Genomic DNA, 72,089 nt, shown 5'->3' with positions numbered 1-72,089 from the left:
TTAACCCATCCAACGTGAACACACACACACACACAGCAGTGAACACACACACACACAGCAGTGAACACACACACACACAGCAGTGAACACACACACACAGCAGTGAACACACACACACAGCAGTGAACACACACACACCGTGAACACACACCCGGAGCAGTGGGCAGCATTTACGCTGCGGCGCCCGGGGAGCAGTTGGGGGTTCGGTGCCTTGCTCAAGGGCACCTCAGTCGTGGTATTGAGGGTGGAGAGAGCGCTGGACATTCACTCCCCCCACCTACAATCCCTGCCGGCCCGAGACTCAAACCCACAACCTTTGGATTACGAGTCCGACTCTCTAACCATTAGGCCACAACTTCCCCTCTAACGCAGGGACATAAAGTTTACAGATGGAAGCTTATTGTACAGTTTTACAATAATTTGATTGAATGTTTCTACTGTTTTTATTTATAGTATACTAAAGGTCCATGCGGTCCAAAGGAACATTGAACCTCAGTGACTCTCAGTGTTTGTCCCAGTGACTTTTTAGTTCATAGAATGTTGTTTTGGACCCCATTGACTTTCACTGTATCGACAAAAATGCTAAGACTTTTTCCTAAATATGTTGTGTTCCGCAGAAGTAAGAACATCTTTTTTTGGGTGGACTGTCCCTTTAATACAAACTGACTACATTTACATGAATATCTTGTCATGTTGAGCGTTTTCACCGATTGCATTTGCCTGTTTATAAACGCAGTGTGTTTGCTTGAGAACTGAACTCGCTTCCACAGTAAGACTTTATTTTTTTTAGTATTGACTTGGAAGTGAAGAAACGGCACTTTAATTGTAACATGTACAGATACTGTCAAATATTTGCAGTAAATTAGCCCCTTAAGAAACATCAAACCAGCCGTGCATCCTCACGTGTCATGAAGGCTTCATCTGAACTACTGCTTGATGAAAGATGACTGAATTGAAAGTGAGTGTGCATCACACGATGGTAATCCAGATACTGGTTTTAATGTTGATTTCTGCGTGTAGTGTGGCTAATGATGCTGTGTGTGGAGCACAGAAGGAGAAGAGAAGGCTTTGGATCAATCCCGCCTTCATTCACACATCTCTCCATTTCACACACACACATTCACATGCTTGCTTTATCTCTTTATTCTTCACACACACATACAGACTCGGTGGATTAAATTACAGTAAATTCACAGTACACTGAAAATACTGTCGTTAAACCACCTGTTTTACATTTGGACCGATAAGAAACAATTGTTTGGCAGCTTTGATTGAATTGATTTTCATTAGTTGAGCTTCCTGCACTGAAAGCCTGTCTCTGTATAGGTAAATCGGTCATATGTATTTGCTCTGAGGTTTCTGTTTTATTTCTCAGTTATGTTTAGTATAATCTCGGATGTTTCTTCTGCAGTTCCTAAAGAGACACTACTGTAAGACAGACAAGAATATAGAACTTTGACTTTATATTGAGATCTCTGACTTTAGAAGCAAAAGAAAAAGGCTTTCAGTCCCATAGTTTGTGCTTAATATGGTTGCATTCATACATTTTGCTTAATATGTGCATTTCTACACACCTGCACATTTTCAGGACTTGAAGCTGTATTCTGTATAACATTGGACAGCTAGTCGTCTGTCACCTCATGTAATGTGAGAGCCACACTGAACTGAATGATTGTGTTAGTAAGGGTCATGTTAATCATGAGAGGTTTGGTTTTTTCACGGTTGTGTTCATCTGTATATCCAGTTGTTATTGCTTAAATGTAATTTTTTATGAGAATTTTAATTGAAATATTGAAAGATTAGAAGTTACAATTATTATTTAATTGTAAGTTAAAGGTGTCATGAAATGCATTTAGTTTTTTTCATTTTCTAATGGTTTCAAATATCTACTTCTAATGTTTTACTATATTTTTTCTACTTTTCTTTTTTCTTTTTTTATATCAGATTTTTACCTCAATTCCAAAATCAGATTTGGAAAAACACCCAGTGCTATAATTGGCTTACAGTTTGCACATTAAAATAATAGACAGTAATGTGTTAACATTACTGTCAACATTACTGTCGTATCCAGTATAGTCGGCATTGTATTATATATATTTTTACAGTGTCTCTGGAAAGCTTGCATTGAACTGTCTTCATATAAACTGAATTAAACTGAACAGTGAGCAGTGTCTTACAGACATGATCTGGAACTTAATGTTAAAAATAAAGTTCATCCACTCTTCCCAATGTTAGTAGAAGGCAATGCAAAGACTGAGTGTTTTCGCAGCTTGGCACTGCACAGCGTCTTGTAATCCTCAGAAGGTTTCTGTGGTTTTGTTGATGGAGTTTTTGCATCTCTCTCGTATTTACTCTCCTCCTACTACGTTTGCAAATCGTGGGCGGGGCTAAAGAGGTAATGATGTAGAAGTAGGCGTTAATCTGCTGCAGTGATGTCATACTGAGACAAAATTTGATTGGTTTCAAGCTGTTTTTGGACAAATGAGGAAGTTTTGAGTTTTGAAACTTACAGGATGTTTTTGTAGTAAGTTGACTTGTTATATGTAAAACGATCAAGGAGAATTTGATAAAAGAGTTAATCAACCAGAAACTAATCTATTGATGAATTATCGAAAAATCGATTGATTAATCAATCTCAAAATAAAAGTTGCAGCCCTATGTCTGATTGGTATCAGAGTCATTAAGGACATCTCATTTGTTGCCTGTGGGTAATATCTTACAGTGTTACATTCAAAATAATTCAGAATTGCAGTGTGTGGTGTTTTGACTTAATAAAAGAGTTTATTTTCAGATTTTGACTTCTACCACTTATGCATGAATAAACCTTATTCCCTCGCACAGATCCAGTGATCTCATGCCCTCACAAGTTCGCTTCAGTTTATCAAAAAAATCCTTTGGATTGATTTAATAAACTCAGTTTGATTAAGATTGTTAGTGTTTAAGAAGAAACCAGGGCATTTAACGACAGAATTGTTTTGGAGAGTAACCTGGCTGTTGTGTATCAGCGCTGGTGAATGCGGCTTCGGCCTCTGTGACTCAGGAGATGGACTCAGACACGAATCAGTCAGTTGCTGATGTTTGCTTCTCTGAGTCACTGTGGTGTCAGACTCAGAAAAAGTGCATCCATGCTCCTCTAGTCTAGTGGCCTACTGTTTACGACACACTGTTGAGGAACGACCTCTATTTAGACCATGAGTTCCTGAAAGAGATGCAACACAATGTGTTCAAGACTAGGCTTAAATTTGTTTCACCAGCCAAAGAAGCCGAAGTACCTTAAATGATGCATTAAGTTAAATAAATGACTAACAAAAAGTATACCAACAGCTTTCATTGACAAAGCTATGAAAAATGTTTTTATAAAAGCAGAAATTTTTGTATAATGGCCACTTGGTGTTCTGTTCAGAAAATTCAGATGGGCTTGAGTATCTAAAACCTCTTGCTTGTCACTCACAATGCATCTCTGATCAAGCCCACCATGGACAGAGGGATGAGTGATTTCGTGTTGATGTTGATAACGATAATAATTAAACAATATTACACTGAGTGTGTTTTTGTGCTGGTACCTTGGCTGGTTTAAGCCTGTCATGGATAAATCAACATGACTCTAAAACTGCCAGTAGGTTGTGCTAGTCCCCGTCTTAATGAGCGCTTGATTGATTGAATAATTCATATTGAATATTCAATCGATTCATTCAAAAAGGCTGATTCATTTAGAAATGAAGCAAGTGTCTGTCTTTATGGATCATTAAATCACTGACTCAAATGATTTGTTCAAAAACAGGAACAAAACACTGCAGTGTTGTTCAGAGACACACAAATGTTTTTCTCTGGCTTTGTTTGGAAATATTTTTGTTAGCAGAACAGAGGAAAACAGACAATATTGTGTCTAAAATGTAACTCACTCAATATTAACAACTTGAACTGTTGTATAATCAATATCATATTTGCAATCAATATTCAAGCAAATCTGCACTGATGCTTGTGTGACATTACTTAACTACATCCGATCTTATAAATCTAAAAAAAAAAAAAAACATACAGTGATATTTTTTTTTTTTAATTAAGTGACATAATCTTGCTGGATCTGTCTGCTGCTTTTGATACGGTCAACTACCAGATCCTCCTGTCAACCCTATTGGGAAAGGACATCTCAGTAACTGCACTCCAGTGGTTTGAGTCTTACCTCTCAAATAGTTCCTTCAAGGTCTCTTGAAAAGGTGAGGTATCCAAGTCGCAACAGCTATTGGGGTGCCTCAAGGCTCAGTTCTTGGACCACTTCTCTTCTCTGTCTACATGGCATCACTAGGTTCTGTCATTCAGAAACATGGCTTTTCATATCACTGCTATGCTGATGACACTCAACTTTACCTCTCATTGCATCCTGATAATCCAACGATAGCTGCAACTATCCAACAGACATTTATTTTGATAGTCCACTTTAGATATTCTACTAACTATAAGTAACTTTGTGACTACATGTCAACTAATTCTCATTAAGTTGTAACTAACTACTCTCAGAGTAGACTGTTAGGGTAAGGGTTAGTAGAATAAGCTGACATATACTTGCAAAGGTTCTCATAGTCAGTGTGTTGTATGTTGTGTACCCATCAAAATAAAGTGTTAGAAGTTATTAATCAGACAGTCTACTAATACTCTAATGACTGCTAGTTGTCATGTAGTTGCGAAGTTACTTACTGTTAGTAGAATGTCTAGAGTGGACTATCGAAATAAAGTGTTACCACCTTTTTTACTGGATGAAGGACCATCACCTTCAACTCAAGCTGGCTAATACAGAGCTGCTTGTGGTTTCAACAAACCCATCACTTTATCACAATTTCACCTTCCAGTTAGGCTCATCAACCATAACTCCTTCAAAAACAGCCAGAAACCTTGGAGTTGTAATTGATGATAAGATGAATTTCTTAGACCACATTGCTAAAACTGCCCAGTCCTGCAGATTTGCATTATACAATATTAAGAAGGTTTATTTTGGAACATGCAGGCTCTTGTTCTGTCCAGGCTGGACTATTGCAATGCTCTCTTGGCAGGTCTTCCATCCAGTTCCATCAAACCTCTACAATTAAACCAAAATGCCGCTGCAAGATTAATCTTTAATGAGCCGAAAAGAATGCAAGTCACACAATTTGCACTGGCTACCAATAGCTGCTTGCATAAAATTCAAGGCATTGCCTACAAAACCACCACTGGCTCTGCACCCCTTTACCTAAATTCATTACTTCAGTGCCTCTAGAAGCTTACGTTCTGCAAGTGAATGTCGCTTTATTGTTCATCCCAAAAAGGCACAAAATCACTTTCATAGACTTGTTCATTAACTGTTCCCTCCTGCTGGAATGACCTGCCCAACTCAATCCCAGCAGCTGAGTCCTTCACCATCTTCAAGAAACGGCTAAAAACACATCTCTTCCAGCTTTATTTGACCCTCTAACTCTAGCACTCTCTATTCTAATTCTGTTTTAATCTATCTGTCTTATTTGTATTTATTAGTCTTCTTTGTATCTATCTGACCCTCTAACACTAGTTTTCCTTTTTTATTCTATCTACTTGTTTTCTTTATAAAAAAACCCCAAAAAAAACACTTGCTACATGTACAGCATTAGGCTAACTGAGACTCGTCATAGCGCTTACATATTGTTTCTCTTTTGTTGGTTTTGATTGCTTCTATTGTCCTCAATTGTAAGTCGCTTTGGATAAAAGCGCCTGCTAAATAACTAAATGCAAATGTAATCAATAACGTCAGCTCTCACATTTTTAAAACAACAATTCTAATATAATCATACCCTACATAAAGAGAGATTTCAGAGGCTTCTGGAAGAGTTGCTGGAGCTGGGTAAACTGTATGGGGTTGCAGAAGGATTTCTTCATCAGTCTACTACTAGTACTGTTGCTATATTAACATCCCATAAGGATCAGAGCAAGACCACAGTTTCAGTCTTTGACTTGCGTATATTGGATGCATGTAATTTGTAATCTTTCAGTTACTATATGCACTGTTTTGATTAAAGGAATACACCTTGACCCTGCTGTGGACTCTGCTGTAGGGACTTTAATGGCACGAGGCCTTGGCATCTCAAGTCATTCAGAAACCAGTAATTTCATGCAGAAAGTCTAGATTGTGTCTCATTCAAATGCTTTAGCATGTTATAAAACAAGCAATTCAAGCAAGGTGTCTTGAAATTACAGATATTGAATAAAGTCATCATCAGCAACAGTATGAATATTGTTGAGGTTATTGCTAAAAATTATCATTTAATTAGTTATGAAACATAAGGACTTTCATTCAATGATCTCGATTATTTAGAGATATCAAAATGTATTTGTTAAACTGCCTTTATAGGAAAGCAGCCAGAGACTCACCACAGCTTCAAAATAATCCAACTGAGGTGCGTAGACCAAAAAAGTAAGAGCTTGAAAAAGGTCCACACACACTCAAACATAAAAAGAAACTGCCTTTATAAAATATTTGACTTGCATAACTGTTCACAGATGCAGTGCTGGTTTCTCAGAAATACATACAGTGCATAGGTAGAGCTGCTTTGTTTTTGATCATGTGACACAACCAATGTAACTAGTATTATTAAATTGATGTTCTTAATAATACAAAATAATTGTAAAATCAGGCTATTTTAAGTGTAGTATTTATTCAGAATGATCAATTCCCAGAGAGATTTATGCATTTATGAAAAATCTGGTTGATCTGGTCTTCTGTGAAAATGTACTGGCAATTATTACTTATTATTATCGCGGAGTCACACATTTTAAGAGTCATTTTGATGCATCAATGCCATTCAGTTTAAAAAAAGAGGAGACGTCACAATCGCTCATAAACACTGGAAACCCCACGCTCACAAACTGTCCCGCGGCAGATTTCTCATGTGTGGCACACTAAAGCCTGTTTTTGACTCAGGCTGCTCTCTGATGCAATCCAAGTATCCAAAGGCAAGGCCTGCATTATCGCGCTCCATCAGCAATGTTTCCCAGGCCTGCCAGCTTCTTTGTGGCAAATCTCGCTCCGACAAGTAGGCGATTGGCAGGAAACCAGAGGCTAGTGACAACGGGCCGCAGTGGAGATGCATTCGGAGGTGCCAAGTCTATTCTTCTGCATGGAGAAGCGGCGCCAAGCAGAGCTCACCTCCCTATCCACAACACACGCATACTCACGCTATGTGAGAAACGCCGCTTTTCAATTGTTAATTGTCTTCAATGATTTTACGTGTGCCAGCTCGGCCTGATTATCTGCCCCCTGGTTGCTTTCTGGGAATTAAAGGATGCTGCAAGAGTTGCACGCTGCTGTAACCAGCTCATCCATCGTGTAAAGGCATCTTCCCGTGCTATCAATCCTGTGTCACATTCTTGAGGAAACAACAATTTTCTGCCTATGAAAAGCCAACGATCTTCCCCCTCCCCCTGGCTATGTGTCACAGATGGTGGGAAAACCTTTGTAATGCTAATATAATATCAAACTGTGCGGGGACAGCTTAGCAGCGCATTTCGTGCACCAAGCGAGCGCCCTTTTCCATTGAGTGATTTAACTGGAGTTGGAGGAAGAAATGGCCACCCTTGGACCCGAATGAAAAGCCAGTGTTGTGAGTGGGTTGTTTCACACAACATAACATGCAAAGGCCTGATTTCCCTCATTGCTAAGTGCAGTTAATTAATGTCAGCGCAGGATATATGCCACAATGCGTGATGTGTCAGCCTGACATTTTAAAAACATGTTTCTTATAGGAATGCTCCAGGTTCAAAACAAATTAAACTCTCCCGGCAATATCTGTGACACGCTATCAATTACCACGGAAAATAATTTTGACTCGCGGTTTGTAAAAACAAATAAAAATTGTGTTTACAGAAATGCACTTACAATGGGAGACTATGAGGAAAGCCATTTCAGAAGGTTGAAAAGCAGACATGTGAAGCTCAAATTAATATGTATAATATGCTTATACATGTATATATGCTGTCAATGAGTTAAAAAATAACTAATTAATGGCACATTTTTTCTGAAATTAATCATGATTAATCCCACCTAAAATTCAAGTTTTTAAATATACTTTTATATTGCAATAATTTATCCTTCAATCTTCAAATGAATGTAGAAACAACATAAAGACAGTATGTTTTTAATATCTGTTTAATGCCATCTTTTTTTATGACTGAAGTCGAGTATCACTGATACCAATACTGATATCTCTTGGAAATCGATCTTAATATTTAATATTGAACCATTGATTATAGCCATTTAACATTAGATTGTAATTGAGAGCTGTCAATTTGAACATTTATTAGACTCTAAAAAATAACTTCGCATTTAAGTGAAATAAAAAAAAATCTTCTCATAAACACATTATAATAAATGTCATACCTGTGCCCTTCAGCATGTAGGAAATATACAGAAATTGAATAACAATTTTAAACACTAAATTCTAAATTAAATATATATGAATCCTTAAAGCTACAAAAGGTATTGATTTCCTCTTTTTCTTTTGTTCTTTGATTAACAGGCTGCTGTTGCTTTAAGAGCTGCCGCTGCTGAACGTGAGCATCTGACACACATGCTCGTAGGTTCAGTTGCTCTTTAATATGAAATGATACAGGCTACAGTGCGTGCTGCCATATTTGTGCATGCAGTTTATAGAGCACGTGCTACGAGCACAGTATAACAGCTGACAGGACAGGAACATTAGTTTTTACTGACATATAGCCTGACAGCATCTCATCTGACCATCTGGTGCTGAGGCGAAGTAGAAATGCACGTCTGAAAAGTCTCCCCCTTAATGTGGTCGCAAAGACATTCTGCGTCTAAATAAACACAATTCTTGTCACGAAAAAGGAGACAGAAGCAGCAGTTGTGATTGGGGTGGCTAACTACCTCCGCCGTTGCATTAACTATAAAAATATTAATTTTTAAAAATATTTTTAATGCCATTAGACTGGAAAAATGAATCGCATGTGTTAACGTGTTAATTTTTACAGCAAAAAATATATATATATTTACATTTAATGTTTCTGTGCTATTTGAGGTGTGGAGTAGCTCCAATCATACTTTTAGCAGTGGATCAACAAGTAGTTATGCATTATCAAAGTAATTACCATGGGTTACTAAATCAGGTCCCTTTGTTTGCATGTATCTCATGTTAAAATGACAAATTTAGCTTAATTGTACTCTGTTTGGGGTCTTTTTGACCCCAAATGACGTTTGCTGAAAAAAAAAAAATTTGGCATGAGACCTTGCAGGGTTGTCAACACATGGTAGCTCTAAAAAAAATTGATTTGATATCTGGTTGTATGTTAGTGTGAAAATAGTCACTCTCATCATTTTGGGGTCTCTGAAGACCCCACATTGAATGAATGGGTAAACGATAAAATCGATACCTTTACTTTTTAATTTCTCAAACAAAATCAATAAATCCACCACAATGCAGACCGAAAATGAAGTGGCAACCCTTCCACACATTCACAATGTAGAACGATTATGTCTGCGCACCCCCCCCCCCCCCCCAAATCACCCATAGGCATCAATTGAACACTATAAAAGTATAGATTTTTTGTTACATAATTTGTCAAAAATGTCAGTTACAGTGCAGAAAAAACACAAAACCTGAAGGGGTGACACCACAGCACATCCACAATGGACGAAAAACACACACTAATTGAACACAAACATTCACACACTAATACAAACATATAACACCACATACAGGTTTGACTGTAATCATGTATTATAACTGCAAAAAAAAAAAAAAAAGCTAAACTTTGACAGAGTCGTTTTATATTATTACCATAATGGTTTTATAATCTCTTAACATAAATCTAAATACAAAACTTGAAAATATCTATACCTATGTGGAAATGGCAAAAGAGCCATTAAGTAATGCTCTAGATCCATCTGGTGGCTGAAGTTAAGATTTCATGTTTTTTTAATTTTTTTTATTTTAAAAGTGTTTGTTTTCAAATAGATGGAAACAATTTGGCATCAAACTATGGCACACTGACCATGTTATCCCCATTAATTTAAATTAGAAATGGGTCTTTTTTTGTTTTTTAAAGATTTTATTTTGGTGTTTTTGCCTTTTATTTGATAGGACGGTAGCTAGTCAGGAAACAAAGTTGGAGAGAGAGGCGTGGGACGGGATCGGGAAAGGTCCGCGAGCTAAGACTCGAACACGGGACACCCGAAGCACAAGGACGTGTCACCCCCAAACGAACAGAGTACAAGAGTTAAACTTTAATGCACAAAAGATTACAGTATAAGAGTATATAAGAGTACATATTATTACTCCGAGGTACTAATATGCACCCTTTAGCGGTAAAGAAGGTACAAACTTGTCCCTTTGCTGTTGTACCCCTAAAGGTAAGATTTTTGCACTTTTTGTATGTGCTGTGTATGTAGATTGTGTGTTATTCTATTATTGTTGACTTGTTGACACAAACTATTATTTTTCATGCCTATTTTTTTCTTAAAACGGTAACTTATACCTCGAGTACTCAATGAACTTGGGTATTGTTTTGACAAGTAAACCAACAAGCAGAAATTAGTTGGGCACCACCTACTTTACGCACAATTTTTGTTTGTGATCAAAAAAGACTTCAAAATTTGCCAAAGCTTTACATGTTAAGCTGATTTTGAATGTGCGGATGTTTGGGTGGCCTGTCGGAGACAGACTGGCAGAGCCACCCACGCACCAGCCATAACTTTTCTGTTTCTCCTTGTCACTTGTGAAGAGTTCAAAAGATAATGAGGAAAGCCAGGAGCGGAGCGTTAGAAGTGCAGCGAGGAAAAAACTAAAGGTTGCGAGGGCTGTGTCAGCAGCAGCAGGTAAACACTGAGGTGACAGACGTCCTCTGAGCTCCTTCAGCTCATGTGCCACGTCGCTTTAAGATCACTCATGTAGCTTCGTCAGCAGGTACTGCGTCACTCCCGTTTGTGACTTTCCCTGCTATTTGAATCGTAAGGGGGGGCTTTCATATCCTTGCTGGATGAAGCCTATTGCCTGTCAATGTAATAGTGCATGCTGGATTACGGGGTTATTTCCCTGGAGTGCAGATATGAGAGAGCATGTCACTCATCCGTTTCTGGCTCCAGCGTTGCCAGGGAGCCTCCTTGCACAAAAATATCCGTGGCTGCTTTCTGGACCCCGTGCCACACGCCGGAGAGCGGGGTGAAATATGCCATTTGGAGAATTGTTGTTATTCCAGTCACACTTCAGATGCGGCGAGCTCCAATAAAATTCGCTCTAATTGGCAGGCTGCAGACAGAGCTCCTCCAGCACACGTGGGGCTTTCACCAGGGTTTATTAAAATGCCTATTTCTTTAATTAGCAACTCTAATATGTGTGTTAATCAGTACAGAGCTCTGATTGAAAGAGCCACAGATTGCAAATGTCAGGATCAAGCATTAATTGCTGTTTTTTTTATAAGATAACACATTTTATTTACCTTTCATGACAATCAAGGGTTTCTTCACCTCTCCTTATCTGTGTTTCTTCTTAAGTTATTATAAATATAGAAGCACAGTAAGTAGCTAAGCAGTGCTTGGACATTTCACTTTTATCCACAATAGCTTTTTTACGTTACATATGTAATTACATCAAGTTATTAATGCTTACATATCAAATGGATATACATAAATGCATATAAAGAAGTTTTTATGCTTTTAAATGAAGAGAAGCTGGTTTGATTTGGAATGTGCCGTATTTCTATGCAATTTAAATTTATATTTGTGTGGCAAGTACACAAAAATAAGTGGCGATTCTATTGTGAAGGTTGACTGATAAAAGATAAATGCACTGATCCATAGGGATCAATTTCCTAACGTTGATATAGCAGGGAAATTAGTGTCATTTATGTATTTTTTGAATTACAAAAATTTTAGTTGTTTGTTTAAAAATTTATTTCAATACTTGACGTTTAGGTTATTGTGCTAGATGTGTCAAATTACAATTTGAAAATCATTGTATTATTCACATAATAGTTACACTCGTTAAATTTGATTCATTGTTGTGTTTCGAAATGTGTCGCAACTTATGATGCAGTGCAAGTACGTGTACGTATTCATTTTAATGGCACACCTGTTTGATGGGAAGTCTGTTGCACCCTTCAGTACTGAGGTTTCTTACTAAAACAGCTGATGTTCATATGTCACATTTTGCAGTATTACTTCTGTGTGCGTTCTGTTTCACAGAAATTGCTGTTCTGAAATGGATTCTAAAACGCTTTGAGCAACAGAGCAGCTAAAAAGATAATAGGTAAAGATTGACCAAGGCAGGATGAGAATGTACTTCTGGACCATAATGCATCAGTCAAACAGATACATAAAGGCTGAGTTAGTCAAGGGTTCTGCCAGATCAAAAGTCACTGGAGAAAAGTGCGAGAGATTAATGAAGAACCTTTGTCTCTAGAGAGAAGATGATAGAGTCTCAGGCCACATCCTGATGGACAATTATGAACAGAGCTGACCGGGACGCTTGATGGGAAAATTGACATGTTTTTTTCAGAGCACTGTCACAAGCTTTCAGACCTGATACAAGGACGATCCCTGGAATCAAGAACATGGATGTTAGTTGTTGTTTTTTTGTTCGTAACCACTGCAGACAGGCAGATTCCTCCTCATGTTAAAGGCGATGACCCGAGCGCAACACCAGTTTGACGGTCAGGAGTGATTTCACACCTTGAATACTGCTGTCCAGTCTGTCTGATTCATCTGAGCCTAATTAGTATAACGAGTTACTGTCTAACCTATACAGTCTGGAATTGCACATAAAACTGAAAGACTCTAGATCAACATGTCTCATCTCAGTTTTATTGATCATTTCACCCCAAAACATAGCAGTTTTTAAAACTGTGCTTTTAAATTTTTCCAAAAGTGATGCTTGCCTTTTGTAAAACTGACGGTTTGGGATTGCAATGCAGATGCCAAGGTGTCCTGAGTGTTTGTTAGCATGATGTTAAGCAAGGTTTCTTAGGGGCCGTTGACACTGAACGCATTTTTCCATTTAGTTGGTGATTTTCTGTACAAACAATCACCATTCCACGTTTTTTCCAAGCAAAACACACATTCTGTGTGAAGGGCCAATGTGAAGAAAGTCTCTGTGATATTCTTGTCTCTAGATGCATCTCAGGTTCAAGCTTTATATAAGTCTGATTTTTTTATCCACCATATTAAAAGGTGAGGTTCAGTCACTAAGGAAATTAACAGCACGCTTCTCTTCAACACATTTGACACATAATTCACATCCGTAGCACAAAGGTGCAGGAAGAGATACGCACTGTGTAATAATCAGGACAGGAGTTTGTTGAGCAAGTGAATCTATGAGCAATAGAAGTAGTTAGGACTGCACTATTACATAAAACAAAACTAAGATCGCAAATGCTGTGATTTAATGAACCTGTCACCAACCTTTTTTTAACAGAGACATGAAAATCTGAACATAAACAGTTGGACTTTATAAACGCTTTGGAATGCAATATCTATAATCTATAATAATATATTCTCGGCTTTCTTTTAAAAAGTTTTGTTCATGAATTGCATGATTTGGCTTCACCATTATTTCAAGATTATGTCCATCAAATAACAGGACTGTTCAGCATTGAGAAGAAGTGCCACCTCTGGACAGTTATCGTTTGCTTTTAGAGGAACACATGACTGGAATAGACTTCCATCAGAGCTAAAGTCATTCAGATATCTTACAGGTACTTTCTGTAGAAAGATGAAAATGTGGTTACCGTTGAATCAGAATTATGACCGTTTGTATAGATTTTGGAGTTTCTTAATTCCTTGTGTGTTTAGAGAATACTTTGTGTGCTGTTTTCATTGTCCTTAACATCAACCAGCCAAGGCACTGTGGATGAAAATCAGTCAATTTGGCTAAATCTGACACATCTTGTTATGTATTATACATTTACATTTATACATTTAGCTGACGCTTTTATCCAAAGAGACTTACAATTGCTATATATGTCAGAGGTCGCACGCCTCTGGAGCAACTAGGGGTTAAGTGTCTTGCTCAGGAACACATTGGTGTCTCACAGTGGATTCGAACCCGGGTCTCTCACACCAAAGGCATGTGTCTTATCCACTGCGCCATCACCATCATTAGCAATGTGTATTGTCCCTCATTAAATAAATAATGAACAAACAACAAATAGAAATAGAAAACCATTATTTGAAATGGTAATATTTCAAAATATTACTGTTTTTGTCTGTATTTTTGATCAATTAAATGCAGGCTTGATGAGCACTGGAGACTTATTTCAAAAACATTAATAGTGGCCACACTTTTTACCTGTATGTGTGTTTACAGTAAATGTGCATAAAACATGCATACCCACAAACATATGTGTGTGCTTTTATTAATCTGCATGTAGGCTATACTTTTATCTTAAAAAAACCAAAACTAATAAAGGTTTATGCAAAACACGGTAGCCAGCATTGCATTGCATTCATCTTGTTTTTATAGAAAATAAATATTTAAAAAATATGTTGGAATTCAAATTCGAAGTTGATAGCACAAAATTAAGGTTCCTAAGAGATTTTGTTAAGGCACCATACCAAAAAGAGCCCTTTTTTTGGATGCATTTTCCTGTCACAAATTTATATATACTGCTGATAACATTGAGCAATAGTGTGTGTTGAGTGACACGCTTCAGGACATAACATTACTGATCCTCACTGCGGTTTAATTTCCCCACCGCTTATTTGCAAACACGAGGGCCGTATGTATGACTGTGTTCCAGAGAGCTGACCTTTTATCACACGGATGTAAGATATAACAGCAGGTTCGATCTATCTGCTACTTGTTCTACTTGCTGTTTTCTGTCAATAATCTTTCTAGCTGTGGTTTTTGTCAATTAGTACATTTGTCGCTACAGCGGTTGGACTCCAGGCCTGCGTGACCAATGTGCCGAGCCTCCATTAAGTAAATACAGCAGGATTTGGCTCATTAAATCCGTGACTGCAGTCCTCTGGGATAGTGACAGCTTCGGCGATATGACCTTTTAGACACCTAATCAACTTCTAACACCTCACTGGATCTCCTCAGCAGAGAGAGCGAGAGGAAGATGACCAGTCGGTGAAATCACCCAATCTGCTCGATACGAGTACGTCAGCCCCGGAGGTGTCGCTTCAGCCGGAGAAATCTGTTGAGCAGCAATCTCTGTGAAGCTAGAGGCTTTTTATAGGAGATGAGAAGAACAATCTGATCCGCACAACAACTAAACAGACAAACACAGATCTGAGCGCTGGCACCATTTATCAAGCTCTCGTGGTTTCTGTGCAAACTCTTTTTGGTCAGTTCGCATTTTTAGCGTTTGGAAACCTATTGTTAGTACGTGTGTCAGTTTCTTAAATTCTCTTTAATTGCTTGTCAGAATCCTTCTACACAATATTTTATCAATAATGTCATATATAAACTTTGAAATAATTATAATTATGCAGTATGTAGTCTTTATGTCAGAGCGATTACAATTAGGTGCTCTTTTATTCCAGGGATGAATTGATAGGAGATGTCAGTCTCACATGCTATATATAATCTAAAATTAATTTAAATGATATATATATTTATAATAACCACGCATGCTGTATTTCATGACAATTAATGCCAGCTGGATTACTATATTGTGTCCAGATATTTTTTGAAAAATCAGAATGATCCTAAAATTGTCAAATTTTTTCTCCTTTTTTTTTCTGAGTAAGAACATTAACCTTATGCAAGAACACAACAACTAACCCATTGCCCATTACACAATATGGAAAGTAATAGGACATTTGGGGGAAAAGTACTATTTAGTTCTCAAACACATAAAGCGTTATTTTATTGAGCATCTGAAGAACAATGGACTAATTCAGTTGTGGAGTGTTTTAAGATGCATGTTACGTGTAGAGGCAGTGAAAGCAGCGCGTGTCAGCAGAGGAATAATGAGAGGTATATGAGAACAGATGGTTAATTCAAGCCTTCCTGTCCGCCTGCCTCCAGCTCTCAGATCCACAGCACACAGATACACAGCTTTGACTCAGTACTGCAACACAACAACAGCTTTTCTGTTCAGACCTTCATATTTATTTATTCTCTTTTTTAGAATAGAAGCTCTAGTGTAGGGGTGGTATGACCCACATCTGATATTACAATATAGGTACATTTATTTCACAATAACAATCAATATCAGGGTTTTTTGTTTTGTTTTTAAATAAGTATGTTACAAAAATGAATACTAGGCTAGCTATTGTACAGTTAAAAGTTAACCTTTCTCAAGCTTATGGAAGACAAACAAAAAAGTGAAGTCACATACTGCCAAGTACTCATAAAGATGTTAAGCAAATAGTCTTTTTCTCCTCTCAGAGCATGCTCGTTTGGTTCAAGAGCTGGAGTTGTTGTCTATGTAGTGTGCTCCTAATTACGGATGTTTAGTATGGTAACATATGTGCTGTCTATGTAGGCCTAGTCCTATACAGCAGGCATGTTGTTCACCAGATCTCCTCCATTTCTGTGTGTGATTTCTGACACACTTATATGTCCTGATAGCAGTGATTTACACCGTCTTTCTGCACCATAAAATATTATTACGCCACTTAACATTGTTCGTGCGAGTTGTTTCAGTCTCAGAAGTCATTTCACCCAGTTCCTTTTGCCTGCAGTGTATAAATCGTGAAGTAATTACCATAAACAAATATGCTGAGCGCTATATATACATGCAAAGTTTCCAGGGGTTAACAACTGTACTATGGGTGTTAAATTGAGCCTAAAATAGTAGATTGTTGCATGCAGTTGCTGTGGAGATGGAAGCTCTGGTTCTTTACTTACATCTTGCCGTGCAGCTTTCGAGTTCAAACTGTAAATGTCTTGGTTACAATTAGTTTAAAAGAGAGAAATTATTAGTCCTTGATCTGTTCAGCAGAAATGGCTTCTTATTTACGGTGAATCCTTGTAAGTTTACCATTTAAGGAAATGTACACCCAGAGGAACATTATTTACTAATAGATAAACTTTGTGTCCGATGTCATTGTGTGTGTCTGTGTAGGCAGGAGTGATATAACGAGCGCCACTCGAGCAGGACAGACTCCCCTTGATGGACAGCAAACAGGCCCGGATCATCTCGCATGCTTTGGGCTCAATAGAAACCAATGAACTGGACCAGACGGGTAAGAACATCAATCACTGTGTTTCACTGGCAGCTCTGTGAAATAGCTTATTTTCTTCTTTAGAATTTCATGTCACTTTGGTTAGGTTATGTTCATATTGCAGCTTCAAGTAAAGAGACCAACCACAGTTTTAGTTTTTTTTCTTCTTTTCTTATCTGTAATAGCTTTTGTTGTTACTCAGTGTTTCAAACCAAACTATTAAAGGAATAGCTCACCCAAAAATGAAAATTTGCTGATATTTTACCCTCAGGCCATCCAAGATGTGGATGATTATTCTTCAGTCAAACAGTATAGAAGATTTGGTAACACTTTAGAATAGCGAACACTTAATCACTATCAACTATGACCTTTCCTGAAATAAACTCCTAATTTGCTGCGTATTAATAGTTAGTAAGGTAGTTGTTAAGTTTAGGTATTGGGTAGGATTAGGGATGTAGAATAAGGCATTAATACGTGCATTAAAATTAATATGGGCATTACAATTATGACTAATAAATGGCTAATATTCTAGTAATATTCATGCTAATAAGCAACTAGTTAAGAGACTCTAAAATAAAGTGTTACCGAAGATTTTTAGCTGAAACCGTGGTCATTGTTGATTCATAAAATGTAAGTCAGCAGCTGCCCATCTTTGAGAATAAAAAAAAAAACATTACAGAACACAAAATTTATACTCATGGCTCATGACGATATATTGAGGTCTTATGAAGTGAGACGATCGGTCTGTGCAGGAGCTGATTCTTTCAGACTGTTTGTTTCAATGAACTGATTCAGTGCACTAGTTTTTTGTAATCACGCAATAATGTAACATACACAATCAAATTATTAAAAAACTCAATAATAATGTGAAATGTTTATGTTTTACATGTCCAAAGCATATAAAGTCATTAAAGGGTTAGTTCACCCAAAAATTATAATTAGCCTGTGATTTACTCACCTTCAAGCCATCCTAGGTGTATATGACTTTCTTCTTTCAGACGAATCCATTCGGGATTTATTAAAAATTGTCCTGCTATTCCAAGTCTTATCATGGCAGTGGGTGGGTATTTCTGTTCAACAGTCCAAAACACGTCAAATAAAGCGCTGCTCGTGTAGCGAATCCATGCGATTTTGTAAGAAAAATATCCATATTTCAAACGTAATCAACACTTCTCTGTCGTACACAGATGATGTAGGACGTATACGCATGCTAATATCTCGAGTTTGTTTACAGGAGCAAAGGAAAACCAGCCTCCTTTTGAAATCCTCTGTCATTTTGCTTTACAAATCCTCAGTTTGTACTTCTAAATCATGACCAACGTTTTGTTTTGTTCTCTCTCTGTGTTCGTCACTAATCACGCTACCACAGTTAGATAAAGTTTCTTACGTTTGAAATATGGATATTTTTCTTACAAAAACGCATGGATTCGCAACAGTAGGCCTTTATTCACCCCCTGGAGTCGTGTGAGGCACGTTTTATTATGGAGATGCGCATTTTATTTGACGTCTTTTGGACTGTTGAACAAAAACACCCGCCCAATGCAATGATAACACTTACATACTCCTAGGATGCCTCTAGGGTGAGTAAATCACAGGCAAATTTTCATTTTTGGGTGAACTAACTCTTCAGTTAAACGTTTTTCAGCTCACCATTTTAGATAAGCAATGAAAAACCATAAAAACGTTAATTTGGCCCTTTCATTCAAGCTCTCGATTCACACATGTGCATATCAGCGGCTCATCAGTCTTCGGTCGGAGTCGAACTGTTTCCTCAGTTCAGTGAGTGCTGAAGGAACTGGAGCACTGAATCAGTTCATTCATCACAGGATCAGATTGTATTTGGGCTCATTTTGAGTCGGAGTGACTGTCAGGCCCCTGGAAGTGAGTTTTGATTAAGTTGTAGATCTGTGTTGCTCAAGCCACAAACAGTTTCAGACAATTCAGTTTGATTTGGTGAACTGGTTCAAGTAGTTCACTAAAAAGAACCGGTTTAAAAGAATGATTAGTTTGCGAAACGGACATCACTCTGAGGCTCTGGATTACAGGTAATAATTTTGTCAATAATGTTCAGTTTTCTGCACACACCGATCATTTCACTTCATAAGACCTCAATATATTGTCAGGAGCCACATGGATTAGTGTTGCCTGTATATGCTTTTTTCTCAAATTGACAGTAGCCATTGCATTTTATGGATCACCGATGACCAAAATCTTCTTTACTGTAGAAGAAAAAAGTCTACTTCTGAACAAAAACGGTCTCCTGTATCTTGGATGGACTGAGGGTGAGTAAATTAACCGCAAATTTGGGCGAACTATCCGTTTAACATCTTTCAAAGGTTTGATGCCACAAACTTGGCAAATCCAGTGATTATTTCATCATCAGACACTCTTGCAACATTAATGCGGTTTCTTGTGAACTTGTGTTTCCAGGCAGACAGATAAAAACACCCTACAGAGGATACCAGACGGTCAGTGAAGGGAATGTGGGTGCCTTGTAGGCGTGACATCTGAGTCTCGGCTGGTTAGGGACGTTGCTGCTTAAGGATAACAGAAAGAGATGTGACGTAACAATCTGTAAAGTGGCAAATATCGCAGATGATTATGCTTAATAAATCAAAACATCACAACTAAAATATGATTTATCATGCAGCTCTAGCAGTATACGTTTCTGCTTTTGAAGAGCAGTTACCCTGTAAACCTCCATAGTAAGAGCAGTATGGCACGTGTTGTTTGATAAGAAAAATACATTATATTCTGTGGTGATCAACAGTATGTCAGAGATGCTGTTCACGTTGGATGAATATCGGCTGCAGTCTTGGATCAGAGGTTTGCTCATTCAGTGGCTGTGCTTGGGCTCTCAGAGCAGGTTTGACTCAGGCCTGTCATGGCACTGCAGGCTTTGGTTTATCATAAGTGCACTCCTCTCAGTTCCAGCTCAGGGAATTGGGGCCTGGAGCTGAAGAAGCCACACTGTCACAATCACATAGATAAGCGCTGAAAGAAGACCCGCTCTCAGAGACTGAAAAACAGCTTCATTGAGCTTGCGGTTTTAATAGAGGGCCAATAAATCATCCAACGTTTCTTTTGCTCTCATTACCTACATCCGGTGCAGATAAATTGATCCTTTGTATCCATTCACAAATGCCAGAGACCATTAAGCACTGGACTTACGTCTGTGAGCTGATGGATGTCCTGATGCTGTTTTCCACACCTCGGGTATTTAAGTGCCTGTGTGTGGCGTTGAGATGAGAGAGTGGAAAGGACACGGTAAGGTGGCAAAAATCTGTCTTTAGACAGTTGCATGATGTAATACGCCTGCACGATTAATCAAAATAAAATCACAACTGTAATATGGTTTAGTGCAATTATCAAATAGCAAAGGCTGTGATTTAATTAAATAAATAAACACTGTGTCTTTCAGAGTGAAGCGTAGCACTGTGTTCATTTACACATGATCCTCCAGTGTTTGCAGAGTCTCACAGTAAATGCTGCTCTGCACAAACTCAGTCTCTGCATCTGCATCTGGGTTGCTTTAATGTGCATTAGGTAACATAACATGTGCTGACCATCTTCTCATACTTATAATGAGATGTGATTCTCAACAAAATATAAGCTTTAAGGGCAAAATAGAAGTTTGATGGTTTCACTTTTAAAAACGACTAAAACCAGCCATAAATATTAGAATTGTAATTATCCTTTTGTAATGTAAAATAAAAATATTGCCATTTTATTTTTATAAATAATATTTTTCTTAAATCTTTATTTTTTACAGTAAAATATTACAATAGCAATTCTTCATAAGCTTCTTGTGGTTTGAAGAAACGATTAGGCTATAGGAAAAAAGCTAATAAAAAGAAGGCAGACACCTTTTGTGTCATGAGTTAATGGTAACATTTGATTATCAACATTCTGGTCCATTTCAGGTGTTTATTGAAGCCAATAACTTACTATCAATCACACACAAGCAAATCAGGTTCTTTATTGTAATGTCTTTATAGTGGAGGTGATCATCAAAACTATGTTTTGGGAACAGTGGAGTGGATGGGAAGTGATTTTCAGGTAATGAGATGTCATTGTGTCGGGTGGGTTGTGGGGAGTCTGCTGGTCGTGGATTTGTTAGATGACAGTGGTATCAGTCGATAATGGTTGAATGCTCTGTGATGATGCAGTGATGGTCTCTACTGCAGTGCTTTCTGAGGCCGCATAGAGCAGTTGCCATTAGGGATGTTCATTTCAGTTATTTTTCCTAACCGACAACCGGCGCACGTTAACCGATTATTAACCGTTAACCGACAAGATTATTAGGGCCCGAGCACCGAGGGTGTGAGGACCCTATTGGAATTGCTCCGTTTACTTAGAGCCCAAGCCAGAAAGGCACAGGGCCCTCTTGTTTTTCTAAGGATTATTATTTTTAGGGCCCAAGCCACTAAAGCGCAGGGGCCTCTTGTTTTCCTAAGGATTATTAGGGCCCAAGCCAGTAAGGCGTATATTATTATTTTTTATTTTTTTTATTTAGACTATCTGGGGGTTTTGGGGGGCCTTAACGTGCTCAAAAACTATTGAAAATTGGCACACACATTGGAATCTGTGGTCATTAGGACGCCGCAGAGGCTGGGACCCGGCCGTGGCACAGGAGCTATACAGTGCCCCCTGGAACACAGTCAGAAACATATTCATATGAAACTCGGTACACAGCAGGGGCGTTGCTAGGTTCAGAAGAGATAAGGGGCTTAGCCCCTAAGAACAATCCCCCCCCCCCCCCACCCCCCAGCGGAATAGGTGTATAATTATTACCTCATCAGCTCTTCTAATAATGAATGAATGACGACAGTTCAGTGGCGGGATTTTTTTAAACTTACAGTCTGGCAACAGTCTCACCTGCCGGTAGAAAAAGGTATTGCTTAACAGCTGACTATTTAAATACCCGACACAAAAGCTGCGTTTAGTTGGAATGAGCGTGATGTATAAACGGTAATCTACCACAGCCAGCAGACTGCTTTTCATCACGGGCAGATGGATTTTTAGTATTTGGATAACAAAATAATTGTTATACAACCTATTTTATTTGTGAAGTGCAACATATTCCAAAAGATCAGGGGCTTTTGACAATACATCAGGGGCTTAAGCCCCCAAAGCCCCCCCCCTCGCAACGCCACTGGTACATAAGTTGCAGTAAGTTTATACAGGAAGTTGACGTATCTCTGGCATGCAGTGTCCAATCTGCCTGAAACTTAACATATTTGATGAGAGTCCTGTCCTGAACACTTCTACATGCCAAGATTCAGTTATAGTGATAGCGCCACCTACTGGCAACAAGAAGTGACATGTTTAACACTGTGATGCACTATTAGCAACACAGTAAAATATGACATTGTGTGCTAAACATGTTAGAAACATGCTTGAAACAATGCCCAATCTGCCCCAAACGTCACATGTTTTATAAGAGTCCTGGCCTGAGCACATCTAAAGGCCAACATTCAGTTATAATTATAGCGCCACCTGCTGGCAACAGGAAATTTCTTGTTTTACATTAACTTAAACATGCAATATCCGATCTGCCCCAGACTTCACATGTTTGGTAGAAGTCCTGGCTTGAAGACATCTACATGCCAATATACAGTTATAATCATAGCGCTTCCTTTTGGCAGCAGGAAACTTGGCACATATAAAATAATTTCACATATTCCTCCTATATTTACCACTTTAAAAGCATATTGCCCGCTGTTCCCTGTTTTCCTATGGCCATTTGAAATATATTTTCACTTAAATAATAATTTAAGAAAACGAAAGAAAAACTGTGCAACAAGTAGCCAATGCAGAGTTTCGGTTCATTTTTGTGCTGCACGAAAGGAAACCAGACGGCAGAAATCGGCATCCTATTTTTTAGGCTTATTTTACAAAAGCGCAAGGATTTGTTTTTATTGTGAATGTGCACAAATAAAAGCAAAGCTTTTACAATTCCAATTATCTTCATGACTAAAAGGAGTAGTTGCGTCCACTGTTAGAAAAAATAAATAAATCAAGGGATTGCTCCAGCGCCGCATGTGCGCACAGTTAAGCATTCTACCGTGACAATGCAGCCTGTTCATTAGCATTATAAAAAACAATCAGTCAAACATATGGAAAAAAACACACTGCTCAGTTTAAATATGTAGTACAATCTGTGCAGTTAAGCGTTATCACCGTACCTCCATGATGTTACGCAAAGCATTTTGTTTTACATGGATATCAGAACGCGAGTGAAGAAGGCCTATACATAAAAGGTCAATAATATTTTGGCATTCAAATACATTGTGAATATTTGATTTTGTGTCGAACGAGAGACCCAACATTGGTTTCAGTTTCGTTTTAGCCTAAATTAATTAGTTTTGGTTTGTTTATATAGCTATAGCTTCTTACATGTTTAATTCTTGTTCTTTTCTAAATAGCCTACTGTTAATTGAAAGGATTTGTTGTGGAGTGAGGGGAACTAAAATAGCTTAGCCATGTTTACAGTGTTTATTATAATGTTTGTAATTCGCGTCGGCCTATTTCTGAATGAAATAATAAAATGTGACTTATGTTTTTTTTTCTCTCTCCCTCTCTAACTTATTTTTTTTTATACTCGTAGCTTATTTTAACCATGCACCAAACCTTTTAAAATATTTTGATAAATTACTGAAAAAAAAGTGACTTTAAACTTTAATACTGATTGTATTAATCTGTCAAAATTCTTTACGGTCGGTTAACGGTTAAACGTTGCCATAACATGTAATGAGTTTGCTCTCAGTATGTTCAAATAATAAGACCACCCTTCCATTCAGAAGTAATAAGAATCGATTAGTTCACAGTCATAACTCTGAAAACAAAGCAATAAACCGCTGGCCTTGAAAATATCATGTGCAAATAAAAATCTTGAATATTTTTGTCATGTCTAGCAACTAGCTCGTCCTCAAAAGTGCTCATTGTAGCAGACAGTTAATATGGTTTTGTCCCAGCGGGCTGTTAAAAACCTGTGCTCTCTGACTCTGAATATTGCGTAACGCAGAGAATGAGATCAAAGCTTGCAAAAAAGGCTCTTTCTGTTTTTGTGTGCGGCAGACAGAGCGTATCGCAGGGATCGTTAACCCCAAATTAGCATCGTGTCATCATCAAATCTGTCATTGTAGACCTTGACAGTCGGAGTCGTTGACATCTCACCGACGATTACCTTCCTTCTTCCTCAGAAGATGTCCAAGATGGCTGTGGCTTTCATATTTGAAAAGCAAAACTGGCTCATAATCATATTCATGATCCAATTTCACCATCTGTGTTCCTCGTACAGTAATGTAGTTATTGAGGGATGTGTGGAGCTCAAGGCCACATGTGCGGATAATGCAGCACCCAAGAGCTGAAGCTTCGGTAAACAGGAATCCCATTTGGGCATATTTTTCCCTCTTCTCTAGTGTAAGTTAACCCCAGACATAACGCTACAGCAAAGACAGAGTCTGGCAGAGGTTAGGTGTACCAGAGCACTGACACCTGCCAAAAGACCATATGCTCTCCTGTGGATTTATGTGATCCAGTCGGTTGTCAGCTGATCTGATACATTATCCTAGAAGAGGTAACAACATTTCACACATCTGATTCACAGCAAATCCTCAGAGATTCATCATTTATACTTCATACGTGCTGGTTGATGGGTAAAGTCCCTGATATTTCATAGCAAGAGAAAATGAACTTTTCCACCGGATGTCAGAACCAGTTGGTTAACTTCGTTAGCACCATGCAAGTCTACAGCACATAATCATGATCAGTGCTGTCTGTAAGCTGTGCACGCTCAGATGTCACACCTGCCATGTAAAGCCATGTGATTGTATTATAGTGAATGAGAAATACTTGTAGTGTTCGGGTCTACTGCTATAGAGTCGAATATAAAACATTTTTTGAAATAATATAATAGACGGGGTGCACATAAGTGGTGCACAGGTTTATTTGAATGTATATAAAATGTTTTTAATACTCACTTTTTATTTTAATATATTAGTATTATCACAGTTTATTATGTTATTTAAAAAAACTAACTAAATAACATGCAATATTATTATTAAATATAGTTATATTTAATAGTTCACACTATATGCAGTGTGAGCACCAAACCAAATCTCCAGGTGATGAGAAACTTTTGTGCACCCCTGATAATAGAACTAAGTTTCAGTGCTTCAATTACCTTTGTATTATATTTTATTATATTATATTGATCTGTTCTGCATTACTTTTTAAAATTAGTTTCTAATATAATTTCAAAAGAATCACAAAGTTATGTTTTCCCAGGTAACCTAAATGTGCTTCATTCTTAGTATCTTCTGTTGATTTAATCATTATTTAAAACAGAATTTGAAGGGTCAAATAAAATAGAAATATCACCTTAAAGTTACAAGTTGCAACTGCATGATGTAATCAACTGTTGAGAAATTCAAGGAATGTACTGATTCCAGTTTTATTTGTTCTGACTGTAGTTTAATTGAACGATTCCTTAAAGATTTTATTAATTTAGTACTTTTGAGGAACATAAATGAACAATGCTTGGAAGATAATTATTATTGTTTTTATAGCCATCAGCAGCCTCTATTAAATCAGATTTATTATTATTGTTATTTTAATTATTTCAACACATTTTGCATCCACATTTATTGCATCTAACAGATTTGCTGTCTTTGTTGTGTGGAAAAATAATAAAGGCGGCATATATGCCACAAAACAGATGTATTGTTGATGGGAAACATGAACAGCACACACCATAGTTTGTTACACAGACTGAACATTGCATTGATCCTCATGACAAATTATATATTTTCAATATGGTGTTCAGTCTGCAGAGACAGAAGAATGCAGATGTTCCAGAACTGGTAACAAATACAGAAGTCATGAAAATACTTCTCAACTCTACAGATGGGATTTTAATAGCATAAAGAGCCCTTGATTAACGAGTGTTCACATCTACAAAGTACTCATTTTGTGAGGTCCAAACAGGTCTTTGTAAACCTGTTTCCAAAGAGTAGAAGCACATTGAAACTTGAAATCCCTAAACAAATAAAAAACATTTGCATAATTTTACAAAATAATAAACAAAAGTATAATTAGAATTTAAAAAAAAAATAGTTTGCCCTTTACAAGTAGTGGAGTCTTGGGAAGCACACTTCATAACTTAATAATTTGTACCGCAAGTCAAATCATATTTTTTAATGGTCTTTTTTAAAGAGCCTTGTACTGAATGTTGCAGACTGTTTTAATTTAACAGCTTGGACCATGGTGAAACAGGCAGGTGGATATAGTAGTGGCTATATTGTTTCCAACGTATTGGTCTGACTGTTCCCTTGAGTTTGTGCTTTTTCTGCTTAAGCTGCTATAGAATAATTAATCAAAACAAGCAAACCAGTCGCTCTGTATAAACTACACTGCTATTTTTTTCTATTTTTATTATTAACTGTTGACTTAAAAAAAAAGGGGGGGGGGGGCTCATCCTATGTACTTTGTTAATAAATTGCATGATTCATCAGTGAATGTTTTTCTGCAAAAAAAAAAAAAACATTATATAATCTTTCATTTAAATGTAATAACTTTCTCCCAAAGCCTCATCTGCAAGAAAAATAACATTATTCAATTATATCAACACCCATGATCTAGTCAAATTCTGATGGTACTTATTTAAGTACCACTGTTTCACTTATGTACATTACAAAAAAATTATCACAAGTCGCACAGGTATATTTGTAGCAATAGCCAATAATACATTGTATGGCTCAAAATTATCCATTTTTATTTTATGCCAAAAATCTTTAGGATATTAAGTAAAGATCTTGTTCTATGAAGATATTTTGTAAATGGCTTACTGTATATCAAAACTTCATTTTTTATTAGTAATATGCACTTCATTTAAACAACTTTAAAGGCAATTTTCTCAATATTTAGATTTTTTTTTTGCTCCCTCAGATTCCAGATTTTCAAATAGTTGTATCTCAGCCAAATATTGTCCGATCCTAAGAAACCATATATCAATGGAAAGCTTATTTATTGATGACGTATACATCTCAGTTTTGAAAAATTTACATTTATGACTGGTTTTGTGGTCCAGGGTCACACACATATATGTATCAATTCATGTATATTTTCATGTATATCAATTTATGTATATATGTATCAATGCAAAATAAATGTAATAATATTATAAACTGTTAATATTGTGCTTGTTTTTCTTTGCCTAGGTTCACATACTCTGAAGAGTAATCTAAAGCTGTATGTGGCCACAAAGCTGAATGGTGTCGCAGATGCTGCCTTACACACATCCTCCAGAGCTGCTGCAGTGAGCACAAAGAGAGACGCCTCAGAGCTAAATTGGCCTTAAAGAAGCACCACTTACCACAGCCACTGTCAACACAAACTAGAGGACCACCCGTCTGATGAGTCCTCAAACTACACAATATCCCTCACACCCTGTGCTGCCAAGGGCTTGAGCCCCCTGGGCCTTACCAAGAAGAACGCAACCAGCGCCATTTCACCATGATCGAACCCGCGAGCATTCCTGGGCTCACACAAGACTGTTTGATTCAGCAGAGTCGTACCTGTCCCAGCTGCTTCATTGAGACCAAGGATATGTCCAATGTAGAGGCCAGCGTCAACCTCAAAATGTCTGACATTAGCCGAGATTACAGCACCTGTCCTATCTCTGATATTAACATGCAATGCATGAGCACTAGTGAGACGGGAAGTTACGGAGACCAGCTCCTCTCGGATCAGCTTTTGAGCTTTCCTGTCCCCAAAACTCTGCTAGTTGAGAAGAAGGACACAGAGAAAACAGACTTAGATGATTCGGCCTCCAAAAACCTGTATGAGGGCCTGCTGTTAGACAAGTGCAACGGAGAGGATGGTTTGCTTACTAATTCAAATCAGGACTGGGGCTACTTCGAGTCCTTCATTAGCGAGAGTAAGATGGAATTGCTTGATCTCTGCTCCAAGAACGAGCTCTCCGTAAATCTCTTCTCTGAAGAGGATGTGGACAATTACATGTTTGATGACGATGATGACTCCACTCTAAGTAGCGATGTGTGCTCGTTAAAGATCCGCTACGAGTCCTTCCAGGACAACATGAGGGAGAAAACCAATGTTCTGCAAGAAGAAACCCAGTTCAACTTTTTCCCAAGCGTCTTGGTGAACTGCACCAAGAAAGAGGCTGGTGGGGTAAAACAAGTCGTAGATGAGCTACCACCTAAATTAGAGGAGCTCGGATTTCAAAGTGACAGCAAAGGAGATGGAAAAGACTGCTCTGTAGAGCAGACACCTGATTATAGCCATAAAATGAACTTCATTGATTCAAGCAACTCTGCTGATGACTCAGGGGAGTATAGTGATGACAGCTCCTCCACCGTTTCCTCTTTTGACACCTTCCAAGACAACAGGCCCAAAAACTTGTTCTCACGAAAGAACGCAAGCTGCTCCAATCATCTGAACTACGGATTGCGGGCCAAGAGAAAAGTTAGGTATAGCGATGACTACTTGTATTATGTAGAGTCCACCGAAGGAGAAAGAAATGTTGAAAAGCAAGAGAAACCACCGATTGGTCCAAAGCAAGAAGAGGACCTTGACTGGTGCCCTAAAAAGAGACGAAAATACTCTCGCAAGGATCCACCTGTAATAATCAAATACATTATCGTCAACAGGTTCAAAGGAGAGAAATGCATGGCTGTGAAGCTGGGCAGAATCGATTCACACGACACGACTGTACGCTTAAATGAGGATACAATCGACAAATATGAGAAACTCGCACCTCTGAAAGATTTCTGGCAGGAGAAACAGAGAGAAAGAGAGGAACAGCTTAAGCTGGCAGCAGGAGATAAACACAATTCTCATCACCATGCCTTTAGTTCCAGTCCCCCCAAAAGGAAACACAAGCTAGCACACAGGCTCAGAATTCAGAGAATTCAAACTGTGGAGCAATCACCCAACACGCAAGGCCTCTTTGCCTCTGATCCCAGGCAGGAGGTTGCTTCTACAGATGAAACTGCCTCCATGGGAATGCCATTAACAATAGCCACCAGCTGTGCAAGCACATTAGACCCAAATGACATCATACACACTGCAGCCCGGAAGAGCAGATCACAAGAGAGGGAGGAAAGGAGAATAGGGAATAAAATATTCAGAATACATAAATTCAGAAGTGAAGCCAGACTTAGGAGCAAGAAAATGAGAGACCTTGTGGAGAATAGCGAGAGCGTGACAGATCTGACAGAAGTTTGCTCACTGCAGAAAAATATGGACGCAGTAGGAGGTGCTGAAGATGAAAACGTCAGCCCAGCTGCACACAGTCCCCATTTGTGTGAGAGTCAAACAGCTAATGCCACTGAAAAATTTGTTTTTGTGTCTAGCACCTGCTCCCCTAACAAAGAGGCATCGTCTGAGAATGTGGCCCCAAGTGTTTCCGTTATCCCGGGTGGCTACCTGCAAACATTGTTAGATGCCTCTGATTCTTCAGGTGGCACCGGTATCCCGTTTTTCCCCCAGCAGACCCAACACTCGTTGGACCTCTCTTTGGAAAAGCAGCAGTTCACCTCAATTCAGCTAGCGCAAAGCTGTGTCCTTTCTCCCCCATCAGAATCAGAGCTCCAGCAGTCTCCCCAGAATTGTCCGACTCTCACCCAGATGTGGCACTCCCAGCTTGGTCCCAACCAGCAATTCGCAGCTGCAGATATTGCTGAATCTGCGATCCAGCCCAGCAGCTTCACCGGAGAGATGGCTATGCCATTGTCTGCGAGTCTGACTGTGTCAGGCTACAGCCAACTGAGTCTGGAGAGCAACAGAATGCTTTATGAAAAGAATTACATGCCTGAGCAGCCATTGCCTCCTGATGCTGAGTTTCAGGCATGTCAGGGGCAGCCACAGTTTCAAAGAGCCACACTGCACACCGACAACGGGCGGCTCATCAGTTTCGACTCAGTTGGCTCGCTGTCAGCAACTTCTAGCAATTACAGCTCTCTGAGTCTTAAGTCCTGCGAGAAGGATGGCGAGGATGATGTGAACGAGAACTTTCTGGCCCACTGCAGTCCCAAACTGGTGATTCAGCAGAGTATCGATGCAATCACACCCCTGAGGGAGTCTACAGACTTGCTGGATATCTCCAACTTCACTCCGGATAAATTCAGACACACATCATTGTCAGAGCTCTCTCCCCCAGAGACGCCTAATTTATCCCCTCAGGTTATGGGCCGTGAGATGAAGATAGCTGGGAAGGCCGCTGACCTCCAGGATGGGGCTAAGATGTCGTGCACCAAAGACATGGACTGGAACTGCAAAATGATCGAGCAGCAAGATATGGCTAGATATTCAGTAGATGGGCGCGATTTTCAATTGCACATTTTTAACGGCGAAGACAACTTAACCCTGGGGACAAAGGAGGAAAATCTAGCTGACTTTGACGGTGATTTGATGAGTGCAAGCAAGGGGACTAAGGCAAAGAGGAAAAATAGCAACAAACAAACTGCAGGGCAGGGTACTAAAAAAAGCAAAGCACCAAGAGCTCCTAAAACAGAGAAGGCCAAAACTCCACGTCAGACTTCACGAGCATCTAAAAAGTTAAAGGCCTTGCTGGATGAGAAGGGTGGTAAAGGCCAGACTGAGAGCATTGCTCATTCGCTGAAGGACAGCGGCTCTGAGGAATGGACAGGAATAGGTAGTTCAGAGAGCAAAAATCAAGTCCACGATGACCAGCGAGAGTTTGAAGAGCCATCCAACATCTTGTCAAATATTGTCTCAGGGATGGCTGAAGTACAGAGATTCATGATGGCCTCTGTTGAGCCAATATGGAGCCCTTCAGCAAATATCTGCCTGCCCTCAGAGGCTAATAGCCTTAAGTTAAAGACTCTCAAAATCTTAGCAGGAACTTCTTCTGACCATAAGAAGAAAGGCAATTTGGCTACTGGGGGCACAAAAGGCAGAAAAGGTGGGACAAAAGGTGGCAAAAACCAGGCAAAGTTCAATGCCTCCTTGCCTTTTTTCCCTCAGTTGGCTTTGGGCTGCAACATGTTTGACAAGCCTAACCTTGGCGTTCCTGGTATAAATGGGCCAGCGCACAAAAAGATGTACCGTCACAAAACCAGTGCAAAATTCCCTCGGATTGAAAATCTAAAGGGCACGGAACCTGAACGAGAGCCAGATAAGGACATATCGTTAATGGCATCTTTTGAGAAACTGAGGTAATATTTTATATCTAGCTGCTGATGCACGTTCCTCACTTTCCCACTTCCTCCTCATTTCTTGACATACTTACACTGACTCAAGACCAGAGATGCATGGAATTACGTTATCCTTTACTACCCCCTCCTTTTTTTTGCCCCCGAAGAGGATATTGATATCTTGCATGAGAAACTTCTTGTACTCGCAAACTACCTATTGATTGATTGTGCAAGGCTTGATTGAGATTTTAAATGACCATGGCTGCATTTTTCTTCTGCATTCTTGTTTTTGCTGTTTTTTCCCCTCGCAGTTGCTGATTAGTTTTTGTCTGAAGAAAATGAAAAAAAAAAACTTTGTTAAGTGCAAATTCTGTTTTTGGACCTTTTTTTGTTCATTTCTCAGTGAATCTTGGTGCCCTTATGTAATTATATTTCACTCTTCAAACATGTAGCTATTATAAAATGTCTTTGTGTGAAAAAGCTCCCCATTTGATTATGTATGCTGAAACAGATGCCCTCCTCTCTCTTTATCCTTTTACTGCCTGACTTTTTAAAGTGTGAAATGCTCAGCCCCTTGTTTAGGATAACAACATCCTTCGTAGATCCCTAAACATTAACAGCACACAATGGGACCATTTTGTATGGAAGACATATCAGATTACTGTTGTTCTAATTTCTTACTCTTGGAATGTACTTATGATTTTCTCTTATCTACTATGCTTTTTACAGGAGTTGTACTGGAAATTGTCTTAGAGGGACATTTCTATGCCATGGAAATCCCAAAACGCTCCATTTTTGCTTTCTTTTTAATACTTTCATTTAAATAATAATAATAATAATAATAATGGTATTGAATGATAATGTTTATTGACTGGACTAATATATTACTCCTAACAGATTATTATTATTATTGTTATTATTCAGTATCATTGTACAGAAATGCTCTGTTTAAAGCAAAACATGAAATCTATCCGTGTGCCAAATGTAAACTTTCTGTACACATTTATAATCTGTATGAATACTAGCTGTTTCATTTAATATCCTGATGAATGCTGGCTGTTCTCCTTCAAGACTTAGCAAGATCTGACGTTTGTTTTTGGTTAGTAGTTTTGTTTCCTTTGGGGACCCTATCGTTTGAAGAGCACCTGCAGCTGACAGTGGTACAACCACTCAACCAAAACAACTCAACTCTGAACTTTTTTTTTTTACTCTTGTCACCTTAATTAATAAATTCCGTGTACCTCAGCATTACGTCTGCTTGGAATCAAAAAGAGAAGCAAAGATGGACTCTTCTAAACACAGGAAGAAAAATCAGAAAGGTGGACACGGATAATGTTAATTGAGGATGGCATCTGTCTGGTATCAGTCGACTAGCAATTATTTCACAATCTACTGTAACAGGAACTGTGAACATAATGTTTCATATTTCACGTATTTGTTGAATGGAGTTTTTTGATGGTTAAGAAACTGTAAAGAATGTCTCTTTTGCTTTAGTCCACTTTTACACATTTCCCTTCCTGTTTGCCATAAATAGTTAAGTTGCATCCTGTGCGAACAATTACATCTGACAACAACAATATATATTTTTATTATATTTCAAGTTTTTCGGTGAACTCTGTTTTGGTGAACATGCTATGTTTTATTTCATTAATTTTATTCAACCCAGGCTCATTGGAAATACGTGCTTGTGGTGATGTTTCTGCAACGCCAATATTATGTTTATAATATCCATGTTTCTTAGCAGTTTGAAAGTGAAATGTCCAGTGAGTGGCGCAAAAAAGCTTGCTTAATATGTAACAATGGCCATGTTTTTATTACATTGGTACTGGCACATATTGTTCCATTTATATTACGTTGCTTCAGGTGCGTATTGCAGCGGGTCAGAATTCAAATGTAGCGTCACTAAAAGGTTAATGCTCTATCGTGTTCCCGGACCAAAGCAAACCTATCCGATAGTGTAAATGAAAGCAAGAATTATATAAAAACTTATTCGCTGATGTAACTGTGCTATTTTAACTTATTTCTATGTCGGTTTCAGCTGTTTTGTCTAATGTTAGTTTCACAGGATTAACACCGGAGCGCTTCACCAAACAAGTACAACTCCGTATCGGGTGAGCTACCGAGCAAACTTACTTCTGTTAGAAAACCATACTTATGAAGCTGTATTTGTGATGCTAACATTCAAAAGTGTCATTTTTCAAATCTCGCAGCATGTTAAAATCATTTCGAGGTTATAACATAATATTGTGCAATAAATTGTACAAAGTCGCCTGAGTTTTACTGCCTCTAGTGTTCATTTTAACTGCAGCGATTCGTACATATAGGTAGATTTTTTTGAGCTTTGCAGAAATGTAGGCAGAGGCATGTGTTTCCAATGCGCCTGGGTAGGTTTTATTAGTGGCACATTAGTGCCCCCTAGGTTTTGTCACAAATTTCATCTCAATTCATTGTAGCTGGAAAACCTCTGAAACCAAATTCGTCCTTTGAAAAGCACCGAATCCATTGGCATTTACCACCCATAGATAATAAACGACACCTTTGATTTAAAAGAATCACTCTAGGAGGATATCTCAGGTAAAGTAATGCCTTATCTATAGCTTTTACCTTAGAAAGATTTCACTCCGTCCCCTTCTGCCTCCAGCCGGCCATGTTTAGCAGCAGGATGATGCTGATGAGGAAACTGCACATGGGCCGCTCGCCCGTCTAGCCTGCCTTCTCTCATTTCTGCCTGTTGTCAACTGAATGTACTTCAAGTTTTTTACAACGTGCCACTGTTAAGCTGCCTCCTCCTACTGGTGCTAAGAGGGTAACTGTATTCACCCAGAAATTATGACAAGGATTATAAGAATCGAAACCCTGCTCCTCTCTTTATGAATGTACAATATATGGTTCTGTTCTATGTTTTCACAACACAATTCTTTGTCATTAATTGGAATTGCTTTTGCCTTTTTGTTGGAGAAATTATTGAGCTTTATAAATATTGTCTAGAGTTGATACCAGAGGGATTCTTAATTAGCTCTCGACATCACAAAAATATTGTATATTTTTCTCTGTGCCAATTTGTAAGATATTTTGTAAGTGTATATTTTTCTTAGAAAGTGCTGTGAAGTATTAGTGTGTGTGTGCGTGTGTGTGTGTGAGTAACCTTTTTTGTGCCTCTGTAGGCAGTGAAAAGGATGTATAATGACAAGCTTTTGGTTTTAAAAACCAAAACATTAAGAAACAAAAAATGAAAAGAAATAAAAAAGACTACATTTTGTTGCAAGTTTTGTAAGAGGAAACTTATCTTGTTGTGAGAGTGCTGTGTTATCGTGGAAAACACTTATAGGCAAAAACAGTACAGACAAAAATTGTGAACTATTCGCTGTTTTATAGATTTTCATGTAAATTATTCTTGTATTATTTTATGTTGTATCTGTTGCAAAGGTTTTAAATATTTGTGAACAAGCCTGTATGGTGAAATGTAATATTGGTAACTTGCTGAGTTTTGTAATAATGTTTATGGAGTACATATACAAATTAAAAAGAGATTTTGAATGCTGCCTTTTGAATGTTGTCACATTTCTTCCATTGCTTTACTCTGTTAATGCCTAGATTAAATGTGAACAGAGATGACAGTAGCTGATGCCATTTCTTTTCCTAGTGCATTTAAGTATTACATTTAATGTGGCATGTTCATGTGCTCTCTCTCTCTCTCTAAAAGTCAGCAATGCATGCCTGAATGGTAAATATGACATGAATTAGGGTTTAATGAAATGTTTACCCATTTCAACTGTCATCATTATCATGGTATGTTCTGGTTGAGAGTATTAATGACTTCCAGTGACTGAAACTGGTTGTTGTGTTCAGTTTTTAATCCCATTATATTCTTGGTTATATTAGCATCTTGGCACAAACAGCAGTTGGATTCAGTTAGACCAACAGAGAGGCCTTTATTATTGGACAGCTTAGTCTCATTGCTTTATTGGTATATCATTACAAATATTGTTTTTCTTCATAGCCTGATTTATACGGGAGACCACGGCTGGTTTTTAAAAATATCTGCATCTCAGTAAAAGACGTTTTGAGTCAAAAGTCCAGTTACACCAAATGCGTGTTTGCTCCAACACCAAAAGTGTCTTAAATCAGAATATTGTGATATTTTTGTTGGTTTGGTAACGTTTATTCTACACTCTCAGAAATCAAAGTACAAAAGCTGTCATTGGGGCAGTACCTTTTCAAAAGGTACACCTTTGAACCTAAAGAGTGGATAAAGGTACATATTAATAAAAGGTACCCCCCCTAGTGACAGCTTTTGTACCTTTATTTCTGAGAGTGAATGAAATGTATGTGCTTCCTCTAGTAGCTTATGACTGGTGCTGTCACGGTACCAACAAAGACAATGACGACAAAGGTAACCCACAAAAATGGCCTTAATTATAATCCACACGCTATATCGTGAAAGGTAATCATTCTGGGTAACACAAACATATGTGACTCTAAACAGTAACCGACAGTGAACTGAACAGAAAGGAGACTTTAAATAGGGTAGCTGACGAGGGGCAAACCGGTGATGGGAGTTAACTAATAATGAGTAACGAGCAAATGAACTAAAGAGCTTAAACTAGCACAAAACCATTTAAGGGAAAACAAGAACAGGCAGACGTAACAAAAAGACAAAACTAACCCTGCCAGTACTCCCCTTCCCAGAAAGTGTGATCTCTCGTGATCTCTCCTGTTATCTTTAACAGTGCCACTGTCAGAATTGTTTCTTGTTTACTACTGTAATTGTTTTGAAGTCACCATAATGGTGATTGGTGATCCCATTTGTTTGGGATATTGGACATTGTATATTCATATTCAAATTTTTGATCTAGTCATGTCAGAAGTATGACAAATGAAAACATTTGAAATAAGCTAGGTGCCTGTAAGTCAAACTATTCTTAGCATGAACATGAAGATTTTATTTTAGCATTATTTAAGCATGAAGATTAGTCAGCAACTTATTTCATATTCATAACAGTTTGTGGATGGATCATTGGCTGAGATACGTCATTGAAAGATATGACTCAATAAAACTCGACATACAAAACACAACAATATAACATTCTGGAACAAATGGGAGAAAATGGTTGATCCAAGAATTCTGTGTTCAGTTTTATGAGAAGAGAGTGTGTGAAACAAGATATAACCAGGACGGGGATTGAAAAGCAAGTTTAGGATTTGTGGGTAAAGCACCTCCCTTTTTTCAACTGTTTGTCTTATTTTCGTTCTGTATAAAATTCATACAAAGTGGTGAAAAAAAACAAAACCTTGTACTTACCGATCATAATTACAATATAGTGCATACAGCATTATCAAATTACATTAATACTGGCAGTGGAGTATTTATTAATATATATATATTTTTTTTGACATTGTGATATTAATCTAAGCGTTTATTTTACAGAATAACCTGCTAACCTGCATGACAACCAAGCTTTAACAGGCTTTGTACAGGGCCCTGTGATGAAAGCGACCTCTGTGTTTTAGAGACTATTCATTGAGCCAGGAGATGGGCCCTGTGAAATGTAGCATTGGCCCTGCTTCATTGATCTTTCAACATATCTTAGATGTAAGAGGTGTCTATCAAGATCTAACTACTGGAGTGCCACAAGGTTCAGTACTTGTCCCCTTCCTCTTTTGAATATCTTTATTGGGCCCACTGTACATACAGGCACATGGCCCATCTAATCAGACAATCTCACAATCCCAATGTTTTTTTCTGCTTGCTTTTCAGACATTCAACCAAGAACTGCCAAAACTACTCGACCTATTACTGTCAAAACATGTGGGGCCTCATTTATAAAGTGTTTCGCAGAAACCATCCTTATGGAATCTTACGATCATCTCTCACATATATATATGTAATTCATAGAATGAATGTATACGCACAGAAAATGCGTACGTGAATGAATGAATGACAAAGACAGTTTTTACAAATATGAGTGCTGGCATGGATTTAAGCATACGCACACTTTATAAATGAGGCCCGTGATCGCAGCAGACCCATCAGTCAAGCACAACATCAATGTGCATCTGGACACCAGTAACACCAGCTAGATCAGCCAGGTGTTTCTTTAACAGGATCTTATTGGCAGATTTGAATATTTTTGTATACTAGATTGTTTGTTTTTCTAGAATTCTGAAATGTATTAAGCCACTACTAATATTTTTTTTTATTATTATTTATTTAAATGTTTGCTTCTTGCAAATAACAATTTGTTATCAGATGTCATCTGTATTTCTTTTTGTTGGTAAATTAAAGATTGTGTTTCACATGTGGACTTTGAACATGGATCCTTCCAAAAATCATGATGACTTGATGACAATGACATCTGATAATCAGGTACTGGATTTTTTATAACAAACACTTGATTAATAATAATAATGAATTCACAAAATATGTTAATACATGTAGGCTACAAATCTGTCAACCACAAAACCAGTCTTAAGGGCCAATTTTTCAAAATTGAGATTTATACATCAACTGAAAGCTGAATAAATGCGCTTTCCATTGATGTATGGTTTGTTAGGATAGGACAATATTTGGCTGAGATACAACTATTTGAAAATCTGGAATCTGAGGGTGCAAAAAAATCTAAATATTGAGAAAATCTCCTTTAAAGTTGTTCAAATGAAGTTCTTAGCAATGCATATTACTAATCAAAAATGAAGTTTAGATATATTTATGGTAATAAATTTACAAAATATCTTTATTTAACACGATCTTTACTTAATATCCTAATGATTTTTGGCATAAAATAAAAATGGATAATTTTGACCCATACAGTGTATTTTTGGCTATTTCTACAAATATACCCCAGCGACTTAAGACTGCTTTTGTGCTCCAGGGTCACAAATGGTTGTGTACATTTCAGTGTTAGCTTGTGTAATATTTAAGGTAAGATGGTGTAAGAATGCACCTTTCAAATTAATCTCTTTTACTGGGATCTAAATATGTCACAATTTAAACATACCTCTGTAAAGCCTGTCACATATATCGTACCTCTTAAGACTTTTAAGTTGTATTACGGTTCCGCGCACTTCCGCACACCGGAAGTAGATTCGACGCTGAAGAGACGCTTGAGAAAATGAACTCCTGAATAGCTGTCAAGATTATCATTTACAAACATCTACGAGGCAGATACGGAACCGTGACTAGTTAAGGCTTCGACGCGTTTATTAAGGTATTCTTCCGCGTTTTTCTCATTTCGTGGGTCAGTTGTTAAGATCGTCGAGACGGAGAGCTCGCGGACTGCTGGCTGTTTTTATCTCATAGCCGTGCTAGCGTTAGCTTCGCCTTAGCTTAGCATGAACAAGACCGCTGTTTCTCTTGGGCTGTGCGAGCGAGCTTAAACCCGGTTTGTGCTCATGCTACAGCTAGCATTAGCTTTACCCCTTTCCTCAGTTCATGTCTGCGAGAGGTTTGTCGTCACACATTGCGAAATGCACCGTTAATGTAATATTGGTTATTTATTTGATGTTTTAGCAGCACATTTATGCTCTGACTTACACTGGGAATTCATTTACTGTGTTAATTGTATGTAGCATCAAGGACACACGTAAAGGTTGCCTTCCTTGAAATTCCTGAGCTTTAGCCTGTTTAGCTCGCTGATGCCATTTTGTTTTCAGTCTCCGGTTGTAGTCAGCTAACTATAATTGAACAGATTTGAGAGATCACAGTCCAACTCTTAATATCACGTTACTCTTTAATAACTTAAAAAGATTATTCCAGTCAACGAGCGCTTTCATCTTTTAACCGGTTTCACTGGCTCCAGGTAACAGTAAAACACACACCTACAGAAACTGTGTGGCAGTGTCATGCCAGTATTATCATTTGATAGTGATGGTATCATATGGCTAGTAATGGAAATACTATGTTTATTACAGATACATGTCTTGTTCAGTTTGTGGTCAGTGTATCTGTGTGTGTTTGGTCTGATTGACACTAACGTGCTGTTTCTGCTGTTGTGTGTAGTTGGATCTGACAGCTGGTGGCAGTGATGGAGGGTCAGGATAATGCAGATCAGGGCAGCAGCGATCAAACTGAAATACAACGCAGAAGACAGCTGGACCGTCTGGACAGAGAAGAGGCCTTCTACCAGTTCGTCAACAATCTCAGCGAAGAAGACTATCGGCTCATGAGAGACAACAATCTGCTTGGCACCCCTGGTAAATCCTTTGTTTTTTAAACATTTTTATCAAGATTAGAAAACTAAATGTGCTTTACAGTGATATTTTGGTCATTGCTTGTGGTGTAATAGAGCAGTGTTTTGGTTTAAGTGGTATTATTGGGTTGTAAATTGAATGAGGATTTCAGTAGAATAATGGATAATTATACTTGGGTGAAGCTGAAGTTATAGTTGCTGCTGGGTTTCAGTCAACATCAAGTAACACGACTGCACTTGATATGACGTGCTTATTAGCGCACATATACAAGCTACATGTGATGCCAGCTATATGCTCACAGACTTATTCTCGATGTTTTGGATTTCAGGCATTAGGTTTTCTTTCATTCTGTAGAATGAAATATCCCTTTAGGGTAACTGAAGGATGAACCAAATCCACAGACAAAAACAATTATATTTACAAATCAAGGTTTGATAAATGAAAGTTATATATTTTTTCATTCTTTCTCTGTTGTGGAAGATTTCACACAATTTCTGTGCTGCTCCTTTCCATACAGTGAAAGAGGCTGTGACTCCTAAATTGACCAAAAATAATAAAAAGAACCACAGAAGTAGTCCATACTCAATCTGCGCCGTTACAAATCCTCAAAAGCCATACAATAGCTAGGTGCGAGGAACAGACCAGAGTTCAACACATTTATTGTACAAAAGTTGCTATCAACAGGTCTACCCTTCCACTGTAACTCTGTCATCCTATTCACGTGTAGACATTCATAATGCATCACCACACCTGGTTTGATGCCGGCGATGACAACCAGTGATGCTACACATGTGATTCAAGACCAATCACAGCTAGTGATGCACCTAAATGAATTGTTTACTGAAACGACAAATGCTTTCATTTAGCCAAAACTGAACATATTTAAACTCCTCAGGATATCAAAATATACAATATTTATTTCGTTAGTGCACATTGTTAATAGGGTTGGGTATCGAGAACCGGTTCCAAATTTCTAAGAACCAGGTATTGGATAAGACACGTGCGTTTTGATTCCGCTTAATGATTCCTGCGTCCGCATTTTAATGTTATTTTAAACTATTTAAGCACAGGAAGGGAAAGAACTTGCACACTGTTCTGAAGCAAGCTCGGAGAACAGCAGCTTTGACAGCGGTCCCGATGCGGGTTCCCGACCTGTGTCCGTTCTCCAACCGTTCCGTGCATTTCCACTGCAGAAAAGGGACTTCTCTTTCACATTTATCGACCAGTATGCACAAAATACGTCAGTATATCATCATAAACGCAGCTGTTTTTTTGTCTTAAGTGAACGTAGCATGTGTAACAGTATTTTTAGATCAGTGTGCGTTCAGTGTTAAAGAGACAGCAGCCTAATAAACGCGCTTCCTGTCAATAACGTTAATCAAAGAACAAAAGAAAATGGTAACACTTTACAATAAGGCGTCATTCGATAACATTACAATGTATTAACATGAACGAACAATGAACACTACATTTATTGCACTCTTTATTAATCTTTGTTAATGTGAGTTAATAAAAATACAGTCGTTCATGTTCATTCACAATGCATTAGTACATTAACTAAGATTAATAAATGCTGTAGAAGTATTGTTCATGCTTTGTTCATGTTAAATAATGAACCTTATTGTAAAGTATTACCAAGAAAATCCTTAACTGATGAATATTTTAACTTGAATGAAGATTAATCAATTTTTTTATGAAAAGAAAACTATGCAGTGTTTTTAAACTTTTGATTTCAATTTCTGTACCTGAAGTTTGTTCAGTTTTATTTTTTATGCTATTGCTAACTGATTAGTTTGTTCCTATTTTATTACTTACTGTTTACTTGTCTTTAACAATTTAATGTTTGACATTTATATTAGTCTTTTTTTTTTTTGGTATTGTTTGGTAAAACCATAGGCAAAAAAACAGAATAAATATGTTTGACTTAATTTTTTGTTTAATGGATTTATCTATCTTATTGGAATCAGAATTAGGAATCGATAAGAATTGGAATCAATAAAATTCAAACGTTACCCAACCCTAATTGTTAGTCTTAAAGTGGACAATTAATCCGTGCAAATTAATGCACTGAAAAAAAATAGTTTGTCTTGGTAATCTTTAATCAAAATCTGATCATTTGCTTCCGCTCTGGAATGGCATTCCTTCTCTGATGATGTCAGTTTGACGGCTTGGGCAGAATATGCTTAACCACGCCCCTCCAACTAGGGCTGCACGATATATCGTTTCAGCATCGATATTGTGATGTGCGCATCCGCGTTTGTCACATCCCAGGATGTGCGATGTTCAGTATACTGATCATTATATTTATGCTGATTGTTTTCTTTGCTCACACACAGACACCGTGTCTGCACCGGATGCACCTCAACAGCTGGAGTCTGTCTACACTGGACGCAACAAAGCAACTGTTGCAAATTATTTGAAGTTTGTGTCAGTAACGTTAAATCATAAATATAACACAGCATCAGTTTACTGCCAGGATTTGCCGCGCCGCATCCAGTGTAGACAGCGTCACTGATTATTAGGGCTGTGTATTGGCAAGAATCTGGCGATACGATACGTATCACGATACAGGGGTTGCGATACGATACATTGCGATACTGTAAGCAAGGCGATATATTGGGATATTTCTTATTTTAGGAATAGGTTATATATTTTTTAGGAAAGCTGTCATTAAGAACACACCACCATATGCAAACCTTAGCAAAAAATAAATAAATAAAAATAGTTTAACCAGAACACACTGCATTTGCAATAATCAGTCCCTGTAACATTCAACATTATTGAACCACTTTTTGTGCAGTACGAGTAAAGCGGGAAATATTCAAGTGCTTGCAGGATTCTTTAGTTAAATGTATGTATAAAATGTATTTTATAAAAAGATAAAATATATATTTATGGACTCTACTTTAAAGTTTCACAGTTTCGTGCACTGCAATGTCATAACATTTGATCAGAACAAAAAATGACATCTGCTTAATATCAATGAAAAATACAGTTCTTGCTGGATTCCTAAAGAAAACAAAACAATTGTAAAACAATCAAATAAATACAGATGTTAAACTTTCTCAGAACTTTTCAACTTGGATTTCACAGGTTTTTCAGTTTGTATTTATGTTCCGCGTGGAATCGCCGAGACCGCGACGCGTGAACCGCCCCAACTGCACAAAACACCCCCGAATTACGAGAGAAAGCTGCAGCTGCGCGGCGACTCTACCGCCCGCCGCGCAAAGGCTCTTCAACACGAGACGCGCAAAAGCCCAAATGGCACCACAGTTCAGCTTAGTACACCGAAACGAGAGCTGGAACAATTCTTTCATCCTCCATTACTGGCAGCGAACTATATTAACGCTAACATTACTGGAGTGCCCTGATGCTAGTGTTTCCTGTCACTGTTTAAGTTCAGAGATGAACGCTGATATCTAGCGGTCGGGATATAAACTCAAAACAAAACAACTGCCATGAATCTTGTATGATTTATTTTTTTTAATATCGATATTTCGTTTTGGAGAATCGATACAGTATCGCCAAACAAAATATCGCGATACTCACGTGTATCGATATTTTCTTACTGATTATAATGGGTTCTATTGTATTTTGTTGTGCCGCACCGCTCGCGTCTGGTTTAGACACGGTGAGAGTCACGCAGATGCACGTGAACACTGAATTCCTTCACTTCCGTGTTTATTTGTGCCTGAAATGACACATACGTGCGAATTTGTCAAAATGCATGTCTCTGCAGGTATCCTTGTAAACACAGTTGCTTAGGTGAAGGTAAACAATTGAGAAAGACAATGGATGTATAACAATATATTGGTTCACAGCAGTTTAATGTTCCAGAGGCTTTCTGTGTCATGAATGTTAATCAAACAACAAAAATCACTTTTGTAGCTTAAACACAGATTTATTGGATTTAATTTACAGTGAAGACTATGCCGTGCTATTTTACATTTGATTATTAAATGTCTGTAAGTGAATACTGTTAGAATTACCAGAAAAATATACAGCACTCTTTATTTCATTTGTATCTTTGTTCTGTATATTTATCTATGCTTGTAATTTGCTGATTTACTCACCTACAAAATCACCCCAATCATTGATTTATTTTTTTCCAAATAGAGCTATTCAAGTCATCTGGTGATTATTATTTTTTTTTTTCTATTTTTTTTTTTTTTTTTTCATATCACACTATATATTGCAAGAAAACTAAATCTCGCAATGTGTTTTTTTCTATTATCGTGCAGCCCTATCTCCAACCATTTGGTTGCTATGAGTGAGAGACAGGGAGGAGGAGCGTTGAAATTAAATCCCGCCCTCTATTCATTATTCCATTTCAGTTGGAAATACATCACCATATTTGAATCCATGAATTTATCAAATCTGTTGTATACAGACATTTACATTGCACATACGGCAGTTTATATCAACTATAAAATTATTTCTCCATTTTGTTGTTAAATATAAACATTCAAAGAATTGCGGTCATAAAACAGATTTTAATTTTTTAAAATTAGGCCCTGGACAAATTCAGCCCATCTGGGCCACAAGTTTTTCGTGAATATTTTGCTGGGTTATAGGGCCTTAAATTGGAGTAAATAAATGAATAAAAAAAAAAATACAGGACAGAAACAAATAATGATGATATTACTGAACTCTTAATGAACGTAATAATGCATTTTTGTCACATAGAAAGGAACTTGAGCAAAGCAATGATTTTGAGCTAGAATGCAGAAAATGTACTGCTATTCAATTCTGTCATCATTTCCTCACTCTGATGTCATTCCAAACCTGTATGACTTACTTTCTTCTGTGGAACACAAAAGAAGCTAATTTGTTTTCAAACCACTTTGGTTACCCTTGATTTCTACTGTTTGTATACTGTACAGACATTTCTTGAAATTTGGAATGACATGATGGTGAGTAAATGATGACCATTTTAATTTTGGGGTGAACTATCCCTTTAAAAACTTTAACATTTGTAAATAGTTAATACCTAATTTATATAAGACACAATTGATCTTTAATCAGGCTCTAATTGAATTAACATTTTACTTCAATTAAAGTTAATTAGAACTAAACATTTAAAGCGAAAGAAGCTATTAAAGATATACTGTTAAATCATCCCCAGACCTAATGAAATTTAATATAGTTTCATAGAATCCAGAGTTTAACCGACTAGTATTAGTAAGATGGTGGTCACAAGTAAAACCATCCTCATTACCATATGTTTTTTTTTTTTAATATAAAGAATAATAACAAACTGTGGAATTTGTAAAAAAATAAATAAATAACTAAACGTGTAGAAACTACAAAAACAGCTTCCACAATTTCTCAATATTTAATATAATAACAGTAGGCTAACCTTTATAATAAATGCATTCAGCCAAACACAATAGGCAATTTGTACAGTGTTAATAATTGCAAGTTAAATGACTGTGGTGCTGAATTGACAACTAATTATGTACGGGCGTTTTCCAATTTACCTCATCATGCAGTTTACATAGTCATGGCTGTTTTCAGCTGACATCCATACAGAACCTTTAACGTTCTCATATCACACGACTATATAACTAAATTTTGTATCACATCTGAATGGATCAAGCGACTTGAGCTGTTTTTCACTTTACATCGTGTCGGAAGCGCAGCGCACGTTCTTTAGTGCTGTGTGGGTGACTGATCCTGCTTTTATGTGCTGCTGGCGGAAGCATAGGGTTGCGCCGCTTCACATTTTTTAGTATTTGCTTTTTGCAGTTTCGCATGCACTGTAATTTAAAAACAGCGCCTAATATGGGGGAGGTCCCTCGCTTCCGCGATCGGCTCACCGGGAATGTCCCGGTACTCCTGATGGCCAGTACATTCCTGCATGCACATATACATTATATTACATAGACTAATTATTATATTTAGCAAAATGCTCCTCTAGATGTTTTTAGAGGCTATGGACATTGAATGGCTTTATTAAGGTATGTATAAATTTACGTGACTGATTAGCTGATGAGCGATTACATGAGACATGATACATTTCAGTAAGTTGTACTGTATTTTTCAACACCTTCTGATGTTTGTTCGTTTATTTTTTTTATTTTGTGTTATAACTAGTAGTAAACTGAAAGAGATGATCATATCACATGCCACTACAGCAATCTGTCTCTCCATTAAACAGCATAAAAACAATTATCATTTGAGTTTCATCATAAAATTGACAGAATTTGAATGCTGAGACTATTTTCTTATCACAATTTTTTCCACATTGTGTGCATGAGATGTATTTCTTAAACATCGCTGTTTCGGTCAAATATTTTCGGCAGCAAATGATTGTTTATCTTATTTATTGTTCAGTTTTGTGAACGCAAGCTACAATAAAAATTGGGAGATACATTTTAAGTTTCAGAAAAAGTTAATTCCTTTGTTTTGATTCAGAAATTGTGAAACCATGGGTTTCAATTCCAATTTAGTTTATTTTTGTAAGCAACCATTTTCCAATTTAGGTTTGCATATTATTTGACTGGTTTGCTTTTTGTTTCTGTGCTCGGAAACAATTAAACAAACATAACACAAACTTATGAAGACACCCAATCGTTTTATGTCCCAGGACAGTGGAGATGGCCAGGAGATGGCATTGAATGGACATTTCTTGTCCTGGTAAGTCCGTAGGTTTTCAGTACTAGGGCTGGGCGATAAAACGATAACGATATGTATCGCGATAGACACGTGAACGATATCAATAAAAAATGTGTTCGATAAAACGTTCGATATTTTTTATTCTTCGTCGGAAGAAAACAAAGGCTGCGAAACAAGTTTGGTTGCATTAACAAAGGCACTCGCTCTCTGGTAACCTAGCAACGTAGGGAGTGACACGCTAACAGCCAATCATGTAACAGTATCATGTTTGGTTGCGCCATATCGTTGTCTCGTGTCTAAGTGCGCACGCGCAAAAAAAAAAAAAAAAGTGCGCACGCGCGGCTGAGAGTGCACGTCTGCAGCCAGACCCTATTGGCTGGTCTGCTGGATTCCTCTTCATAAGCAGAAAATGAGTGCCGCAGCGAGCGAGGAAATTGTAAATAAAAGAGAAAGTCAGCTCCCAGTATGGCAGTTTTTGGATATTATAAGTCTGACCGTAGTCAGACCAAATGTCGTCTGCAAATTATGCAAGACCGTCGTCCCCGCCAAGACTGGTAATACCACGAACTTGATGTACCACCTTAAAAAAAAATATCAATAATTATCGATATCGACCGATATGAAACACTGATATCGTGATACAGTTTTCAGCCATATCGCCCAGCCCTATTCAGTACTGTCCTGTACTGTTGCTGTTTAATGTGGACTCTTTCTGGACAGCTGCTGCATAAAGACTAGACTTCAGAAAGTTTGAAAACTCCTGTCTGATGGCGAAATTCTGCATATCCAACTTCGTCAGAAGAAATTAGACCATTGGAAAGCACCTTGGATATGTTGTATCAAAAAAAGCTTGTCATGTCATTTGAAACGTCTTGATATTATTATTATTATTTTGATCTTATTATTATTCTATTGGCATTAACGTTCAATCTCACTTGGCCACATTTTAAATGGCAGATGTAAATGCACCCAAACGAATTATGAATGGACTGTGATCAGATCACTGAAGCCACATAATATTGCTGCAAATAACCATGTCACTTTTTATGGACTGAACCAATAAAGCATAATTTTGTGGGTTCTTGGCTTTTTCTTTTTATTCTGCACTACACATCTGGATCTTGTTTCTAATATTTCTCTTCCCAAAGAAAGCGCTTTGTTTTTCTCCCCTTTTCTTCGCTCGTAATACATATTACTGTAACATTGTTGCAATATAAATTATCGAGAGGGGTTTGTAAAGAGAAGCACACAGTTCATGCATGACAGTGACACCTCAAATATGCAAATAAAAATGTTGTTTAGAAATGTAGAGTATGAAACGTCTGCTTATGAATATCTAGAAACATTTAGAAAGCTCAAATTTATTGAAATGTGTTCAATAAATGCAATACTCATAGTTAAGTATGCAATACTCATAGTTAAGCTGTATGACATGTAGTACTCCTTCCTGAATAATTTTGCGTTTTTCCATTTGAAAGTCTTTTTTGTGACAATTTTGATTTTGTTCAGTAATCTTAATAACGCGTTCTTTAGAAAACTACTATTGCTTTTTATTTATTTATTTACTTACTATATTAAATATTTTGTTATTATACATATCTACTATTTCCAACCTGTTTCATTGTGTATCAACATTGACATTCAACAGTTTACTGCAGTTGGACATGCAGTGTTTTGCTTTTTGTTTTATGTGTTAAAAGGTTACATTTTTAATCATATCTCATTAATCAGGATGTTTTGTTGTGCCAGCCATGCAATTATTAATAAAATAATTTGAGTCTTGTTGCTTTCATTCACATTTCACCCTATCAGCCACCATTGGTTGACAAGCTCAGTTTTCTTTATGGTGTTGACATTTCCTCTTGAAACAGCAAGTTTGACTGCAACTTTGTTATAGACTTCGTCACACCAGTTAACTATGATTTTTAGGTTGATGTTGCTAGTCAGAGGCAGGTGTTATTAAAGGGAAATGATTCTAGAGAGCATTTTATTGGGTGAGCATTAGGAATTTCCCCTCAGTGCATCAGTTTTTGGACCTTTATCTCCGATGAACAAGACTGTAAATTTGAAGTGTGCTTGGCTTCTATAAGTTAATTTTGTTGATTTTATCTTTTAGAAGTGAACTGAATTTTAGATGACTTCCAACTAAAAGCCATGCATGTAATTGTCTGGATTTGACCCTGTGATCAGTGCATTAGATCGGTCAGGTTGACTTTTATTTTCTGCAAAACCCCCACTCTTTCTCTGGCATCTCAATTCTAACCCATTCATTTCTTGGTCAGGTGAAATTACGGCAGACGAACTGTTAAGCCGCCTTCGGCAGGTCAAGGATGGCCCTGAGTCGCCCAGCAATGGCTCCCCTGAAGAGAGAAGGGAAGAACCTGCTGGTAAGTCAACTGTTTTTCTGTTTATACAGAATCCATATCAGCCAGATGACTTTCCTTGTAATTCTTCCATTTCAATAATTTCTTAAATAATATTCTTGTCATTCTCAGCAACAGAGATGGAGGGCACTGAGGAAAACCCCAGTGGGGAGACCCTTCTTGACTGGCTCAACACCGTACGACAGACAGGGAATACAACAAGGAGCGGATATCGGGGTAACCAATCGTGGCGGGCCGTGAGCCAAACCAATCCCAACAGCGGTGATTTCCGTTTCAGCTTGGAGATCAATGTCAATCGCAACATAGCTGAGCAGCAAACGCAGACGGAAAGGCTGGAAGGGGGCCAGGAAAGACCAGATGGCCCTGTGTCTGAACCGGAGAGTCTTATGGAGACTGCAGAGGTGGTTGAGGAACCAGTGGTGGATGAGCTGGCGGTTATAGTAGAGCCAGAGCTTCCAGTTCCTAGCACCCCGGCCCAAAACACGGAAGTTATTGCGCCAGATCCACCAACTCCACCAACTCCGCCAACTCCAGCTCCCCCGACTTTGCCCCCAGTAGAGCAACCACGTAGGGGTCAAATTAGGGCTCGCAGTAGGAGCCCAGAGCAGCGACGGACAAGGGCTCGCACTGCAAGAGGTCGCTCGCCGATCAACCTCGAAAGATTAGACGGACTTCCACCTACCCAGCACGGCCTGCCTTCTCGCAATCCTGAGATCCTTCCAGAGCCCCAGGTTGAGGGAAGCTCGCGGACTCGGCAGTTGTTCCTGCCTAGGCAGAGCACAGTAGAAACAGAAACTCAAGAATCGGAAGCAGCTCTCGAGTTACCTGTAGCACCTCAGGAGAGGGAGGCAACTGCTGGAGAAGCAGGAGCCTCGGGTCGTCGACCTCCAACTATAATGCTGGATTTGCAGGTACGCAGGGTGCGTCCCGGAGAGTACCGCCAGAGAGACAGCATCGCTAACCGTACCAGGTCTCGTTCGCAGACCTCCAACAACACTTTACTGTATGAGACTGAGCGCGGAGGTTTCCGCCGGACCTTCTCCCGTTCGGAGCGGGCAGGAGTGAGAACGTACGTCAGCACTATCCGCATTCCCATTCGCAGGATCTCGGACACTGGACTCGGGGAAGCCACTTCTATGGCTCTGCAGTCTATGATTCGTCAGATCATGACTGGCTTTGGTGAACTTAGCTACTTTATGGACTCAGACTATCCAGACTCGAACCGTGAAGACAGCCCAGCTGCAGACCTCACTGATGGACTGGTTAACCCTGATGATTCTACCGAAGCCGCTGCAGGTGAAGCGGACTCCTACCTTCCTGGAAATGGAGGCTCTAACCAGGGTAGTTTAGAGGCACGGACAGAGGAGAGGGAAGTGGAGGGTGGAGCTTCCGGTGCTAGCAGTCCTCGGGAGAACCGAAGCAGACAGCGTGCGCCCATTAGCTTGGATGAAACCGGATCTCTGCCCTTTCTGCGACTCGCGCACTTCTTCTTGCTCAATGAGGAAGATGACGACCAGCCCAGAGGTCTCACCAAAGAGCAGATCGACAACCTGTCCATGCGAAACTTCGGCGAGAGCGATGCGCTCAAAACCTGCAGTGTCTGCATCACGGAGTATGCCGAAGGCAACAAATTACGGAAGCTGCCCTGCTCTCATGAATACCACGTGCACTGTATCGACCGCTGGCTCTCAGAGAACTCAACCTGCCCTATTTGCCGCAGAGCGGTTCTGGTTTCCACCAACCGAGAGAGTGTTGTCTAGCCAAAGTTGGTTTTGTGGCACTTCGACATCAATTCCTCCCTTCCCTTTACATTTATTAGCTAGTCATGTGAGAACTCGTATTGAGATTTTTTTCCCCCATACATCCTATATGAAGCCATCAATAAATTTGATCAGATTTGCTGGTTTCCCCCAATTTACACATCAGTGTATTTTGACGCATCTTACAATGGAATAAATATTGGTGCAAGATGAAGCCCTGATCATTTACTTGTACTGAACATCAACATTCAGCAAAATTATAAGTTGAGGGGCAATGTAGAGTGGTACATACACTTTCATACTAAAAGAGAGATTTGAGTTGTACTTTTATGTGTTCCATATCAGATGATGAAGTTTGCATTTGAATAAAAATGAATAATTTGAGCGTCAAGAATAGCATTAAGGATCAAGAAAAGTGTATCATGCTCATGCACAAATACATTGCAATTGGAAAATACATTGAAACTGCTGCATCTAACATGATTTTGGTTTCATACAGTGTTGGTTGTGTTGGTATGAAAGCATAGTGTGTGATGTACCAGTTGCACCGTTATCATAAATGACTAAATACATATAAATAGTAGTAAGTTTCACAGTAGTTCTGAGTGAATTCGTCATCCTGTATAGTATAGACTTTGATTTGGCTTCTGAAGGTGTTCAGTAATACTGGTTTTGAAAAATATTTGGCCAGCCACTTTTTACAGTTACAAATATGCTGTAAATATGCTACGTGGACCCATCAGGTTGTATTTCTGCCCGTCTTCCCAAATGACGATGATGCATCAGTTGGCTGACTCAAATCGACTTCATATATCTTAAGAAAAAACTTGGCTACGTATAGGCAATGTCGTGCAATGCTAATAAGGAAAATGTAAAGGACATTTTGACACATTGACTCTAGTCTATTGTTCTAGTCTGTAAATATTAACATTTAAAATGAAGACTTAAATGGAAGTTTTTCTAACAGTTCTGTACATTGAGAATAGCATCGTTTATCTTACTCCGAGGAGGAAATTATTTTTCTCATTATATAATGGTTGGTTCATATGGGAGCTAAGGTCCTTTAGTCCCATGCTAGAAAAACAAAAGCAGTGTTATTTAGAAACAATAGATGAAATATCTGTCTATATTGTTTCTGTGTTGACTTGGGATACTAACCCTAAGCATAATGTTCTCCACCATGAGTTTCGTCATTATTTCATGTATCATAACCAAGCCAACCATTGTTAAAAATGCATATTCTTATGTTCAGAGGTCATGTATTATAAGAGCGAGTTACTCGATAGAATTTCTTAATTTTGCCAGCATATTTATAGCTTCTATTTTGAGTCATCTTTGACTAGCTTCCAGTTTGCTGTGTTTAAAATGAATAAAATGATTTCCTCACTTGACCGTTTCTCTGTGGCCGCGCCATCACGTTTAGTGCTGCTGTGGAAGAAAGGAGCTTACAGTGAATCTCACAGCCTACTGCTAGCAGCCAGTCTAATTTAGCAATACATACTGCATAATATGCTGTGAAAGGTTTTTATCGGTTCTGCACATTCTGGTTCGAGGTTTGTATTTACCAATAATATTGATTTTCCACAAATGTTCAGCATTATTTTGGTTTCTTTTGGTGACATTTGCTTGTATCAGCCCAGTGCTTACTGCACACAGACGTTGCACACTTTCGGCTTTCTTCTCGGATGAGAGACATCTACTAAATATTGATCAGTCTGTTCTGGCTTCATCAAGCCATAATGTTATTTGTATATTACAATAAAAAAAAAAAACATGTACAGCAACGTGACTGCGATTGTTTGTTTTGAACAAACAAACAAGTTGCATTTATTTTTGATGTGATTTCACTCATTTGTATTATTATTTTCCAGTACTACTGTTTTTAGTTTTTGCAAACACTAATATAAGTACCTCGATGCAGTTTTTCCTTGATCCTATTTTAAGACTTAGCTAGAACACTTTTCCCAGTTGTTTTGAGTGGATATGGTAAACCTACAATGATTTGTTCATTGAACTAAATCATCTGACTCTTATTTCATCACAATGATCTGTCAATTGAAAAGACTGCTCACAAATAAGTAACTTGTATTAATGTGAATGCATAGTTTTATGGAAACTGATGAACAATATTATATATTTAGATCATGAAACTTTGATAAGATCCATTGACACCAGATGTCATGGAACATGAACTAACTGGACTACATTATCTGTGGATGTGATATTTGATCATCAGTGTTCATCACACATAGTTTATGGTCCTAAATACCACTTTTCCAGACCATATTTTCAAATCTGACATCACTGTAGGAATTCTAACCAAGTCCAGAAGCGTTGATGAAAATATTAAGTAACTACACAGTCAAATCGAAATGTATTCAGGCACCTTCAACATTTCTCACATTATCACAGTTTATTTGCTATAGTTTAGAAAATAGTAATACAGCATGACAAGAAGTCAAGAGTTAAACTGTGTCAGAACAAATGAATCTTGATGAAGTCAGATAACTTTTATAGAAAGGTATGTAAAGAGTTACATTGAATAGCAAGCAGCTGTTAAATTTAAACAGATAATACCAGTTTAGGTCAAGCAATGCTTCATTTGGTTCAGTTTGTGGTGGAAAAAGGTCGCGTTAGCAATTAAAGAAAAAACACTTAAAACATGCTCAGGTCAAAGTGTCTGAATCTTTTTTGCTTTGAATTTTTATCAGTTTTACTGGTAGTCCACTGTATGAAGAGTTTGTGGGTATGATATGTCACAGGTTATTTAGCTATCCTCACTTACATAAATTAACTATAGTGTCCTGCAGCCACTTGTGAAAAAAATATATAAAAAATTATAACTGGTTGTCTGAATAATTTTTGGTTTGACTATATATGATGATATACAGTGAGGAACACTGCAGTTTGTTTTATCGTACTGTTTTTTTCTCTATTTTGTAGCTTTTTCCCCTTTGAGTTAAGAATGAAATATTCTTAACTTGAAACCACTCAAGCGGCTGTGATTGGTTCACTCTGACCAGTGATTGGTTCACTCTGACCACTGATTGGTTCACCCTGACCAGTGATTGGTTCATAATGACCACTGATTGGTTCACCCTGACCAGCGCTGAGAAAAGTAACAGATTTCACGGGATAGCACCGTCAACATGTTACTCGGTAGCAGGACGATCATTTACAGTATTCTAACAACAACGATAAACCTTGACAGACTGTGAATTAAAAAAAATACATAGATTTTAAGCAAGATAATTTAGACAGTCATATTTGACTAATCACAGTCATCTTCCGGGCCGCTAAGCGCCGCCCAGGTTTTCTATGCTTTCTAATAGTTTCTGGTGTTTCTGTGATGTGTGGCTGTGTGTAATAGAGTGATTACTGCAGGAGACAAGCGCTTGTTCTCCAGTTAGACTTGTTTCTGTGAGCTCAGACAGGTTAGTACAGGTGATATCGTCGGTGAGAACATGGCTGTACGCGTATTCAGCACTTTTCTCCGTTCTTACTCCACCTATGGCCAGTGGCGGAGCTAGACTTTTAAAACAGGGGTGGCAAAGGGGTGGCAAGGTATTATTTTGGGGGGTCAATATACAAAGTGTTCAATTACACTAAAAATAAATTATTTTCCACAAAATGTATACAGATTAATTAAAGTTGTTTATTTTCCAAAATTTCTTTCTTCTGCTGAACAGAAAGGAAGATATTTAGAAGAATGTCAGTAATCAGACAGTTTTAGATACCATTGACTTTATACTATGGAAGTCAATGGTATCTAAAACTGTCTGATTACTGACATTCTTCTAAATATCTTCCTTTCTGTTCAGCAGAAGAAAGAAATTCATACAGGTTTGAAACAACATGAGGCTGAGTATATGATGACAGAATTTTCATTTTTTGGTAGAGTATCCCTTTAATGTTTTTTGTACATGGCTACTGTACCTACCACTTGGTCCTTTTGGTGCACATGTGATGCTTGAGCTGGGTATGGGGAGTTCAGTGCATTGTTCTTCTTTTTCTATTAGGACTGGCTCACTGTCTTCCTCATCACTGGTAGAAATAACCGTCTCACTCTGGTCTTCTTCTGAATTTGAATTCATTATAAAATTATCATTGGATATTATACCATAATACTTTGCACAAAAATCATCACACAATCTGAATTTAAAACACAATTTACTGCCTCTGCTCACTGCTCTGACCTGCTGGTGATACACTGGGTTCTTGTGTGTCATCATCTTTCTCTTCTTGACTTCCCTGTCCACCACCTACATATGGTTCACTACAACAGCTGACACTGGGATCTGTTTGGCCCTGATCTGCACCTGAGTTTTGCTTCTTTAGAAAGAAGTTGGTGATATCGCTTTTTCTCTTCATTCTGCTGTGCTGTCCCTATTCAAAGGAAAGCTTGGTTACACACCTCATGAAGAAACCAAAATTTGGAACAATTTGCTTGTTATTTACCATGAGTACACCATTACTACAAATACTAAAGTAATACATTACGACAAAATGTGAGTATATTGAGGTCTAGCCTATTTGACAACACAAGGAAAATTGCTTAAAGACGTCTAGACATGTTATGTTAAGTGCTAATAAATTGTATGTCTACACAAAGTTACTTCAGTACATCTCTACAGTCACATCTATTCAGGGATGCAAACACATGTATGGTCAAAAAAAGAGAGAGGTTATTGAAGCCCTCGCCCCGCGGCAAATATCCAGATACTTACATAATTGTGATGAATTTAATCCTTTGTAAGTTATCATTTTGCATTGTAAGATTACAGTTAACACCTTTAAATATTACATAAATGTATTATGTATTTTTATTAAACTTAGTGAGTGTATAAATGAGCAGCAAAAAGTAATTCGAAAAAGTAAGCGATTGAGTGAGTGAGGGAGGGAGAGTGCGTTCGCGAGCGAGTGTGTGTGACTGTGTGTGTGTGCGCGCGAGAGTGAGTGAGTGTGTGTGTGTGTGTGTGTGAGAGAGAGAGTGCGTGTATGTGAGACAGTGTATGTGTGTAGGCTATATGAGTGAGCTTGTGTATGTGCGAGTGAATGAGTGTGTGAGACAGCTCGCGATGACTGGTCGGAAAACAACGTGTAGTCTGACATGTTTCTTGTCCACGACGTGACAAAATTGTTAGGAGTCAAAATCGTGTAATCTGACACAGTGACTATCGTAACAGACAAAAAAAATCGATTCGAATCGTAAATCGAGTTTTTTATTATTTTTTTTATTATTTATTTTAGGGGAAAAAATCGCCCAGCTCTAATTAATGCTAAGCACTACAGTGCAATGTCTCCCTTACTTCCCGTTAAAACAGTACTTCGTTTAATTTAATACCAATAAAAGCCGTACATGCCAGCAAAACGCTCTTCATCGGTCCCGTATGTGCTGCCGCGATGTTTTGGAGCACGAAAGAGCTGCGTGTCAGCTTAACCAATGAAAAGTGTAGCAGGAACAGCACGCTGCACGCTTGTGCGTGCTGTGTAAAGATGCATTCACGTCCGCTGGGAGATTTGAGAAAAGTTCGTTAAAATGAAACAGTGTAATGTTTTCAGCGGGGTGGCAACAGGGGTGGCAAGGACTTCGTCTGGGGTGGCAATTGCCACCCCAACTAGCCCTCTGGCTCCGCCACTGCCTATGGCAAGGTAACAACGTCTCTCTCTCTCTCTAGTTTGATAAGTAGCTTCTGATAGAAAGCTCTAACGTAGTGCATGGCAAAAATGTAATAATATTATAGAAAAGTTTTGTATGAAGTTACTACTTGCAGGTTAATAGCGTTTCATTACTGTAAAAATGTGAGAAAAAATTCCTGGAAGCGAATTTATGAATCTTACTATGATGAAGGCTTGGCTCATGAATATTAATTAGGGAACTTGACGTTCGGCCACTGATTGGCTCAGAGTCAGGCGTCTGTTAGACTCTACCTGGTCCTTTACTGTTTCGGTTCGGTTCACATTTATTTGTAAAGCGCTTTTCACAATGCGAATCATTTCAAAGCAGCTTTACAGAATAGGCATGCTTCAGATATTATAATCAAGAAGCCAGAAGCATGTCTCTCGTTGGACGTTGTATGAAAGTTACTAAGAGACGTTGGCGTTGTTAATATTCATTTGATAAATATTGATGTAATTTCAAGAATGTAATTAAGAAAATTCTTAAAGATGTATGGTTAGACACACCGCCAGTCAAAAGCTTGGGATAATTAAGATATTTTTATGTGTTTGATGTTTACTCTTATGTTTACCAAGAATGCATTTTTAAATGAAAAATACAGCAAAACAGTAATATTGTGAAATATTATTACAATTTAAAATAACAGTTTTCTATGTTATATATGTAAAAATATAATTTACTTCTGTGTTCAAAGCTGTATTTTCAGCATCATTACTCCAGTCTTCGATGTCATGTGATCCATAATCTTTCTTATTATTATCAGTGTTGAAAACAGCTTTTGCTGCTTGTGGAAAACTTGATGCATGAGCAGAAAGTTCAGTGAAAAACATTTATTTGAAATAGAATTTATAAATATATATTTATATAAATAGCATTATAAATATCTTTACTTTCACTTTTGATCAATTCAATGCATCCTTGCTGAATAAAAGTATCTGTTGAATGGTAGTGTAAGGAAAAAGCAAAAAAGTATTTTGAAACTGGACAAAAAGACGAATATGCAAGACTACAATTGCATAAACCATTGTGAGCATTATAATAAATTAATAATAATAAAAACTACTTTAAAGAACATACTTTGATTTTAAGATGTTGATTATATGCATAAAAACAATAATTCGATTACGTAATTTGTTGGTTTCTTTGTACATTCATCACAAATACATCTTTGCTTGCATAATTCTTTGTTCATGTGGATATGTTTTTCTCCCTCAGTCAGTTCTGGGTGGACTCTCATCAGTCCGGTTCAAAAGTTCCTGTCCCGTTGACATCAGTCATCTGGATCACCTGGTGCTCACGGTTCGAGACCTGAACAGAACCACGCATTTTTACTCCAAGGTTTTGGGGATGGAGGTCGTCACTTTCAAGGTAGAATGTCACTCAATACAAAAACACACCACAAACAATACCACACGGTGGCAGCAGAGTCTAAGCAATCCTGTCACTCCAGGGCGACCGCAAGGCTCTGAGTTTTGGAGAGCAAAAGCTCAACCTGCATCAGGCTGGGGAGGAGTTTGAGCCCAAAGCCAAAACCCCCACACCAGGATCTGCTGACCTGTGCCTCATTACCAAAACCCCTCTGACAACCGTCGCTGCCCACCTCAAGGTGACTTATTCTGCTTTGTTCACAGAGTTTGGTCTGAACCTTTCCATTTATCAGAGGGAATTTGTTTTGAATTGGCCACAGGATGTTGAATTGGAATGAAATTGCAATTAAAAACAAAATCACGCAACAGATAAATTGATTTGTCCAATACAAATTTTGCAAATTGAACAAATAAAATAACAGCTATTCATTTTGGACTATTTATGCGTATTTATTAATTTTGCCATACAGTACCACAGGATGTCCACCACGTAATTCTCTGATTTTAATGTTTTTATTTTTTTTTCAAAAATTCTTGCTGCATGCTTCATAATTAAAGCAATATGCTAATTTTATCAACAGACTTGTGATAAAAGCAACAAAAAAAAAAGTGTTTAAAAATTGGACAGATAGACAAAGATACAAGACGGTGTACTCAGCATCTTTAAAGAAGGAATAAACTACAATCATATAAAACAGCCATTTAATACAATTAAAAAAACTATAAAACTATTGACTTTGAGTTGTTGATTATAAGTATAGAAACAGTGTAGTTCAATTCAAAATAATAATAATAATTCATTAAAAGCAGACATATACAAATAGTCTGCAAATGCAGGAAGACCAGCTAACATTTGAGACACAATATTGCCAGTTATTTTGTCTATCTTTACAGCAAAACATTTTCAAACATTACTGATGTCACCAAACTAAAATACCCTGCATATTTTGTGTAGTGAAAATAAAAGGTGTAATTAAAACTATACACGTACAGTACAGCAGTAAATGAATTTCTTAGAATTTCAATTCAAATTATAATTCATCCTGTTCCCTACTTCAATTTACACTAAAGAATTGACATTTAAAAAGCTCTCTCTGTTGAGTTCTGCACGGTTCACAGATAAACCCTGAAGCATGCAGGTGATGGTATGCTGCTGCTGCTGCTGTGTTGCAGGCGTGTGGAGTGACGATAGAGGAGGGCCCCGTGGACAGGACAGGCGCTGTGGGGCCCATCAGATCCCTCTACTTCCGTGACCCTGACCACAACTTGATTGAAGTCTCCAATTACCAGCAGTAGACAGCAGGGGCGCTGCATCATTGCCTTAAGATGAATATGAACATGTACTCAGATGCCTTCCCAATGATGTTTTTAAATGTAAAAAATAAAAAAAAAATGCCAAGGTTGTTGTCACTTGTGCTTTCAGCTGAGCTAACATTCCCTTATTTGTATAACTTCTTTAATGTGGCTGCCGCAATATCCAAACATGTTGGTCCAAGCAACATGCTCATACTGAAATGCATGATTTTAAATCGTAATTTTGCTGTGGGGTAAATTCATTTCAAGCCATTGAAGGGATACTCCACCCAAAAGGAATATTTAGTCATTAATCACTTACCCCCATATCGTTCCAAACCCGTAAAAGCTTTGTTTGTCCTCGGAACACAAATGAAGATATTTTGGATGAAAACCGGGAGGCTTACTGTCCCATTGACTGCCAAGTAATGATCACTGTCAAGGTCCAGAAAAGTATAAAAAAACATTGTCAAAATAGTTCATCTGCCATCTGTGGTTCAATCTGAATTTTATGAAGCGACGAGAATACTTTTTGTACGCAAAGAAAATAAAAATAACATTTATTCAACAATTCGTCTCCTTTCGGTGTCAGTGTAGCGCCATTTTGGAGAGTGTATGCTATTCTCTGTCATCAGTAACGCATGGATAGCGCACTTTGTGTCCATTTTCTTTTCTTTTCTTTGCGTACAAAAAGTATTCTCGTCGCTTCATAAAATTCAGATTGAACCACAGATGGCAGATGAACTATTTTGATGATATACTTTTCTGGACCTTATCTATTAGATGAAGATCTTAACAGGGGCATGCATCCATTCACACTACTACAGACAGACTTTGACTCCATCCCTAATCAGACACTAAACCAGCCAATCCAGACCTTCAGGATCACCAGAAACGTTTATAAATAAACCTTTGGAATTTATTTTTGTCCCATTGTTCCTGGTTTTAGTTCCTCTTGATTTCCTGGTTTTCTGTGTGTGTTTTTGTTTGTTGCTTTAGTTACTCATTACTTTCACCTGTGTCTTCTATAGTTGCTTGTTTATTCTGTGTTTACACAGACCTGCGCATCAGTCCTGTTTTGTCCGATCTCATCGGGGTATTGTGTTGATCAGTGGTATTCACATCTTGTGTTCAGCTCAGCTCATCTCTTCAGATGTACTGTATATGCACCCAAGTATTAGGAGAATGAAGATTGTTCAATCACTGATCCAGAGTGAACATTTAAATTGTGTTATAAGTAAAAACAGCGAGACGTCTATTTACTAGTGACCTTTATTTAAGGTCCAATTACAGATAAAATGTGCAATGCCAAGGGTAGTGTTTCATTTTACTGTCCTGTTCTGCATGTAATCACTACGTAGATAGTATTAACAACAACCGAAACTAGGTACACTAACTATGAACCTAACCATATAATAGATACCTTTTATTAATCAGTATTACTTTGGTAAATACACTGTATGTGCACCTACTGTAAAATAAAGCACAACTAATTTTGCACTTGAAATAAATACGTTTACATAGACTTTTAAAGGCAGTGGTTTGCATGTAAGATCATTCGTTCACATTACAATTGATTTTTAAAGACATAATGATAAAATGTGTACTTTGAATACACCGTAAGTGTATTTTCGAGCAATATCAATCCTTAAATCTGGTTTGTGATGCAGTCTGGAGTCATAAATCTCATCGTGTTCGTTCGCTTAGGCCAGAGGAGAACTGGTCCATTTCTCCATTTCTGTCACCTCATGGAGTCTGGCTTCACTGCCTTTGCTTGGCCGGGATTTGAAAGAATAATATTCAATTAATATCCAGTAATAATGTTGTTTTGACTACACTAACACCGTCAGATGAGAATAAAACTTCAATTGATATATGTTTTACAGCAAAATTCAATTTTTAAGAGCTGCTTTACAGCGATTAAGATTTTTTTTTTCTCATATTTGAAGACTTTTTTTTCTAGAGTCTCAGTGGCTTCACTGAAACTTCACATGATATAACTGAGTGCTTATTCTGGAATTTACTGTTTACTGGCAGCTTAATTACTCAATTCTATCAGCTCTAGAAGAGTCTTATTTCAGATCTTTAGGTCGGATTAAGTAACTCTTTTGTGCTTGTCTGTTTGTTTTATTACATATGGGAAATTCTGGTCTCACACAAAGGACAGTCATTGTCCAGTTTGCGGCATTTACTGCAGTGTTCGTTTCGTTTTCTTCTCATGATAAGACCAACTATAGACACTCTGTCAGTGAAATAGGCTACTACTACAAAGTTTAGTTTACTATTGCCCAAAATCCTCTCGGTCATACTTTATTTTAAGGTCCAGTTCTCACTATTAACAAACCATTAACTACAAATTTTGCCTCAAAAAACTCCTAATTTGTTGCTTATTAATAGTTAGTAAGGTAGTTGTTAAGTTTAGGTATTGGGTAGGATTAGGGATGTAGAATATATGCTTTATAAATACTAATAAACAGCCAATATTTTAATAATAGGCATGGTAATAAACAATATAGTTTATAATGAGAATTAGTCGCTATACTAAAGGGTTACCATCATCTTTAATTCAAGTTAGAGCACAATAGATTTCATGCTTAAACATTAACTTTCGTTTATGGGAAAAATACAGTTTTTAGTTGTTAGATAGTTGATAGATGGTATCTCTTATTGTAAGCTTGTTTAATTATAGAAATATTTCCATAATTCATCAGTTAATAATTGTGATTAGTTATGCAACTGTAATGTCAAATGACCAAAGATTATAATATGAGAGTATAGAGTTCCCGCAAAGCCTAAACTTTCGGTTTCTTCTTCTTGGTAAACAGTTGGACTTCTGATATCTTAGAATGACTTATGATATCTAATCAGTTTGATATATATAGATATAGATATCACAAACTGATTAGATCGATATCTGTAGGCTACCACACAGTCACACACTTTAAGGATTTGCTTTATCTTGAGGTCAAATCTTAAACGTGCCCTACGTCAAAAGGCTGTGGAGAAATTGTAAAACTCAAATTTATTGGACTGCCTTCCCTCAAATCAGAGCTTCCTTCTTTTTTGTTTGTTGAGTCTGTTTCTTAGGATAGTTTTCCAAAGCGTATTTATTTGGTCTTAAACCATTCTCTGTTTATACTGGATCAGTGTTTTGTTTCATTATCTTACATTTTTTCAAGATAATGTATTAAGTGTTTCCGGCTTCCTTATGTTTAAGGGTGTCTTTGACATCCTCATAACTGAATGCTGACTGTGTGACCTTTACACATGCGACATTGTTTTTTTTTCTTCCTGTGGGTGAATAGTAAAGATTTCTTATTAAAATGTAAACCATTAACCAACATGCTTCTGACAGCAAATGAAATGAAATCACATTTCTGTATATAATTACATTTTCTTTGTCTAAGAATGTGAGAGAATGACTCCTGAGAATTACATTATATAACAGACAAAAATATGATGTGGTATTTGACTGCTGTGAAACGGAATTCCACTATATACATCTTTCTATTATTGCTGGCTTCTTTCCAAGGAAGTTATCAAACACAAAGACAATTCACATACATCAATAGACGATCACAGGCGTTATGTAACTCCAAACTGGAATTACCTCTAACCTGTGCCACTTACCGAAAGCTGTGCCATTGATGATACATCTGACAATAGATAGTGCAGCAAATGCAGATGCTGGGTCCAAATCAGCAAATATAATTTGGTGGGCAACACTGTAACACTTCACTTTCTGATTGAAAGCAAACAAAAAGCAAAGTTTATCACACTCATCATCAGGTAAACTGAAACGACTGAGCATGCCTAGGGAGCACACTATTGAGTGTTTAACAATGCACAGTGCATGCGTGACCTAGAAGTTTATGATGGAGTTTATGTGGAGTTTATGATTATTAAGTGCCGGCCGTTCTATCTACCAAGGGAATATACAGCTATACTGCTCGTTGCTGTATACATCCCTCCCAGCTCCAACAACAACAACAGGAGTGAGGCACTAAATGATCTGTACCAGCACACCAGTGAGCAACAGACAGCCCACCCAGATGCTTTTCTCATCTTGGCTGGGGATTTCAACCACGCAGATCTAAAGAGCGTGTTCCCAAAAATACACCAACACATAGACTTTCCAACAAGGGGAAAAAATACTCTGGACTTTATTTACACCACCCAGAGAGGAGCTTACAAGGCCCTCCCCCACCTCGGAGTCTCAGACCACATCACTGTCATGCTAATGCCTGCATACAGACCGCTTGTTAAAGCCATCAAACCAATACACAAACAGATACAAGTGTGGCCGGAAGGGTCGTCAGAGGCACTTCAAGACTGTTTTGACACCACTGACTGGAATATGTTTAAACAGGCTGCCACATACAACAACACTACAGACCTCCAAGAGTACTCAGAGACTGTCACTGCCTACATCACCAAGTGCATTGATGATGTAACGGTCACAAAGTCCATCACTGTCAGGGCCAACCAGAAGCTGTGGATGACAGGGGAGGTCTACAGACTTCTGAAGGCTCGGAACGCTGCCTTTAGAGCTGGAGATGATGAGGGCCTGAAGACAGCTAGGGCCAACCTTTCCCGCGGCATCAGAGAGGCCAAGAGACAGTACTCCAGCAGGATAGCTCATCGTTTCAGCGACAGCAGAGACACTCTGAGCCTGTGGCAGGGGATACAGACCATCACGGACTACAAGCCCCCACCACAGACCTGTGACAGCACCATCCCCCTGCTGAACGAGCTGAATGCCTTCTTTGCTCGCTTTGAGACACAAAACAGCACCACTGCACAGAAGACTCCACCTCCTCCCGGCGACCAGGTGATGACGCTGTCCCCGGACAGCGTGAGGAGATCCCTCAGCAGGATCAATGCACGCAAAGCTCCGGGTCCTGACAACATTCCTGGGTGTGTACTGAGAGACTGTGCAGTGGAACTCACTGATGTCTTCACAGACATCTTCAACATCTCGTTAAATCAGGCCGTTGTCCCCACATGCTTCAAAGCTACCACCATCATTCCAGTCCCGAAGAAGTCATCTCCATCCTGTTTCAATGACTACCATCCAATAGCACTCACTCCTATTCTCATGAAGTGCTTCGAACGGCTAGTCATGCACCACATCAAGTCAGCCCCCCCCCCCCGGACCCCTTCCAGTTTGCATATAGGTCCAACCGCTCGACTGATGATGCCATCGCCACTGCCCTCCACCCATCCCTCACACATCTGGACAAAAAAGACACATATGTCAGGATGCTGTTCATAGGCTTCAGTTCAGCATTCAAAACAATCATCCCTCAACAGCTCACTCACAAACTGGTCCAGCTGGGGCTCAACACCTCTCTGTGCAACTGGCTGTTGGACTTCCTGACCGAGAGACCTCAAGCAGTACGGGTCGGCATTAACACATCCAGCACCATCACACTGAACACTGGGGCCCCCCAAGGATGTGTGCTGAGCCCCCTCCTCTTCACTCTGCTGACCCACGACTGCACACCGTCACACAACTCCAACCACTTCATTAAGTTTGCGGATGACACGACTGTGGTGGGTCTCATTAGCAACAAAGATGAGACAAACTACAGGAGCGAGGTGAGCCGCCTGGCCGGGTGGTGCAGTGGCAACAATCTCTCTCTGAATGTGGAGAAGACGAAGGAGATTGTTGTTGACTTCAGGAGAGTACACACTCAGCATGCCCCTCTGACCATCAGCGGTGCGACTGAGTAGAGAGTGAGCAGCACCAAGTTCCTGGGTGTGCACATCACAGAGGACGTCTGCTGGACTAACAACATTGTAGCACTGGCCAAGAAAGCACTGCAGCGTCTCTACTTCCTCCGCAAATTGAGAAGAGCCAGAGCCCCGGCCCCCATCATGTGCACCTTCTACAGAACCACCAACGAGAGCATCCTCACTAGCTGCATCACTGTGTGGTATGGCGTTTACAACGCATCATGCCGCAAGTCACTTCAACGCATAGTGAGAGCAGCTGAGAAGATCATTGGTGTCTCTCTCCCCTCCCTCCAGGACACCCGTCTCACCCGCAAAGCCCTCCGCATTGCAGGCGATCCCACCCACCCGACACACAGCTTCTTCAGTCTGCTGCCATCAGGGAGGAGACTGCGGAGTCTCCAGGCGAGGACCAGCAGACTGAAGGACAGCTTCACACATCAGGCTGTCAGGAAGCTGAACTCCCTCCCGTCCTTGCCCCCCCCTCCCCTCTTTTACCCCATACAACACTGAACACTGACACTGCGACCCCCCCCCCCATGACCTTCCACCCCCCCCACCCACCCACTTAAGAACTGTGACCAGTGCCTGTCACTTGTGCAGCATTGGACTGATCACTACCTCATCCAGCATTGACTGCAAACTACCTCTTCGGATAGTCTCATAAAAAGACTATTCTTTTGTCACTTTAACAGACTGATAAGCTCTTCTTGCATTACACTTATATCTGCACAGTTTTGTTTTATTTAACTGGTTTGCACTCTATCTGCCATGTGCCTTATGCCACTTTATCTATCTCTTTCTTTATTTTTCTACAAATGTCCTCATTTGTATATCTGTATAGTTGTATGTACATATGTTTAAACTGTATTTATCTGTATTTGAACGTCTACTGTCAGTGTCTTAAATGTTAACTGTATGCACCAAGGGTCTGAGAGTAACGCAATTTCAATTCTCTGTATGTATGTGCCGTACATGTGGAAGAATTGACAATAAAGCAGACTTGACTTGACTGAACAATGGTGGAAATTCTGCAAACGTATACATTTTTAGCTGTTATTGTCCTCACAACGCTTTGAGAAAGTGTCTTAGGAGAAGTTTCCTATACAGTCTGTGGTACAGAGATACACCGGCCTACTAACCGGCTATAAAAGCGTCTTTTGTTCTGCTAACCCAACTTTCCTTGTAAGTAATAATTTAGCAGATAACTGTATCCAAAGTAAACTTATTACAGGAGCAATATTCCTGAAACAACCTAGCACTGAGTGCCTTTTTTTGGAAGCTCATGACTCATTTCATTCAAGTATTCAACAACAACCTTGAATCACCACTTTGGACGAAAACATTTCGGTAACACTTTAGAAAAGAGAACGCTTATTCACTATTAACTATGACATTTTCCTCAAAAAACTCCTAATTTGTTGCTTATTAATAGTTAGTAAGGTAGTTGGTAAGTTTAGGTATTGGGTAGGATTCGGGATGTGGAATTTGTTCATGCAGAATATGTGCTTTATAAGTACTAATAAACAGCCAATATTTTAATAATAGGCATGGTAATAAACAATATAGTTTATAATGAGAATTAGTCGCTATACTAAAGGGTTACCATCATCTTTAATTCAAGTTAGAGCACAATAGATTTCATGCTTAAACATTAACTTTCGTTTATGGGAAAAATACAGTTTTTAGTTGTTAGATAGTTGATAGATGGTATCTCTTATTGTAAGCTTGTTTAATTATATAAATATTTCCATAATTCATCAGTTAATAATTGTGATTAGTTATGCAACTGTAATGTCAAATGACCAAAGATTATAATATGAGAGTATAGAGTTCCCGCAAAGCCTAAACTTTCGGTTTCTTCTTCTTGGGAAACAGTTGGACTTCTGACATCTTAGAATGACTTATGATATCTAATCAGTTTGTGATATAGATATAGATATAGATATCACAAACTCATTAGATATATATATGTAGGCTACCACACAGTCACACACTTTAAGGATTTGCTTTATCTTGAGGTCAAATCTTAAAAGTAAACACTCACGTCAAAAGGCTGTGGAGAAATTGTAAAACTCAAATTTATTGGACTGCCTTCCCTCAAATCAGAGCTTCCTTCTTTTTTGTTTGTTCAGTCTGTTTCTCAGGATAGTTTTCCAAAGCGTATTTATTTGGTCTTAAACCATTCTCTGTTTATACTGGATCAGTGTTTTGTTTCATTATCTTACATTTTTTCAAGATAATGTATTAAGTGTTTCCGGCTTCCTTATGTTTAAGGGTGTCTTTGACATCCTCATAACTGAATGCTGACTGTGTGACCTTTACACATGCGACATTGTTTTTTTTTCTTCCTGTGGGTGAATAGTAAAGATTTCTTATTAAAATGTAAACCATTAACCAACATGCTTCTGACAGCAAATGAAATGAAATCACATTTCTGTATATAATTACATTTTCTTTGTCTAAGAATGTGAGAGAATGACTCCTGAGAATTACATTATATAACAGACAAAAATATGATGTGGTATTTGACTGCTGTGAAACGGAATTCCACTATATACATCTTTCTATTATTGCTGGCTTCTTTCCAAGGAAGTTATCAAACACAAAGACAATTCACATACATCAATAGACGATCACAGGCGTTATGTAACTCCAAACTGGAATTACCTCTAACCTGTGCCACTTACCGAAAGCTGTGCCATTGATGATACATCTGACAATAGATAGTGCAGCAAATGCAGATGCGGGGTCCAAATCAGCAAATATAATTTGGTGGGCAACACTGTAACACTTCACTTTCTGATTGAAAGCAAACAAAAAGCAAAGTTTATCACACTCATCATCAGGTAAACTGAAACGGCTGAGCATGCCTAGGGAGCACACTATTGGAAATGGAAATTCTGCAAACGTATACATTTTTAGCTGTTATTGTCCTCACAACGCTTTGAGAAAGTGTCTTAGGAGAAGTTTCCTATACAGTCTGTGGTACAGAGATACACCGGCCTACTAACCGGCTATAAAAGCGTCTTTTGTTCTGCTAACCCAACTTTCCTTGTAAGTAATCATTTAGCAGATAACTGTATCCAAAGCAAACTTATTACAGGAGCAATATTCCTGAAACAACCTAGCACCGAGTGCCTTTCTTGGCACTCAGTGACTCATGACTCATTTCATTCAAGTATTCAACAACAACCTTGAATCTCGCCACACTGTCCTCCACTGTCTGCTGGATTAATATAAAACAGAGGATTTCTGTTGATTCAGCTGTTTCGGCATTCAAGGACTCCATAATGGGAAAATATCAGCTCCCCAAATACTTTCCCCTCGCTGGTGTTTGTCTGTTTAGACGTGGAATGGAGGATGAAACACTGAGACGGATTTCTTTTACCCCCAATATTTATTTAAAACCCACCTATTGACCCTCCAAATATAGGCCACATTAATACATATAATCTTACTACAAACACGATGTTTAGTTTGAACTCAGGAGGCAACCTGTGATGTAAATGAAAGAAAAGGAGACCCACTTTGGATGAAAACATTTCGGTAACACTTTAGAAAAGAGAACGCTTATTCACTATTAACTATGACATTTCCCTCAAAAAACTCCTAATTTGCTGCGTATTAATAGTTAGTAAGGTAGCTGTTAGGTTTAGATGTTGGGTAGGATTAGGGATGTAGAGTAAGGCATTAATATGTGCTTAATTACTACTAATAAATGGCTAATATTCTAGTAATATGCATGCTAATAAGCAACTAGTTAAGAGACCCTAAAATAAAGTGTTACCAACATTTCCTATTCCTAACAGTATACAGATGTTTAATTTTAAAATAGATGTGATCCAAAACCAGTCATAAGGGTAATTTTTTTTAAATTGAGATTGATACATCATCTGAAAGCTGAATAAATAATCTTTCCATTGATGTATGGTTTGTTATGATAGGACAATATTTGGCTGAGATATAACTATTTAAAAATCTGGCATCTGAGGGTGTAAAAAAAAATCAAAAAATTGAGAAAATCTCCTTTAAAGTTGTTCAAATTAAGTTCTTAGCAATGCATATTACTGATCAAAAATTAAGTTTTGATATATTTACAGTAGGAAATTTACAAAATATCATCATGTTCCATGATCTTTACGTAATATTCTAATGATTTGTGGCATAAAAGAAAAATCAATAATTTTGGCTATTGCTATAAATATACCCCAGCGACTTAAGACTGCTTTTGTGCTCCAGGGTCACATATGGTAACACTTTAATATGCTGGTTTGGTCTGGTCAAAGGAGAACTGGCCCCTGACTGAGCCTGGTTTCTTCCAAGGTTTTTTTCTCATTTACTGCGTAATGACATCAATGCAGGCCTACAGGCGATTGACAACACCCAACTACCTGGGAAATTGAAGACCTGGTGCTTCCAGTTTGGTCTACTACCCCGAGTGTTGTGGCCCCTGGCAGTCTATGAGGGGCCCATTAGAGAACAGTAGAGAAGCTGGAGAGAAGAGTCACAGCCCACATCAAGAAATGGCTTGGAGTTCCACGCTGCCTCACCACCATAAGGGTGGTGTCCTCTACGGAGACAGTGTCCTCAAGCTGCCCCTCACCAGCCTTACAGAGGAGTTCAAGTGTGTTAAAACACGTCTGCAGATGACCTTGAACGAATCCAAAGATCCAGTGATCAGAGGAAATGCACCGACCCTGGTTACTGGGAGCAAGTGGAGACCAGCAAGAGCAGTAGAGGAGGCAACAGCAGCTCTTAGACATGCTGATATTGTGGGGAACGTGCAGCAAGGAAGAGGAGGCCTTGGACTAACAACTAGTCGCCCAGCCTGGAGAAACGCCACTGCTCCAGCACGGAGGAAGTGCGGCGTCAGGAGGAAACGGCAAGGTGGGCCAAGGCAGTCGCCCTCGGCAAACAGGGACTGTGGACACGGTGGGAGAGTGTCGAAAGGAGGAGATTGAGCTGGAGGGATGTATGGGCCATGGAAGCGAGGAATTTGAGCTTTACCATCAGAGCCATATATGATGTCCTCCCAACACCAGCTAATCTCCATCAGTGGTTTGGCGAAGATCCTGGGTGCATCCTGTTCTCCAGGCCAGCCTCCCTCCGGCACATACTCACCGGGTGTAAAACCAGCCTTACCCAAGGACGATACACTTGGCGCCACAACCAAGTATTGAAGGGCCTTGCTGCCACACTGGAAGAAAAATGATCCAGCATCAATGCCCTGTCACTGCCAATACCTAACACCTCAATAACACCATGGGCAACTGCCTTCGTCCGTGAAGGGACTACAGTTGCCAGGAGCAACTCCACACCATCAGAGAGAAGCCAGCTGTGCCTAGCACGCGACTGGAAGATGTTGGCAGACATTGGGAAACAGCTGGTGTTCCCCTCAGAGATTGCCACTACCTCCTTGAGGCCTGACTTGGTGCTCTGGTCCCCCTCCATAAAGAAAGTATACATAATCGAACTCACCGTACCCTGGGAGGATTCCATGGAGGAGGCATATGAGCGGAAGCACCTACGGTATGCCAACCTAGCCGCCGAAGCAAAACATTGTGGCTGGAACGTGGAAGTCCACCCAGTGGAGGTTGGGTGCAGAGGGTTTGTGGGAACATCTACCACAAAACTGCTGAGGGACCTGGGAATTAAGGGCCAGAACCAGCGCACAGCCGTTAAAGCTGCATCAGAGGCAGCAGAAAGAAGCAGCCAGTGGCTCTGGCTGAAGAGGAACGACCCCAGCTGGGCCCCCAAGTAGTGTGCCAGGAGATAAGTCGGCTTTGGCTTGGCTCAGGGAACAGGACGTCTCTGCCATGCACAGTCCCCTGAGATGTCCACTTGACAACAAGGTGACTCTCATGGTTAATTGGACTCGGGATGCAAGATGAGGTCTGATCAACCTAGAGCTGGCCGCCTCTTGAGAGGGTGTATAGTGTCAAAGGCCGAAACACCCCATGACCCAGAGGAACACTACTGATGATGCGTCCCGTAAATCCAATTCTTCTCACGAATCTACCATCCACCATTCACCGACAAGTCCACCAGTAACTCGCATGTGCTCGCACAGGGAGTCTCCATCTCATCCTGTGTTTTCTAGAATCTCAATTATCTGTCACTGATGGAGTTTCAGTTCCTTGCCGCTGTCACCTTTGGCTTGCTTAGTTGGGGACGCTTGACTGATTGCACAGATACTATTGGAAGAGAGCTGAATGATGACATCACTGAATCATGAACTGACTTTAACTGTCAAAATTGACTCTTTGTCATTGTCCTCTTGCATTATTGACTAACTATTTCCCGATGACACTGTCAGGCTGCTTTGACCCAATCTCTATTGTTGTTATTTAATACTTCGTACAAAAGCCTTTGTTGGTAATGAGAGCATCAAGACGCCTCCTGCAGGAGACACTACATTGTAAAAAAAAAGAAAGAAAGTTGAGCAAACTTAAAAGTTTAAAGCAACCAGCTTCAGTAGATTTCAGTTTTCAGCTGGATGCTTCAAACTTTTGAAGTTTTATCAACTTTTTTATTTATTTATTTATTTTTTACAGTGCTGAAAAAAAATCAAAAGTTGAGAGAACGTAAACATTAGGACAACCAGCTTCAGCAGATTTTTGAGTTTTCTCAATTTGTTTTAAGTTTATACAGCAAAAAGTTGAGAGAACTCAAAAATCTGCTGAAGCTGGTTGCCTTAATCTTTTAAGTTTGCTCAACTTTTCTCTTTTTTTTTTACAGTGTAGTGGCATGCATTGCTCAGGTGTGATTTTGGCCCATTCTTCCACAGAGTCTTCAAATCCTGAAGGTTTTGTGGTCTCTTCTATGAAGTCAGATCTTTAGTTCTTATTTTCTATTGGATTGAAGTCAGCTGCTTGTCTGGCCGTTCTAGCAGCTCGATTCTCTTTCTCTGAAACCAATCAAGAGTTTGCTTGGCTGTGTTCGGGATCATCTTCATCATCCTGGTACTGTAGGTGTTGGGACTGAAGCTAATATTAATTTCCACTAACGAGGGGCAGGATTGCTTTCTAATTACTGATAGATTTCAGCTGCTGTCTTGGCTTTCCATGCCTTTTTGCTCCTCCCTTTCTTCATGTGTTCAATACTTTTTCCCTGTGTCAGTCCGTTTTATTACACATAACTTAACCTCTGAAATTATTTGTTTTGTTTTATTTGTATGTATTGATTACTTGGGTTATTATTGACATCTGATGAAAATTTCAAGTCAACAACAGCTTTAGAAATATAGTTAATGGGAATAATGGTGATGTGTTCAATACTTATTTTACCTGCAGTAAATAAATGTGACTTGACTTGACTATGGGGACCAGTTCTCACTATTAATTAGTTGCTTAATAGCATTCCTATTATTAACATACTGGCTGTTTATTAGTATTTATCAAGCACATATTCTGCATGACCATATTTTACATCCCTAATCCTGCCCAATACCTAAACTTAACTTACTACCTTACTAACTATTAATAAGCAGCATATTAGGAGTTTATTGAGGCAAAAGTCCAAATGATTTGTTAATAGCTAGAATTGGACCTAATAATATGCCCCTTAATCAAAAAAGGAGTTCCCGAAAACATGGCAGAGTGACCAAAATGTTGACAATTTATTTTCCAAATTAAAGTACCAATATTATATCTAGTACCATCCTTTGGAGATATCTATTTTGTATTTATGATTCAAAAGGCACAGTTATAGTCCCATAGATCAGAGAAAGTGAACTTAATCACAT

The 72,089-nt window shown here is 38.5% G+C and overlaps 3 protein-coding genes across 4 annotated transcripts; all 3 read left to right on the top strand.

Moving 5' to 3' along the window:
* Nucleotides 1-27,649: 27,649 nt before the first annotated feature.
* Nucleotides 27,650-31,339, top strand: LOC306853123 (neurite extension and migration factor-like; the record flags this gene model as incomplete). Its single annotated transcript, XM_079390319.1, has 1 exon — nucleotides 27,650-31,339. One exon carries the CDS (start codon nucleotides 27,650-27,652, stop codon nucleotides 31,337-31,339), a length of 3,690 nt encoding a protein of 1,229 aa, XP_079246445.1.
* Nucleotides 31,340-38,381: 7,042 nt separating this feature from the next.
* On the top strand, nucleotides 38,382-52,908 carry LOC306853455 (E3 ubiquitin-protein ligase RLIM-like). 2 transcript variants are annotated; one of them, XM_079390883.1, is made up of 4 exons: nucleotides 38,382-38,522; nucleotides 39,314-39,507; nucleotides 48,405-48,509; nucleotides 48,618-52,908. In XM_079390883.1, the coding sequence occupies exons 2-4, from the start codon at nucleotides 39,339-39,341 to the stop codon at nucleotides 50,264-50,266; spliced, it is 1,923 nt and encodes a 640-aa protein (XP_079247009.1). In that variant the 5' UTR covers nucleotides 38,382-38,522; nucleotides 39,314-39,338; the 3' UTR covers nucleotides 50,267-52,908. The 2 variants fall into 2 exon arrangements, with proteins under 2 accessions (XP_079247009.1, XP_079247010.1); XM_079390884.1 differs by having other exon boundaries at nucleotides 38,384-39,113; nucleotides 48,618-52,277.
* Nucleotides 52,909-53,389: 481 nt separating this feature from the next.
* Nucleotides 53,390-59,522, top strand: LOC306852996 (glyoxalase domain-containing protein 5). Its single transcript, XM_079390138.1, has 4 exons — nucleotides 53,390-53,783; nucleotides 57,162-57,314; nucleotides 57,397-57,552; nucleotides 58,487-59,522. Exons 2-4 carry the CDS (start codon nucleotides 57,294-57,296, stop codon nucleotides 58,607-58,609), a joined length of 300 nt encoding a protein of 99 aa, XP_079246264.1. The 5' UTR covers nucleotides 53,390-53,783; nucleotides 57,162-57,293; the 3' UTR covers nucleotides 58,610-59,522.
* The last annotated feature ends 12,567 nt before the right edge of the window (nucleotides 59,523-72,089 follow it).

Source organism: Barbus barbus, assembly GCF_936440315.1.
Source record: "Barbus barbus genome assembly, chromosome: 33".
Classification (NCBI taxonomy): Eukaryota; Metazoa; Chordata; class Actinopteri; order Cypriniformes; family Cyprinidae; genus Barbus; species Barbus barbus.
This window is presented reverse-complemented; position numbering and strand designations above follow the sequence as displayed.

Coding starts and splice junctions, on each gene's coding strand:
- LOC306853455 (XM_079390883.1), top strand. CDS start 39,339: ATGGAGGGTCAGGATAATGCAGATCAGGGCAGCAGCGATCAAACTGAA. Junction 39,508..48,404: donor CAATCTGCTTGGCACCCCTG/GTAAATCCTTTG, acceptor TTTCTTGGTCAG/GTGAAATTACGGCAGACGAA. Junction 48,510..48,617: donor GAGAAGGGAAGAACCTGCTG/GTAAGTCAACTG, acceptor TGTCATTCTCAG/CAACAGAGATGGAGGGCACT.
- LOC306852996 (XM_079390138.1), top strand. CDS start 57,294: ATGGAGGTCGTCACTTTCAAG. Junction 57,315..57,396: donor TGGAGGTCGTCACTTTCAAG/GTAGAATGTCAC, acceptor CTGTCACTCCAG/GGCGACCGCAAGGCTCTGAG. Junction 57,553..58,486: donor CCGTCGCTGCCCACCTCAAG/GTGACTTATTCT, acceptor GCTGTGTTGCAG/GCGTGTGGAGTGACGATAGA.